This window comes from Trachinotus anak, unplaced genomic scaffold, assembly GCF_046630095.1.
Source record: "Trachinotus anak isolate AG129_WGS33_773 ecotype Australia unplaced genomic scaffold, CSIRO_AGI_Tana_v1 ptg000037l, whole genome shotgun sequence".
In the NCBI taxonomy this organism is placed as follows: Eukaryota; Metazoa; Chordata; class Actinopteri; order Carangiformes; family Carangidae; genus Trachinotus; species Trachinotus anak.
Window position 1 is genome coordinate 5,570 of NW_027273888.1, and position 60,948 is coordinate 66,517.

At 41.7% G+C, this 60,948-nt stretch overlaps 3 protein-coding genes and 1 non-coding gene across 17 annotated transcripts; all 4 read left to right on the top strand.

Moving 5' to 3' along the window:
• The first annotated feature begins 13,100 nt into the window (after window positions 1-13,100).
• Window positions 13,101-43,311, top strand: tpd52l2b (tpd52 like 2b). 13 transcript variants are annotated; one of them, XM_071472285.1, is made up of 12 exons: window positions 13,101-14,013; window positions 14,117-14,271; window positions 14,744-14,839; window positions 18,900-19,057; window positions 20,718-20,866; window positions 24,271-24,330; window positions 29,821-29,868; window positions 34,342-34,443; window positions 37,846-37,872; window positions 38,627-38,671; window positions 39,212-39,260; window positions 40,027-43,311. In XM_071472285.1, exons 4-12 carry the CDS (start codon window positions 18,980-18,982, stop codon window positions 40,111-40,113), a joined length of 645 nt encoding a protein of 214 aa, XP_071328386.1. In that variant the 5' UTR covers window positions 13,101-14,013; window positions 14,117-14,271; window positions 14,744-14,839; window positions 18,900-18,979; the 3' UTR covers window positions 40,114-43,311. The 13 variants fall into 13 exon arrangements, with proteins under 13 accessions (XP_071328386.1, XP_071328378.1, XP_071328379.1 ...); XM_071472277.1 differs by lacking the exons at window positions 13,101-14,013; window positions 14,117-14,271; window positions 14,744-14,839 and adding an exon at window positions 15,161-15,440; XM_071472278.1 differs by lacking the exons at window positions 13,101-14,013; window positions 14,117-14,271; window positions 14,744-14,839 and adding an exon at window positions 15,162-15,440 and having other exon boundaries at window positions 38,630-38,671.
• Window positions 43,312-46,354: 3,043 nt separating this feature from the next.
• Window positions 46,355-52,090, top strand: LOC139614753 (uncharacterized). 2 transcript variants are annotated; one of them, XM_071472301.1, is made up of 3 exons: window positions 46,355-48,459; window positions 48,639-49,982; window positions 50,159-52,090. In XM_071472301.1, exon 3 carries the CDS (start codon window positions 50,729-50,731, stop codon window positions 51,773-51,775), a length of 1,047 nt encoding a protein of 348 aa, XP_071328402.1. In that variant the 5' UTR covers window positions 46,355-48,459; window positions 48,639-49,982; window positions 50,159-50,728; the 3' UTR covers window positions 51,776-52,090. The 2 variants fall into 2 exon arrangements, with proteins under 2 accessions (XP_071328402.1, XP_071328401.1); XM_071472300.1 differs by having other exon boundaries at window positions 46,355-49,982.
• A 1,426-nt stretch (window positions 52,091-53,516) lies between these two features.
• trnas-aga (transfer RNA serine (anticodon AGA)) lies at window positions 53,517-53,601 on the top strand. The gene has a single exon. It is a non-coding gene; the product is annotated as a tRNA-Ser (tRNA).
• A 1,128-nt stretch (window positions 53,602-54,729) lies between these two features.
• On the top strand, window positions 54,730-60,288 carry ppdpfb (pancreatic progenitor cell differentiation and proliferation factor b). The gene is made up of 5 exons (XM_071472292.1): window positions 54,730-54,889; window positions 56,361-56,449; window positions 57,311-57,388; window positions 59,260-59,353; window positions 59,746-60,288. The coding sequence occupies exons 2-5, from the start codon at window positions 56,395-56,397 to the stop codon at window positions 59,858-59,860; spliced, it is 342 nt and encodes a 113-aa protein (XP_071328393.1). The 5' UTR covers window positions 54,730-54,889; window positions 56,361-56,394; the 3' UTR covers window positions 59,861-60,288.
• Window positions 60,289-60,948: the final 660 nt, after the last annotated feature.

Sequence of the window (60,948 nt, forward strand, 5' to 3'; positions counted from 1 at the left end):
ATCCAACCCAAACACATGTGCTTCAGTCGCTCCCCCGCCTCGCTCCTCCCTTCTGGGAGCCAGGTGGGGAGGTTGAGAGACGAGGTCTGAATGCCTAGTCAGGCAAGAGTACAGATTGAAAATGTGGTCACATTTCCCTGCATTCAGGACCCCATTCCTCCACACACCTCACTACACAACAGAAAGACTGCCATCCAGGATCTAACCCTAACCTCAACCATGTGGAAACTATGCCTAAACCTAAACACTCGGAATACACGCCTAACCTCAACCATTCTCAGAAGACTCAAATTATGGACAATACTTACCTGTTATCAAGTGAACTGGACTTGAATTCCTGGCACACGCTTCCGGACGAAACCTAACTCGACCGATTCATCATACACCGACCCTAGATCAACTCCCAAACACTCGATTCATACATCCAACCCAAACACATGTGCTTCAGTCTCTCCCCCTCCTCGCTCCTCCCTTTTGGGGAGCCGGGTTTGGAGGGTGAGAGATGGGGTCTTCCCTAGTCAGGCAGAATGCAGGTTGAAAATGTGGTCGCATTTCCCTGCATTCATGACCTCATTCCTCCACACACGCCACCACACGATTGAAAGACTGCCATCCCAGATCTAACCCTAACCTCAACCATGTGGAAACCATGCCTAAACCCAAAACACTCGGAATACACGCCTAACCTCAACCATTCTCGGGAGACTCAAATTATGGACAACACTCACCTGGTATCAAGTGAACTGGCTTGAATTCCTGGAACACGCTTCCAGACGAAACCTAACTCGACCGATTAATCATACACCGACCCTAGATCAACTCTCAAACACTCAATTCATACATCCAACCCAAACACATGTGCTTCAGTCTCTCCCCCTCCTTGCTCCTCCCTGTTTGGGGGACCAGGTTTGGAGGTTGAGAGATGAGGTCTTGCCTAGTCAGGCAGAATGCGGGTTGAAAATGTGGTCACATTTCCCTGCATTCATGACCTCATTCCTCCACACACGTCACTACACAATTGAAAGACTGCCATCCCAGATCTAACCCTAACCTCAACCATGTGGAAACCATGCCTAAACCTAAACACTCGAAATACACGCCTAACCTCAACCACTCTCAGGAGATGCAAATTATGGACTGGATCTAACCCTAACCTCAACCATGTGGAAACTATGCCTAAACCTAAAACACTCGGAATACACGCCTAACCTCAACCATTCTCAGGAGACTCAAATTAGGGACAATACTTACCTGTTATCAAGTGAACTGGACTTGAATTCCTGGAACACGCTCTCCGGACAAAACCTAACTCAACCGATTCATCATACACCGACCCTAGATCAACTCCCAAACACTCAATTCATACATCCAACCCAAACACATGTGCTTCAGTCTCTCCCCCGCCTCGCTCCTCCCTTCTGGGGGCCAGGTGGGGAGGTTGAGAGACGAGGTCTGAATGCCTAGTCAGGCAAGAATACAGATTGAAAATGTAGTCACATTTCCCTGCATTCAGGACCCCATTCCTCCACACACCTCACTACACAACAGAAAGACTGCCATCCAGGATCTAACCCTAACCTCAACCATGTGGAAACTATGCCTAAACCTAAACACTCGGAATACACGCCTAACCTCAACCATTCTCAGAAGACTCAAATTATGGACAATACTTACCTGTTATCAAGTGAACTGGACTTGAATTCCTGGAACACGCTTCCGGACGAAACCTAACTCGACCGATTCATCATACACCGACCCTAGATCAACTCCCAAACACTCGATTCATACATCCAACCCAAACACATGTGCTTCAGTCTCTCCCCCTCCTCGCTCCTCCCTTTTGGGGAGCCGGGTTTGGAGGGTGAGAGATGAGGTCTTCCCTAGTCAGGCAGAATGCAGGTTGAAAATGTGGTCACATTTCCCTGCATTCAGGACCTCATTCCTCCACACACGTCACTACACAATTGAAAGACTGCCATCCCAGATCTAACCCTAACCTCAACCATGTGGAAACCATGCCTAAACCTAAACACTCGAAATACACGCCTAACCTCAACCACTCTCAGGAGATGCAAATTATGAACTGGATCTAACCCTAACCTCAACCATGGGGAAACTATGCCTAAACATAAAACACTCGGAATACATGCCTAACCTCAACCATTCTCAGGGGACTCAAATTATGGACAATACTTACCTGTTATCAAGTGAACTGGACTTGAATTCCTGGAACACGCTCCCGGACGAAACCTAACTCGACCGATTCATCATACACCGACCCTAGATCAACTCCCAAACACTCATTTCATACATCCAACCCAAACACATGTGCTTCAGTCTCTCCCCCTCCTCGCTCCTCCCTTCTGGGGGCCAGGTGGGGAGGTTGAGAGACGAGGTCTGAATGCCTAGTCAGGCAAGACTACAGATTTAAAATGTAGTCGCATTTCCCTGCATTCAGGACCCCATTCCTCCACACACCTCACTACACAACGGAAAGACTGCCATCCCAGATCTAACCCTAACCTCAACCATGTGGAAATCATTGCTTAACCTAAAACACTTGGAATACACGCCTAACCTCAACCACTCTTGGGAGACTTGAATTATGGACAATACTCACCTGGTATCAAGTGAACTGGACTTGAATTCCTGGAACACGCTTCCGGACGAAACCTAACTCGACCGATTAATCATACACCGACCCTAGATCAACTCCCAAACACTCAATACATACATCCAACCCAAACACATGTGCTTCAGTCTCTCCCCCTCCTCGCTCCTCCCTTTTTGGGGAGCCGGGTTTGGAGGGTGAGAGATGAGGTCTTGCCTAGTCAGGCAGAATGCAGGTTGAAAATGTAGTCACATTTCCCTGCATTCATGACCTCATTCCTCCACACACGTCACTACACAATTGAAAGACTGCCATCCCAGATCTAACCCTAACCTCAACCATGTGGAAACCATGCCTAAACCTAAAATACTGGAAGTACACGCCTAACCTCAACCACTTTCAGGAGATTCAAATTATGGACAATACTTACCTGTTGTCAGGTGAACTGGACTCAAACCCCTGGAACACACTCTACGGATCAAAAGATTACTCAATCAATTCATCACACACCGACCTTAGATCAACTACCTACTGTAGCCAGGATTACTGGCATATAATCATCTGCAAAGTGACAATGGGGATAATCACAGGCTCCACCCCCTACCAATTAGATTTCGATACAGACTGTCCAGGGTTGACGGTCCCCTCTGGAAGCCGACCACACCCGGGACATCCAGATGATTGATTTTTATTCCTTAAAAGGAGTTTAACTCACATAAGCCCCGCCCCCCCAACCAATAAGATCTCAATTTGGGTTCCCCTGGAGAACCATCATCACCCCCCAGAATCCCATTGGACCTTTAAAGGGCCTGCATAGACCAGGTTTTTACAGATATAACACAGATTATCCCCTAACCAATCAGATTTGGACAAGTCATATTAAGTATAACCAGGAGGATCAATCAGACTTAATCCTGTACAGTTTGAAAAAAACCCCCCCCAAAGAAGAAACACAACAAATGGTATTTTATTTCATCAAACAAATCTCAAAAAAAAGCCTCAATATAATTCCCTTTACAGGCTCCGCCTCTAGCCAATCAGAAGGGAATAGAGATCTTTGACTCTCGTGGATGAATGAAATCCAACCAATAAGCTGACCGGGGCGTGGAAACGAAATAATAAACAATTTTTCAATGGCTCCGCCCCCGGCCAATCAGGAGAGGTTGTGGTCCAAACAGACCCACCTCTGACTGATCAAAGACTTGGAGCCTCCCATAAGAGGACCAAACCCAAGTATATGGTTTCTTCACTACAAAAAAATAAAAAAATAAAAAAATATACACATTTCCTTAAACAGCTCCGCCCCCAACCAATCAGAAAGAGGCGGGATCCCATTGGGACCCTCCCTCGTCCAACCAGCCAGAGGCCTGGATTCTCTTTTGAGAATCAGATCCAATCAAGGACCAAGCAGGATTCATGAATTAAATCCAACAGCATATGCTGCTTGATATAGCTGTGTTTCAATGAAGGCATTATATCCCAGGGCCAGTCTCCTCACTCGCGGGACACAGATGAAAATATGAGTTTTTCATGAATTTTATTATCTAAAACTGAATCAAAAACCACATATGACACACCGTTGCGTTCATTGGATCCTCTAGTTTATAAATATCCACTTTGTTTACGACAAATCACATTCCTGGACATCTAAACAACAAAAATATACAAAATACCATGATGCATTGCAAACTGCTTTCTGTAAACAGACCATGATGCATTGCACACTGGTTTTTTGATCACAGAGACTATATTTCTCTATTATTCACTCAATTTTCATCGTACTGCCACAAATAATATATCAAAACGTTCGGTGCATCGCCACCTTCTCCAATATGTAATCCGATTTTGCATCGGACCACACTGGTGAATTTTATTACAGCATAAAGGGACTTTTCACCATTCTGAACCCGCGAGGGACATTTAAAGCGCCCGGTATATAATGTAGGGGCTGGGCCATAGGTTTTTATCTTGAGGACAGACAGTCTACACTTCTGTTTGAGGTAAGACTATGTCAGAATTCTTTCAGAATTCTTTTTAGCAGCATTTCCTGGGGTCGTGCGGTGTATGGGGCACAGGAAATTGCTTTCTTTTTGCCTTTCCTGGGGTCGTGCGGTGTATGGGGCACAGGAAAAGGCCCCTTTTTTTTCAGCATGTCCTGGGGTTGTGCGGTGTATGGAACACAGGACCATGCCTTTTTTTAGACTAAACTTTTTTTTTTTTTTTTTTTTTTTTTTTTTTTTTTTTTTTTTTTTTTTTTTTTTTTTTTTTTTTTTTTTTAAATTAGTTTATCTTAACTTAGGTTAACTTAGCATAGCAGCATTTCCTGGGGCCGTGCGGTGTATGGGGCACAGGAAATTGCTTTCTGGGTGAGCATGGGAGTCTTGGGGGTTCCAAGAGGCCATGTTCCCGTGGCTGGCTTGGTTCCTTCCTGCTCCTGGGGTGACTGGGAAGGCAACGCTCTGACGGGGCTGGTCCTGGTCATTCCCGGGGGGGACTCTCTTTAGTAGAGCCGGTCTTGGATACCTTAGGGGACTTGGGGAGGCAGCGCTATGTCGTGGCTGGCTCTGGGTCCTCTTTAACCCTTGGGTTGACTGGGAAGGCAACGCTCTGACGGGGCTGGTCCTGGTTCTCCCTGTGGGGGGTATTCTTGACTTAGTATGGGGGTCTTGGGGGTTCCAGACAGGCGGCGCCCCGGCGCAGGCTTACACTGGTTCCCTTTCTCCTCGGACGACCGGGGAGGCACCGCTCCGGCGGGGCTGGTGCTGGCCGTCCCTGGGGGGGACACCCGGGTTAGACTTGAATAGCTTAATAGGGTGGCTCCAGCTTACTCCGGGATGAGGAGAGAAGGGCACCTTTTTGCCCCCCTCTTCCTCTAGATCAGGGCTAGCGAGTGTAGAACCACGATACTGGGAAGATCCACAACTCTTCAGCCCTAATTGGCTGGACCAGGGTAACCTTGCGGTGTTAACAAATGGTCCATGCTGGTTAGGGGGTAAGTATGCGGCCCCCCTGGGTTCCGACTCTAGGAACAGCACGCAGGGTGTGGTGGTCTGGAGCGGCAGGACCTTAATCGTGGCTCAGTCTTCTATGAGGGTTAGCCTTGCTCATGCAACAGCACATACTGCACCACACACGTCTAATCTGGCTCCTAAAACTTTGAATTGGACTTTTTCTCTATTCTTACCCCTAAATTTCATCCCCTAGTCCAGTTTAGGTGACTAGGCCGTGGATGCACCGGGACCTAGGCCCTTTCTCTTCCCCATCCCCAATCCTTCATCCCCTAGCCCAGCTTAGGTGGCTAGGCCGTGGATGCACCGGGACCTAGGCTATACATCCCTTAGCCCAGTTTAGGCGGCTAGGCCGTGGATGCACCGGAACCTAGCCTAAATACAAAAACTTAAACCTTAAAACTTAACCTGAATTGAACTTAACAGCTACCTTTAGAACTTACCATTTAATAACAGATAATGAAATATTACTCACCTTAAATGCGTTCACATTAATTTAGTTAAGAGAATAGATAGGAGGCAAGGTAATGCTAAATACTTACCCAAACATTTACTTCAATAAATACAAACCTGTAAACGTGTTACTTACCTCAATAAATACAAACCTGTAAACGTGTTACTTACCTCAATAAATACAAACCTGTAAACGTGTTACTTACCTCAATAAATACAAACCTGTAAACGTGTTACTTACCTCAATAAATACAAACCTGTAAATGTGTTACTTACCCAATAAATACAAAACTTAAACCTTAAAACTTTACCTTAAGTGAACTCAATACTTGCCTGTAGAACTTACCGGTCATAAAGGATTACTTACCTTAAATGCATTCCCATTATTTTAGGTAAGAAAGTAGATAGGAGTTAGATGTTGCTAAATACTTACCCTAATACCTACCTTAAAGAATACAAACCTGTAAACGTGTTATCTACCTTAATAAATACAAAACTTAAACCGCTAAACTTAACCTTAATTGAACTTAATACTTACCGTTAGAACTTACCGTTTAATAACAGATCAGAAAGTATCACTTACCTTAGATATGTTTCCCATTTATTTTAATGCTAAATACTTACCCGAATACTTACCTGTATATAAGCGACGTACCTCAATAAATACAAACCTGTAAACGAGTTACTTACCTCAATATACTCACCTCCGCTTCCGATCCCCAACTCACGCCGTTCTCGACCTAAAACTTGACCAAAGACTTCGTGACGTTCCGCTCCTCAACCGACTTCAAATATGGATGACCCTAATTGGACGAGTGACACACAGCGGGACATGATCAATCCCGTCTGGACCTCCCTCGGGTGAGGGTGTCTGGTGGTAATGGTCGAAACACCCGTAGACCCCGAGGTCCACCACTGATGATGTGTCTCAAATTTAGTCTCTACACCACCTGACTAGGTTTTCAAGGGGCTACTTTAATTGATTGACTCAGAGGACTTCCAGACACCGAACTGACAATTAACTTAACACCATCCCAACCGACACCCAAAACCTAACAGTCAATTTAGAACTCTCCAATCCTAACTTGGTACTTCAATTTAAACCTAAAATACTCCGTTCGGTTCCGCATTGAGGCAACAAATAATCAATTTGACCCAAAGAGTAATGCATAGCGGGAGGAGGTCGTCCGAGTGACATGCGCCGGCCCGTGCCTTACCTTTAGTTCTCTACACCAAACCGTGAGTATCGTTGGATGCCACGGGGGGAACTATCGAGATAGATTATCTAAACCTAACCCTAACCCTAACCCTAACCCTAACCCTAACCCTAACCCTAACCCTAACCCTAACCCTAACCCTAACCCTAACCCTAACCCTAACCCTAACCCTAACCCTAACCCTAACCCTAACCCTAACCCTAACCCTAACCCTAACCCTAACCCTAACCCTAACCCTAACCCTAACCCTAACCCTAACCCTAACCCTAACCCTAACCCTAACCCTAACCCTAACCCTAACCCTAACCCTAACCCTAACCCTAACCCTAAAAAAAAACATTAATGAATCTAAACACAGAGTTTGATTTGAACCAGTCTGAACTGGTTCGAACCGGTCTGAACCGGTTTGAACGGGGTCAAAAAAAACATTAATGAACCTAAACACAGAGTTTGATTTGAACCGGTCTGAACAGGTTTGAACCGGTCTGAACCGGTTTGAACTGGTTTGAATGGGTTCAAAAAAAAACATTAATGAACCTAAACACAGAGTTTGATTTGAAACAATCTGAACTGGTTTGAACCGGTTCGAACCGGTCTGAACCGGTTTGAACCAGTCTCAACTGGTCTGAACAGGTCACAAAATCATTAATGAACTTAAATACAGAGTTTGATTTAAACCAGTCTGAACGGGTCAAAAAAAGCATTAGTGAACCTAAACACAGAATTTGATTTGAACCTATCTGAATGGGTCAAAAAAAGCATTAGTGAACCTAAACACAGAGATTTTTTTGAACCAGTCTGAACCGGTGTGAACCGGTCTGAACCGGTTTGAACGGGGTTAAAAAAAACATTAATGAACCTAAACACAGAGTTTGATTTGAACCAGTTTGAACCGGTCTGAACTGGTTTGAACAGGTCTGAACCGGTCTGAACGGATCAAAAAAAAACATTAATGAACCTAAACACAGAGTTTGATTTGAAACAGTCTGAACTGGTTTGAACCGGTCTGAACCGGTTTGAACCGGTCTGAACTGGTTTGAACCGGTCTGAACTAAATTTACATTATTTAACCAGTAAAACTTTACCAAAATGTAAAGTGCAATCCTACATATGGTAGTCTAAAGTGCACTTAAGTGTAATGGCACTTGGCCTTTCTCAAAGTAAACATCATTTAAACAGTAAAACTTTACCAAAATGCAAAAGTGCATTACTGAGTGCCTCCAACTTACGTGGCTTACATTGACATTAGAAATATAAACAAATCTTCAATTCGACATTCGATCAAAGTTCAACATGAGAATTCTACATGATCATGGAAAATTCTACATGATCATGGAAAAATAAATGTTGCAACGAGGTAGTTGTGCTTTTTTTTTTTTTTTTGGCTCACAGTTCTGGGACAACTTGCGTTTATGGGATGGCTGGTGTGTCTGGGACGGCTGGCGTGTCTGGGGCAATAAGCATCTCTGGAGGATAAGGCATGTCCGGGATGTCTTTGTGGTGCTGCCCCAACTGTGAGGCCCTAGTGAACATCTGATGGTCAGCATGGCCAAGATCAGACATGTAGTCATTGCTAACGGGGGTTGGGGACCGAGACCCGCCTTTCTTCAGGGACTGAGACCCATCTTCCCTCTGGACATCAACTGTGATCCTCCACTTGTTGTAATAATACTAGTGGATAGACAATTTGATTCTCTCAAGTTCCACTTTAATCTTGGATGGAGTGTAAATGTGCACTGCAGGTTCTTTTACAGGGGAGTCGTGGATAGGACTGAAGGACGGAGTGTGAACATGCACATGAAGTTCTTTTGCAGGGGAGTGGTGGACAGGACTGAAGCACAGTTTCTTCCTAGAACGAGACCTTTTCTCCCTCATCACCATGAGCTCCTCTGATGACAGTGAGGAACTGCAGTCAGGCTCGTTGTCGTACACCGGCTCGTCATCTTTCTTGGAGGGTGTGTTGGAGGGGATCTCAAACAACTTGTTCCCAAGTGCCTTTGGAGCCCCTTGCATTTCTTGTTCTCAAGGTGGAGAGCCTTCAAGCAGAGCTGCTGGGTTTCAAAGGCGTCATCCTTCTCAGGTAGAGTGACATAAAACTTTTCTGCTGTGCTCGGGTCATGGCACATGGATCTTGCAACTCTGCATCACTCACTCTCCGTCAGGTGCTTGGCGGCCTGAGAACCAGGTAAAACAAAGAGACAGGACGGGCAAAGTACACAGGAAAAAGTATGCCTTTGTGAATCGATTTGAATTTCAGTGTCAGTTTTGCCTACCTGGGTGGCCATGCTGCTATGGATTGCATTGAAGCTGACCGGGCCCTTCAAGCCGGCGTCTGACCAGGCCAGGTGCAGGAAGTTGATGGGCTTCATGATGGGTACACCAAGGGTAGTGTGGAAACCATTTGTTTTAGGGTTAACCCTAACCCTAACACATGGCAAGAAGCCATTCACGTCTATGGGAGAACATGAATAATTTGATGTTTAGAGCTGATGAGCAATTGTACTCACTAGTATCTGGAAGCGTTTTCCCTCCATCCACCTGTCAGCATTGACCACGTGTTCCCGGAGCATATTGGTAAGGACCACGGACCTGTGCCCACTGATTATACAGAAGTATCCCATCATGTAGCCCATCAGCTTTGCATGCCCGTTTGGCAGCCCATCTGTCTGTGGAAGCACGGCTAAAATTTCTGGAATCCTCCTTTGGCGTAATCAAGAACGCCACCTCTTGGATCGAGTCCAGCTTCTCTTCTGTGGAGATAAGAGAGTAGGTGAAGAGACACAGATGGGTTTAATAATATGTTTTTCTAAAGGTGCAATGGTTCAAGACAGTGTTAAATAAATAAATAAAAATAATTACCCATCTTCTTGCGCCTTGACCCACTGTTGATGGACGATGACCTGGCTGTGGATCTCCGCTTTTAACCTCTTGAGCTCATAGAGCACCCTTCTTATATCTTCTGACTTCAGCTTACTTTGCGTAAGGAAAGAGTGATTGATGTGTTTGTAGAAAAGTCCCACATTAATCACCATTATAGTTGTTGGCATGTAGCCCTTGCCCTTAAGGTAGACTGGATATCCCCACAGCTTGTCCATCCGAACAAGGAATCTCGGGTCCGTCTTTATCGCGCTCTTGGGCAGTCCACCCACCATGTACTGGCAGTACCAGAGGCAATGGCTGGTGCACTGCTGTGTGTTATCGATGTCCTTGTGGCCCGTCCGGGTTCCCAGATGAAAGTGCCAAAAGTCACTGATGACTTTTTTGTACAGCGTTCCAGGCTTCATGGCCTTCCTGACATGCTCACCCGTCTGGACCGACCTCGGGGTTCATTGGAGCTCTTTGAACCTCCTGCCATCAGAGTTGGCCTTCTGGCTTCCCATCAGTGTGCGCTCGAGCATGGCAACCCTGCTGGCCAACTCTCATAACTGTGCCCAGCTGTGCAGCTGGGGCTGCAGTCGGCTCGGCTGGAGAAACTGGCGAATTGAGACATTGAATCCCCCGTCCGGGTTTTCACTGAGGCAAAAGTCTTTGGAGGACACAGCCTGGGCATCCAATGAGGTCGACGTTTCTCTGGGAGAAGTTAGATCAGCCGCTGCGGTGATCGTGCTAATCAAGTGCAAGGTGCAAGTCAGGGCGGCCGCTGCAGGGATCGTGCTAGTTGAGTGCGAGGTGTGGGGAAGCACTGGAGCCACTGAAGGAGAAATGATGGAGGAAGTTCTGGCGGGGCAAAGCCGACAAACAAATGACGTTGATGATGCAAAGGGCTGCCAGGTGATGTCACTCTCGTCCAACGTGAGGTTTGAACAGATGCCTTCGTCTGTGAACGCGCCTTCACTGTATGATTCCTGGGTTTTGTGTGCAGAGTTCGGGCTCATGAGAGGGATGGGAGTTGAGCTTCTCAGGTGGTCTACTTGTACCTTGGGCTGGCACATGTCCAACGGCGCCTCGCCGTCTGTTAGTTGCAGAATAGCAAATTCTTTGGCGATTGCCAAACGTTTGGCCTGGAAGATAAGCTCCTCCCTTTCCTGTTGAAATTAGAGAAACATTTAGTATTGCCGTCAACCAAAAGATTTTGCTTGTCATGCACATTGATTAGCTGGACGCGCTTGCCTCGGTGGATGTGATCAAGTGGGTGTGAAGTAAGTGCTTATCCAGGCAGACAAATCCCTTCTTATCACAGATGCTGCAATCCAACCACAATGGCCACAGTGAGGTTCTCCCTGCTTCTGTGTGCAGGTCACGGTTAGTAAGAGACACTCAGAGCTTCATCTTTATCTTCATCACTGGTAAGTCTACCTACTTATTAGAAGCCATATTACTGTAATTTGATTAGGAATGGGAAAAATGAATTTGAAGTAAAAATGATTCACTATATTTCTATATTGTATTGTGAAGAGCTGCTTAAAATGTCCTTGTCTGTCCTGCAGCGGAAAGACTTTTTGTTTAATACAATTACTATTATGTGTTTTTATAGGAATGCCAGAATCCAACTCAGGCCACAAACATACCTTATGGTCTCCCAGAAACCACCAAGAAAAAGTAAGTCATTGAAGTCATGGGAATGACTACACCCTACACTTACATGAGCTGAAATGCTGATCAAAACAACATTGAACTTGTAAAGTGATGTTCACAAAAAATACAACATTATAAGTGTAAATCAACCTTTGTCAACCTGTAAAATCTGCAGGAGGAATTAAAGTTTCTGCATGTGAAAAATTTGAATGTGTAGAAGAGATTTGTATTTGTTAAAGACTGAATCAAAACTATGAACAAATGATGTCTCTGAGGTAACACAAAAGACACTATGAATGAAAAAGGGCTTTTTTAAAGATCTGTGTACAGACACAGAACAGAAAAGTGTTTGTAAAACTCAGGCGCAAGGTTACCACACTGTGTATGATGCTAAAGTTACAATGAGAATTTTGAATTATTTATTATTAAATAAATAAATAAATATAATTATTTAACACATGAATTTGATTGGACAGTGCAGTCCCAAAGCAGGGTCCAACCAGGGGGCAGGTGGTTCCATTATCTTCATCTCTACTGAAGCTCCTGAAAGGTGTGGTGGATTTTTTTTAGATGGATGATGGCACAGGCTTGAAAATGTACAACTTTCAGGATCTGGGGTGGAGATGAATGTAATGAACCACCTCTCTTCTGATTGGACTTAGACATTGTGACTGGACTAATCAAATTCATGTGTAAAACAGGGTAGAAATTCATACTTGTAACTTCAGCATGATGCACATTGTGGGAACTGATCACTGAGATTTACATGCAGATTTCTGCTCTGTCTGTACACAGATGCTCACAAAAGCACTTTTCTTCTTTGACGGTGTTTGTGTTACCTACTGATATCGTTGTTGATATCTTTGTTCAGATTTTACTCAGTCTTTTTTTTCCCCCTAAATACAAATCTCTTCTGCATAAGCAATTATTTCAGAAATTTGTCATGCAGATTTATTTTACAGGTATTCTATGGTTGGTTTACAACTCCAAACTTTGGAATTATTGAGAAGAGCTGCTTAAAATGTCCTTGTTTGCTTTACAATGGAAAGTCACTTTATTTAATGCAATTACTATTGTGTGTTTTCATAGGAATGCCAGAATCTAAGTCAGGCCAGTTCCACACCTTTCAGCCCCCCACAACCAGCAAGAAATGGTAAGTCATGTGCATGACTCCACTCCATACTTATGTAGGCTCAAATTAGTGTCCAAATGATTTTGAACTTGTAAAGTGATGTTGACAAATAAATCCAGTGTTTGTAGTTGTAAATCAAGATTTGTGAACTTGTAAAATCTGCATGACAAATTCAAGTTTCTGCATGTGAATAAATTGTGTGGAGACTTGTCTATCAAAACTATAAGCAAATAATTAGTGTTGAGGTTAAGCAAAGACACTAAAAGAGAAATGGTTTTGTCAGCATCTGTGTACTGATACAGAGCAAAACACAGTGTGTTTCCCCAAAGTATGTGACACTGAAGTTCAAAGGCTTTTTTGTACTTGTCAGTGTCACACCCTGGGAATGTTACATGCTGAGTTTGACTGTGAACCAGTACACAAACACCCACAAAAGCATTTTTTTTACATTGTCTTTGTTTAAAATTACCACTTATCATTTGTTCAGTTTTGTTTCACATTGTGTCTTTTTTAAGTACAGTGTTTTGGGAAGGGATGAAAGGGCAGCATTGTAAATTGGAGATAGGTGGTGTCTGAGACCTCCTGCCCTGTTGAGGGATGGTTTCTCTACTTTTACATAGATGGCTTCTTTCACTCCTCTTTCAAACCAAAAGCCTGGTCAGATGCGAGCATGAACTGATGAAGCCTCTTGGATGAGAGGTGAAACGTTTTCCTAGACAAATAACCAAGTCCAGTTGCTTTCAATTTAAAATTTCCTTTGACAACGTTCAATATGTAGTTTTTCTATTAATTTGTCACCCATCTAAAGTACATAATGTACAGACATACAGATATGGTGGTAAATGCAGTGGGTGCCTGGGAAACACTTGGAGGATGATAATTATTCAAATACCAGCATGCAGCTGTGTTGTATGACAACAATCTCCAACTGCTGGGTGTTGAAAGGCAGACGGAGATGCACAGCTGATGCAGAAACCATCACTGTTGTGTTTTTATGTGCGTCTACGGCCTCCAAGGAAACCTGCTGGTGGAGAACGTCATTGATGTCTACAAACAGGAAGTCAGCAACACCACTAGGTGAGGAGAGACCACAGGTGACACACAATTTAATTACATATACACAATCAGCTCCTCCATTTATACAAACTACCAGCTGAGTGTTTCTTCCATCTCCCTCCAGCCCCCTCCTGCTCAGCCAACATGCTCAGACCATGAGGGTTAGACGGTGAACATCTACTGTCTCACCTGTCAGGTTCCCACCTGTTCTCTCTGCAACATGTTCGGGGCCCATCAGTCCTGTCAGGTGGCCCCGCAGACATCTACCAGCAGCAGAAGGTGAATGATAACACACTCCACGGTGGTGTGTGTGCGTGTGTGTGTGTGTGTGAAGGAAGAGTTGGTCTGATGGGATCATACCAGTGTTTTTCATGTTCTCTGGCTTTTATACTGTCAGTTATTTCTATATATTTATAAATCAGTCAATCAACAAATCAAACTTTATATCTTTAAAAATAAAATGTTGTCATAATAAAATCAATAAAATAAGACAAACAAAAAATACATGTATAAATTTAAAAAAGGGTCTGTACTGAGGAATGTGCATGTTGTGTATTAATGTTCCTTATACATTATGTGTGTTAATTTTGTGTTTAATATATGCTTGTAAACTGAAAAAAATCAATAAAGAGGTTTAATCATAAAAAAACCCCAAAAAACTAAACAATGGAGATTAAAATGTAAAATAATTCACCTTTAATCAGACTAATTTGAACCTTGAAAGTACTAATTGTTTCCTCGTGTTTGTCAGGATAAGCTAAGCGGAGGAGTCAGCTCTCTAGTGGCGGTCAATGATAAAATCCAGGCTTTGATTGATGAGCTGGAGGAGACCTGCAGAAACATCCAGGTGAGTGGATGTTACCATGGCAACAAGTACAAACAACTTCTCATGAAAGCTCAGTGTCCTTTAGCAACAAATCTTGACTTGATATTACAATTGCAGTGAGTAGAGGGTGGGATCAATGGGATGTGATAAAAAGGCCCATTTGATTTTCTGGTTTGCTGGTTTTTTAAAATTAATTAATTAATTTTTTTTTTTACTGTTTATACTTTATTCGTATGCTGAATGCAGATCTGACTTTGCTCAGTAAAAATATCTTTTTTAAAAAACGTAAATAGTATATTTGGTGCGTTAATCAGGGTTCTGTGAATGATAAAGCAATTCTTCTTCATCGCCATCATTAGGCAGTGTATCACAAAGCCTTTATTTTGAAATTCCTCGCCGGACGTGCCTAGCTGGCTGTTGGGCTGTTCTGGGTTCAGTGTGTCCCTGTCGACGACTTTCTCTGAGTGGGAGCAATCACTTAAACCAGGAAGATTTTTTCACACCGAGTGGAAAGCATACTTTAATAGTTTGCTATTCACATTTTTCACCAGTCGAGTTTAACTTTTTACTGAAAAGGAGTTCCAGCTCTGTCAAATCGACGCCATGGATCCCGCAAGCCAAGGTAACGTTAATTGTTAGCTTAGCGTATAGCTTAGCTTAGTGTTCGAAATACGCAAACTGTTGTGATAAATCAATCTACCACCAAGTAGCCAGCACCTTTATCTCTTTGCTGCTTTGTTTGTGTGGAAGTTTGATATTGTTTAGAAGAAATGATAAGTCATAATAATTGTCCAGTCGTGAGGATCGGACGGGCCCGTTGGTAAATGACAGGGACAGCAGCAGCAAGTGCAGAGGAGAGCAAAGTGAAGATCGTGTTACTAATGTTACCAACTTCCCACCACAGTCTCATTTGACATGACTGGCAGTAATTCTGCTAAGATGTGAACAACATCATCTTTTCTGTCTTACAAAACCCTTCAAGCACAGCGAGCTCATCTCGGTGCTTGTAAACAAGAAGACTAATGTTAGCAAGTGTTAGCAGTTTGTTTTGGTGGCTTTCGAAAGCGCAACTTGTCTGCACCTCGTCTTCTACCTGGACACGTATGTTAGTTCAGGCAATCTTAATCACACTTATCAACTAACAGCAGCCAGGTTTGCTGACCCATTGAGCAGTGATGACAGCCTTGTTGCTAGCACACTAGCTGCTGCTTTATCATTGCCATTCCTGACTGTATCGACTAAGCTTTTCTTCCATCCTCAGATGAGCAGAAAGCTCCGTGTGATAGCGCATATCTAGGTGGTTAAATAGAAACACAATAGAAACAAACACTGATTCTTCTGCTTCATCATCATATAACCCAGCCTGACCTTGTGTAATATTTTTGCCAAATTTATGCAAAATATTGTATAAATCCAATAATGCCACGAAACAGTTCTATTCATTAATCTGCAGCACTGACCACAATTGTCTAATCCAGCCAAACATAAATCCCAACAGTCTGGCAAGATCTCTCCCACCACCGATAGTGAACATCATCATATTGCTCATATCTATGCTGAGCAGAAACCTGAGACACAATATAGAGACAGTTGGATCAACACCTCCTAAAAACATTTAACAAAAACTGAACATTATAACCTTCATGATGATAGGATTTAATGCAGGTCTATTGTATAAGACCACATTAGTTTTAACTAGGTGTTTATTGGCAACTGAGTGTATGTCTCTGGGGCATTATGGCTGCCAATTCCCTTTGGGGATGTCCTAAAGAGACTTCCAGGGCGGTATCCTGTAGTTTGTAATAGTGAGTGGCTATGATAGATATGTCATGTTGTATCAGGCTTCCTGTGCCTCAGAATGAGCGTTTTTAGGAAGTGATTAAGGTTGCCTGCATTTGTCTGTCTTGAAGTATGACAAACTGACATTAAATAGGGCATGTCTGTCTCATTAAATCCTTCTGCTACTACTGTTTAGGGTTAGGGTTAGGCTGAGCCAGGGACTTTTCCTGACTTATCCATTCTCACATGACACCGCTGTCAGTGTTTGTTGAAGGAAAACTTAATCCTAAAAGAATAATATTAACAGGTGTTGGTCATTTTCTGGTTCCACGATATTGTCAGAGTAAATGTCAGGTCTGGTGTGAAATTTTTTTATGGAGCTGTCGTTTTGTTCAGACTTGCAAATGTCATACAAAGACAGAGCTATCATAGAAGAAACATAGAGACTCATTTCTACAAATGCATCTGCATAAAAATAGTCCAGAATGCAATGCAACAGCGGGGGGGTTAAGTGAGGGGTGTGGCCGTTATCACATGCACGCCTCAGTGTTCACAGACTGGTTAGACAGCTAGCTAACAGATCAGATGAAACACCATTTAACCTCTGTGTGCAACTAACTTTTGATCGGGAGCAGCAGAGCCTGGAGTGACTGGGTGTTGTCAGAAGGCATCCTGGGAAGTGTAGGAAATGACTATCTGAAGGAGAAGTGATAACACAAAGTATGACAACCAAACAATATCTGAAATTTAACATCTCAGAAACAAATTTTTTTTTTTTTTTTTGCTGTTATTCCTCTGTCTATTCTGTTATGAGCCCTCTTGTCTTATTTTAACTTCACTGCTGTTATTTTCTGTGGGCTGGTCTGAATCACTCTTGACTGAATCAATATACCCTGAGGGTGGAGCCGTCATATCTCCTGCCAGCTTGTATACGGATGTTATTGCTGAGACTCAGACAAACAATGTCCCTATCTGCAGATAATGATAGTCTTGGTCTTTCGCAGCACTTAGTATGTGTTTCTCCTACTGTTGTCTGTTGTGTGATTTGTAGTGAGTTGTGTAGATGTGGATACTGCACAATCAGGGAGTTAATGGAGAACTTAGTGTTGCATTTAAATTGTCTTTCATGCTTAATAAAAAGAAGATTTCAGTATAAAATGTTTATAAGCAATGTGGGGAATGAGTTAAACTTTCATATAGATTTGCCCACTTAAATACTGTTTGATTGTTGGACTACAACAGCACAAAGTCTAATTTCAGCCAGTGTTTCAGGCAGTGGCTCTTTTCTTTCCCTTATTGTGTCCTGTTGTCCTCCATGCCAGCTCTGTCTGTGCCAAGCTCCTGTAGCTGCCAAACTTAAGCTGGTGTCCTCAGGTGAACGATGCAAGATGTGCTCATTGTCAGAAGTCGTCACAGTGGCAGGTTTCAGTCTTTAAACTGGCGTTTTTGTGCTGTCAGATATCTCTGGATTAATGGAAGTTTACATAGATTGGATCTAAATGTGCTTTTGTTCTCAATTTTCTTAAATAGTTTCCTCTTTGTTTGTCTGGTCTAGTTAAAGCTGGTGCTCCTGTGTTAAGAAAGTGACAGCAGTAATTGCTCTTGGACAGAGGATCCAGTGACGAAGAAACAGCCCAAAATATGGCTTCAAATCACAAAGATGGATGATGACAGTGCTAGCAGGAATGCCATGTATATGACACACTATAATAACATTAGCACCACACAGGCCGGTGTAGCAGATTTTTACTTGTCTAACTTTGTCTAAGAAAACCTAAATGAAAACAGTGGTTTAACAGTACACACCTGAGTCACAGTGCATTTTTAAACTCTGTTACTACAGAGTAGGGTTAGGGTTAAAAATAAACCAGTTGCATTGATGCTGAAAACCTGTGTAGGCCTACTTTCTTCCAGACAGAAAATTTATCAGGAATCAATCAAGAATCAGACCGATAAACAGAATCAATAATTGCTTCGGAATCAATAAAACCTTATCATCCCTAGACCTTAAGCTACTCTCCCAGGGTGCAGTTCAACCCTTGGCTCTGCTAATTGTCTCTTTCTCTTCCTGTCAGATAGCTCCTGCTGGCAACACTAGCCTCTTCCTGGCCACATTTTCTATGTGTCACTGAAATAGATACTGAGAGGGATCGTCTGATAAACCACTCCTGGCTTTTAACATTTCAACTGGTTTAAGTGTGTGTGTGTGTTTGCCCTTGTGCTGCCTCTCTCCCATTAACGTCTCATATTCTTCACCTTACTCTCTGCTTTTTGTCGCCCTGCCTCTTCGTCATCCTCCCAGATATCAACCTGAACTCTCCTAACAAGGGCCTCAGTGTGGATCATTCAGACAGCCTGGCTGATGTGCCGGTGGAGGGAGCGATGGGGAACTCGGCCAACCCTCTTCCGCTTGGCCTGACGGAGGAAGAGGCCGAGGAGCTCCGCACTGAGCTCACCAAGGTAAGGCCCAGGTGTTTCCAAATCACCAGGTGTCTACATGTAACCATAGGACAGGGGTGTGAAACTCAAATACACAGTGGGCCAAAATTTAAAACTTGGACAAAGTCGCGGGCCAACATTGATATTTATTGAAAAAATCTTCCTCCAGATATAACAATGAACCTTTTCATATGGACCCAAACAAGTTTTGCTTGAACATTGAATATGAAACAAGCAAAGCTTAATACTATACAATATATAACTTAATATTGCACACATGCAAAACTGAATTTCAAATTAAAAAAACACATCAATGGCATTCATTTCTTAAATAAAATTTAAATAAAAATCGTATGCCTCTTTGTTTATTTGCAGCTTTCTGATTTAGATTTCAACAGTAACCTTTTTCCACAGGCTAATAATAAATTTAAAAATAAAATAACAACAATAAATCAATGAACTAATAATAATGTTACTCCTATTTTCTGCCTTTTTTTTTCTTCCCATTTTTGGGAGGGGTAGCACGGTGCCAGTAGTAAGCATGAGGCGTTTATGGGTGTTGTCCTGATTGACGCGCCAAACCCCAGCAGAGCATTCTGAGATTTGTAGTTATCGTGTCGTACTGCACTCTGCTCGCAAGGCGTTTGCCCCAGAGCATGGCAGTAGTATTAGCGATACATATGCTGTATAATACCGGCGGGCCAGCTCTAGTAGTCATTTGGTATTGTCTCGCGGGCCAAATATAATTACACTGCGGGCCAAATTTGGCCCGCGGGCCAGAGTTTGACACCTATGCCATAGGACATAAAAGTCACATGTGTTTTGTGTCCTCAGTGGGATCAGAGCTTCCTTACACTTTATTACTGACATTTTGAGCCAACACAGGTTTTCTCAGGTCTGTGGAAGACTGTGTTTGGTTGAATAAAAGCTTACAGGAGCAACCTGACTTACAAGAGACTTAATTATTTATTTTATATTATTTATAAAGTGCTGAGATGTTAATATATGTCTATACTTGATTCCTTTCCTCATTTTTAACCATAATCCTTGCCTTTATTTCATGTTTCCCTGATACATTTTCTCCTATTGTATCATTATGAAAAACTAATATGTATGATTGCTGGATAGACTAAAGCCCCCCTGGTCAAAAGTATTTCAGTCAAAATGTGCTTTGCAAATAAGTTTGACATCAATTAACTCTTCAGCTTCATTATGTCACATTTTAACATTTTATTGACTATGTACAATAGGCCCTCGTCTCCACAGACATTCAGACTTGTCATAATCACATCTGTAATTAATAACAGCAATGGCTGCATTGCATTGGTTTAATTGTAAATGCACATGTTGGTTGAGGTTTCTTGGCCTGTCTTTGCTGAGCAACACTTGTGTGCAAGGAGAGCCAGGCATCCTGACAACATGAGATCATCACAGAGGTGGGAAAACAAAATGAACTTCTTTAGCAGTGGGAGTGAAGACATTTTCAAACATGACTCAGAGCAGAGAGGATGATTTGAATTTGATCCTGCAGTGGATGATAGCAAATATCTATGCTTTTCTTAGTAGAATGTAAATATCCTTCCCCTTCTAGGAATCTAGAAAAGAGACGAGCTGAAAATTGACAGAGCATCAGGAGCGAAGAGGAAACTCCAGACTGAACTCTGTCTCTGTTGTGTTTCAGGTGGACGAGGAGATCAACACTCTGCGTCAGGTTTTATCAGCCAAAGAGAGACACGCCGCAGAGCTGAAGAGGAAACTTGGGCTCAGCCCGCTCAACGAACTCAGGCAGAACCTGACCAAGAGCTGGCAAGATGTACAGACCTCCAACGCGTATGTATCAGTCAGACTCTTCAGATATTATGTTGGTCTTAGAGAGATGCTTGATTTTCCTTGTCAAGTCCTTCAGTGGTCTAAAAAGTATTCAATACCAATTTATGTTAAATCAAGGTTTGTTACGTAAAGCTGCTGTTGTAACCAGTAAGATTTGAGCACTTTGCCATTCTGACCAAGATGAAATTATTATTTTGTTTGCATTTGACATCTGCAGCTCTCAGAGTCTCAGTGATTGTTTAGACTAAAAACAGCAGTGCCCTGGAAAAACATGAGGCATGGTGAGAGTCTGGGCCTGTTGCTTCAAGTACCAGTGAGACAGTGAGATGCTTTCTAGGAAGTCCCGTTCCAGATAATAGATTCATGAGAACGAAGACTTGCCAAAACATTGCATTGTGGTTCATAATATTATGAAAAAGGATTATCAATGTGACAGTTATTTACCCCTTTGTTTCAGGAAAGTAAAGAGTAGAATTACATTTACTTTACAAAGTAATAGCAGAATGTTCCCTTGCAAATATTAGTGACTGCACAGGCTGTTGTTGCTGGACGATTTAGGATTGGTTGAACTCTTCGTCATTTTGCCGGAGCCCCCTGTGGCCTCACTCAAACAAATGAGGAGGCTGTGCTTTTTGATCTGACTCAAAACCTTGTCAGAGGTTTAGTTGTTCAATGCTAAAAATGTATTGTTGTTTTATCTTGGTCAAAATGATGGTGCTCTACTTTTACTGCAATACAGCAGTAAGCAATGTACCTGTGAGATGTGGACAGAAAATCTTGGCAAATAAAAAAAATAAAATCTATAGAAAAACCTTTAAAAAGATATGAGTAAGATTTTTACTTTACTTTATCCCGTTTTGGTTTTGGTTTTGGTAAGTAGCTGAGTCAGATCAGACTATTAGAAAGAAAGAAAGAAAGAAAGATAGATAGATAGATAGATAGATAGATAGATAGATAGATAGATGACTTTATTCATCCCCGAAGGGAAATTAGGTTGTTACAGCAGTCCGGTGTATTAGAATACAAAAATAGAATTGAATAGAATACTGAGGTAAGACAGAATAGAAATAAAAATACAGAATGGCAAGATATAAATACCATAAATGATAATATACTATGAATATGCATATGTAAATAGAAAGTGCAAAAAGAAGGATACAAATATTGTATGAATATGATATATAATATCAATACGCTTAGCATTTGGTGTGGAGTGTTGTGATGATTTAGAGTGCAAAGGGTGACAGGTCATCTTGTGTCATCTTGGCTCTGGTAGATGAGTTGTACTGTCTGATTACAGTAGTTAGGAACAATTTCCTGTATTGTTCCTTAGAGCAGCGGGGTTGGATGAGTCTGTTGCTGAAACTGCTCTTCAGCTTGTCCAGTGCTTTGTGGAGGGGTGAGAGGGATTGTCCATGATTGCCAGCAGTTTTGCCAGCATCCTTTCCTCCACCACCTCCTCCAGGGTGACAAGTTTAGAGCCAACAACAGACTCTGCCTTTTTGATGAGTTTGTTCAGTCTGTTGGTGTCCTTTGCCTTGATGCCCGCACCCCAGGACACCGCAGCAAAGAAGTTGGTGCTCGCCACAACTGACTGATAGAACATCTGCAGCATCTTGTTGCAGACATGAAAAGACCTGAGCCTCCTCAAGAAGTAAAGCCGGCTCTGACCCTTCTTGTAGATGGCCTCTGTATTGGTGGACCAGTCCAGTTTATTGTCCAGTGTTACACCCAGGTACTTGTATGAGGCCACTAAATCCACATCCGTCCCACTGATGCAGACAGGAGAGGGCAGGGGCTTGTTCCTCCTGAAGTCCACCAGAAATGACAACCTTTTAAAATACATCACAGAAAGTACCAGTTTTTACCCCTGATGACTTCACAGTACAGTGAGGTGACTCTTGAATCAGCACTCCCTGCTGTCACTCTCTGATAGTAACAGTTATCAGAAAGAGCCAAAGTGACTCATATTGTGCTGATGCATCCAGGCTTCACAAGACTTCAGGTTACTTTCTGCAGAGCTTCGCTTACACAGGATGATGTCACACCTATTGAACAGATAAAACGGAGGCAGCAGTGAAGGTGCTGTGTCATCAGACTGTTAATCCAGCTCGTCACAAATATTAAACTGCAGTTTTTCGTTCTCATGGGAACGTCTTCTTCAAACACAGCAGCTGCTCTGTCTATTAAATGTAATGCCTCATCATCATCAGATTTTAACAGGTAATTTAGTCACTAAAATGTTGAGATAAGATTAATTGAGCAGCTGCAGTTAATAACCTCTGCAGGAGGTGCTCACACAGGGAGCGGTGGTTTGAAGAATCTTAATGAGCACACACAAACTTCTTGGTAAAATCATACAATTGAAAATCAGGAAAAGATCATTTCTGATGATGGATTTACTTAACTCCGTCCACAGGGATCAATAAAGTTCATCTTAACCCTACGTAATCTATCTGGACAATTATCAGTTGCCTTATTTAGGAAACAAGTACGTAATTCAGCATGTTTTATATTTCATTTGATGGTTTTATATGAGAGTTTTATAGTCTTTATTAGCACGTCATTAAATATAATGTCTGACTTCATTAGTTTGTCAGATTCAACAGGTTCGTCTGACACTTGAATAATGTTGGTTCTGGAATACAGGACATGACCAGACTTCTTAGACTCATTACAGATGAGGAGCATTTTAAACTGTCCACTATAGTGTATGTACATCAACCACACTGTGATAAAACAGACTGGATCTGGAGAGAATTCAAAATAAGGTGAAACTATTGTGCTGTGTAAAGATAACACTTTAATATTCTAGTCACTAACATCTCTGTGTATACACCAAAAAACGGTCGTGCATTTGTAAATTTTGTGCTTTAGAGTCTTTTTTTGCTGAAGGACACAAGCATTTTTCCAGCAAGTTAGACAAACAAAGGAGAGAATTTTAATGCTTGAATAATGTCAGATCGGATCTGAGATTGCTCCATTTACAGCAACAGTGAGCCATCCTCGATGAACCGTCCTTAAAGGTCAAGCACTGAATTTGCAGTTTTTGCACATTGTGATTGAAGCACAACTTCATTTGTACCAATCTTCACAGTGAATAAGTTGCCAATTCTTCACACACAGGCTGAAAACAACCAGATTTTTCTCCCAGTGTTACTTTGATGAATGTGAACATGAATCCCTGATGGCCTGCAATTCAACCATCACCAATGAGAGAGAGAAAGGAAAAAAAATTCCAATGACAAACAGATAATATTTACATTACTCAGACCACATTCGTAATATAATTCAAGATAACCACCCACTGGGATTTTCTAACCCTAGCTTCCTCTCTGAGCCAGCCCTGCTTTGACTCCTTGTTGAACCTCTGCAGCATAACACCTTCATGTCTCTGTTTCTAGCTATGTGAGAACCACTGAGAAACTGGGCAAGTGGAATGAGAGAGTTACCAGTTCGGATCTGTGAGTCAGTCCACGCACTGTTTGCTGCTTGCTCACTGGTGATGTCTGGGCTTCTGTACTGTTTGCTCTCTCACGCTCTGACTTTTACTCACTCTCAATCCCTCTCTGTTCTCACCTGCTAACCATATTTGAGAACACTTAACATTTCAACAGCTGGTGTCTAACTTTGTGTTTGGTCGGAGGACATTTATCTGTAGTCTTTTTATTCTTTTTTTTGCTCATGTTGAATGAGATGCTGTAAAGACAGAAGTTTAGATAAGTGTGCATTAATCTGCTGAACTTAGGGTTAGGGTTAGGTGAATTCTTCACAATGCAGGACTTAAGGAGTGAGACCAAAATCAGCTCAATTTAGCAGTATTTATCACAGTTGATGGATTTGCTTGTTTGTCAGAAAGTGTGCTTGAACCTGTTCCAGAGCTTTTCTGATCTGAGGAACCTACTTTGACTGAGACTGGATCAGGACTCCAGTTGCATAATATGGCTTGACTTGTAGCACTGACGTGGGATTTGGTGTGTGTCTCACTATTAACCGCTGCTGCCTGAGTTACATAACTGACTCACCTGGATCTGTGTTTGTCCACTGTGGCCTGTGACTCACCTTTGAGTGTTTGATAAGCAGTTGTTTTCGAGGTGGTAGATGGCACAGATCATTTGGAGACGTGGCAGGATTTCTTTAATGTAGATCAGAAGTAGACCCACAGGGCTCAGAAGATACCTGTCACCTGTCTTTGCTGCTATTATTTACATCACATCATTCTGTTTAGTTATATTTCTCTCATTTGTTAATTTTCTCCTTAGTTTTGTGTCTCTCCCTCCATCCTATCAGTCATCCATCTGTTCTCCACTTCTTCTCATAGACGTCAGGTGTCTTCTCTTCCTCCTTCCTCTCTACTTCCTCTTCACATCATCATTCTTTCATATTTTTAGCTTTTTCACATGCTTTTATTACCAGTGGCTTGGACTGAAAATTGACACTGTTGTCTGATTTTTGTATTTGACAAATGGACTTTCGTGTAAGAGAAAGGCGTAAAATTGAAAGTTAAGGCTTTATTGTATTGTAATCAGGCCACTTGATGGTTACTTAGCTTGTGTAACACTGTTTTATCAGGGCAGCAAGAAATACAGTTTATTCTGCTGTGTTTGTTTACTTAGATGGCACAAATTGACCATTTAAATGTTGAAAATGTGGCTCCATTAAGCCACACACTGGTAATGTTTGTCCATTATGTAATGAACTCAGCCTGAGGGGTGATCAGTTGGCACACAGTGAAAAAACACAAATACTGTAATGACATAATAACCAGCTGATGCCAGATTCTGACCAGTGCAGGAGGCAGTGACTTGCACCCGTTAGTAATTAATCATGTTCACAGGCTGATTGTGAGACAGTGGACACCTGGGCACAAACAGGTAAAAAAAACAAAAACGCCTGCCTTGTGTTTTCTGTGTTTTCAGTGACATTTTGCAGGTTAACCATAACTCTGAAGTGCAGATGTTGAAAACTGAAACAGATCCACTCTGATACTATTCTTTATAAATATTTTACTGAATACTTTGAGGCACTATAGGAATTATTATAGACGTGGGGTGCAGGTTATATTTTCTTTATATTTACTTGTATCAAGCAATTTTACACAGGCTTACTCAAGCTCAGGTTTTTTATGTGTAAAATGTTAAAATATAGGCTTATAAAATAAATTTCAATGTGTGGGCAAAGGAACAGGAGCCAAAACATGAGATCTGGAGATCCCTAGTTTTAGTCTTTTCAGAGAAGAGTTATCATAAAAATCACATCTGAGTGTCTGGCTATGGGGCACGTGCTCAGTCAGTAATCCATCCATGTCCATTTTAATGAGCGAACACAGCCGACCCACAGGTTTGGTAGGTTTCTTTTATATGAAATGAGATGAAAGTTAAAACTCCAAGTGAACGAAACAAATTAGCTTCATAACCCGACTGGCATTAACAGGACCAGCACGTGTTTCTGATCTTGTAGTAAACTGGTCTGAGGCAGAGATTTTAAGGTGTTTTTTGAGCAGCTGAGAGAATCCAGAGGAAACTCTGTAGTTGGCATGAAAAACATTAAATCAGTGAGTTTCCACCAGGCTGCTGCTCTGAGGTCTGAGGCTGATGGAATTTTCCATGTGGCTGCTTCTGAAATGAACTGGATTGGCAAGCTCCCTCAGATAGTTAGCCTAGCCTGACAGGGTGACGACTTTTACCCACACTAACACACATCTTCACAAACAGCAGCAGGTGCACTGGTTTGTAGCATTTGTTCTACTTTCGCACACAGAATTAGACACATGCTCACACATCTCACAGTATCAGTCCTGGTTTCAACTATCATGTTCACCCACACAGACAGAATAATCATGTTACACACATCTGCCAGGAAACAGGCACATAGAAGCAAGCACATTGTTTTTGGTTTAGGCATACGCACGCACGTGCTGCCATGCACAGTACAGGAAAGTGTGTTTGTGTGTGCACCCTGGTCGTGCCTGCCGACCAGACGGGCGGCTCAGACTTGCTGCTGCAGGAACAAGTGGAAGGAGAGGAAAGGAATGTGACAGAGATGGAGGAAGAGGAAGAGAAAGAGACTGTGTTTTGCTTAGTCACATGACACGTGGTGTTCAGAGAGAGAGAGAGAAAGAGTGGGCAAACTGAACTGAACTGCACAAAGAAATAAATGGGTTATGAATTATGAATACATTGGAGGCACAAAGAGTGGGTTGCCATGAAAATTGGAGTGGGATGAGAGTCAGTCAGCTGTTTAACTCAATTTTTGGTTCAGTTGAGTGTGGTTTATTAGCACGACAGTCAATCCCACTATTGTCCCTGTATCCATATGTGTATTTCACCCAGCAGTATAGTTTCCTCGGTCAACGTTCAGACTACTACGTTTTCGTTTTATAGTGTGGATGTAGCCTCAGTCTGTGCCATGGTTTGTGCAGCGTTTTCTGGATGAGCTTCTCCGTTTCAAAATCATTGAAAGAGGTGGAGGCAAAGAAATGCTCCAACATACAAACTTCTAAATGTAAAGGAAACAGAAACCCTGTTTCTATTTGGATGATTGTGTTTCCTGCTGTGAGACGAATACAACAGTGAAGTGCTGTACGGACAGACGGTGTACTGTGACTGAGCTGGTGTGTATGCAGTCACTGGGTTGTACAGTAAGCAGCATTGTGCTGATGTAAGTCAGGATATAGAGACTGGTCTTGTCTGGAGCAGAGCCGTCTACAATGAGAGCCATCTCCTGTGTCTTTAACGTGGAAAACTGATGTAATGGTGCTGGACCTGGGTCCTGCTCTCTGCGAGGTCATCTCTTACTCTATTATTGGACAACTTAAATGCTAGGCAGTAATTGGTGTGTGAAATTTTTGCACTGATGCATTTTAAGTGTCTGTAGGTGGCCGTTTTTTTTTGTTTTTTTTTTTAAACCCTTTTTTCTCATTATTTCCAAACAAACTTGTTGCTGCTGATGATGTGAAACCCTGCCCCTACCATGTACATTAACTTATAATGGACAAATCTAGAAGAATAATGATGTTGGTGTGAGCTGTAGTTGACTCAGAGGTCAGAGTTCACCTTTGACCTGAGAGTCTGAGTGGTCATGTATGTCACATTACTGTTTATCCAGCAAATGCATTGACTCATTATATAATCAAGCATTCCTGGGTTTTCAGTTTCTACACATTTTCCAGCTGAAGAATAAATGTGTCAGTGTTCTTTCCTGGATAATAATAGGGACAGTGTTTCTATATTATCTTTAAACAATAATCTACTAATCAGTCCACTTGGCGATAAAACCAATATATCTGTAATTGGATAATATTGGTAAATGTGCCTTTTTACATGACCTGAGCTGATTTGTTAGGGTTTGTTAGGGACCAAGGCCTCCGCCACATGAATGTGAAGTTAGTTCTCCTGTCATTCTTGCGTTGGCAGCTTTCTTATCTGCTCTGCCATTGTTTTACTGAGCAGTCAGCACAAACACACTTCCTCTCTTTTTCCAGATCCTGTGCAGGCAGGAGTGTTTGTGTGTGTTGTGTAGAAAGTGTGTGTGTGTGTTGTTTAATCCTGCTTTGTTGCTAATCATGAAAATGCTGTGCTGTCTGGTGTTTGATCTATTAACCTGGCGTTTGAGAGTTAGTATGGGACTGTTTTCCACACTAAAGCGTCAACCTTCAGCTTTTCCACTAACAATGCGCTGCCGTGTCCCTTTGCCCTCACAGCTTCCTGAAGAGCTGAGCTGGACTGATCCAGTTCACTTAGCTGAACACTGGTGGTATTTTGACAGGAGAACCTGCAGGGAAATCGATGCCTGTTATCAGCAAATGATGGTGTTTGCTTAAGAGATGAAGTTTTTATTTTCTAAATGAGAGAAGTTAGTCAGAAAAAATAACTCTATTATTTAACATTTTGCTTTTTCTAAAAAAAAAAAAAAAAAAAAAACCTTGGTACCATTGTTATCTTCATAATATATCTATTATAAAGGGTGATTCAGACGTAGTAATAGGTAACATCTCCTTCAGTACAGAGCATTCTCTCCATTAGCACCATTATATGTAACTAGACAGGGTTCAGTCCCATCAGTTTGATGGGGGGAATGTAAAGTCCGGTGCTGGAAATGCATCTTAGATTTGATAATGATTTAGTGAATTCAAAATAATGAGTATCTCCTCTTATTAGACAGATCCAGTAGTTCAGGTCCGGACAGCAGAAGCTGCACTGAGCCAAAGCAAAATAGTTCAAAGACACTGACGCTGATTTTACTTGAATTCATTGTATAGTGCCGTTCACACTATGATCAATAACTATAATGACGAGTGTAACTATAAGAATGTGAGCATGCACACTGATGAACAATAACACTGCACACTCCAGCTGAACACACAACACTCACCACTGATGTTTAGGGTGAATCCATCTTGTTAGCAACTTTATACTGTTTTATCAAACACGGGTATGTTTATTTTTAACCTTAATGGCGACTCTCTCCAATATCATCGGCCATGTTGAACATGTCGTATTGACCCGTCGGCCAGCTCTGGGTGATCGGCTGAATTCATGTGAATCCTGCAGTGTTACGTGTCGGTGTTGATGCGTAGCCCAACAGGCTTCACTAGTAACCTCTTTAGCTTGGCTCGTAACAATCGCTTCGCCATGAACATTCGGAAACGTTCACTCTATTGGTTGCAGTGGAGAAAGCACATGTTGCTATGGTTATGTTTTGTCACGAACATGAAGGAACATAGTGAAATTTCTCAGCGTTTCCTGTCCTATGATTTTATTGTGTGATCGTGTTGTGCTCTGTTGTTAACACTGCAACCTTCAGTTTAAATGTTTAAAGTCTTTTAAATCCAACAGCACGTCAGAGTCAGCGTAGCGGTCGGAAATGAATTGTGCCTCTACTGAACTCTACTGTACTGTGTTGTTAGTGTGTGTCTCTTCCCCTGTGTCATTATCCTGCTGTTGTGTCTTCAGATATCTGTCTGCCTCAGCCACTTTGGATGACATTACCCACTCTGAAGCGTGAGTTGACCCCTTTCTCTTTTGTGTTCTTGTTTTGTTTTTGTAGATGAGCTAAGGTTTCTTTCAGTTTGGTTTTCACTTTGGGGACATTTTATCACTGTTCATGCTTTTTCATCTGTTCTTCTCCAGCTTCTGTGATATGAGTGTGTTGCAGTAGATTTTTATCTTTTTTAATTGTGTTAGTGGCTGAATTCAGGAAAGATTTTCTACTTCATGTTTGAAAAAACATTAGAGGACAAGTTCACTTAATTTTATGGTTTTTAAGAGAAGAAAGGAAGTTTAGCTTTAGTTATTTTCATGGATAAAGGTAAAAAAAGAATCTGAATAAGTCTAATTTGGGCTGTACAAAATTATAACCAACATTTGTAATTATTTTCTGACATTTTGTCGATAAACGGATTAACCAGAAACAAAAGGACGTGTTGGTTGCAGCTGCTCTAGATTACGAGTTTACAACTATTTAAAATCAAATTGAACAGAAGCAGATTAATAAAAAGCAGCAAGGTGAGTAGTGAAACAAGATTGAAATTTCACTCTGTGATAGTTAAAGATTTTCCAATGAAATGTATTTATACAGGACACAATCACATATTTGTCTGCTGTGTCAACATCAGAGACACTCTGGTTTCTCTTATAGTCCTCATATATAATATTTGTTAATTGCAATGACGAGGCCGACAACTTGTTTAAAAACTCAGCAGCTGACAGGAGAAATGACCTAATTTGTCTGTTTGATTTGGCCCTACAAGGAAATACTGTAGTCATCAGGGCTGAAGTAGTAATTACCATGATCTTTTCCTTTTTTGAAGAAGGTATGAATCTGGACAAACTTGTTTCTCATCAAGCTCTTAGGGTTTTTATGTTTTGGGTCAAAGGTGAACTCTCTAAAGCATGTCATTGTCCTGCTATTACAGGAGCAAGGCTACATTTTTGTGGGGTAGAGTAGAGTTTCTAGTGATGAAACATAAATAAATGATAAATTTAAAAAAAAAGATTAAATGTTATATGAGAAAAATGATTTTAAAAGAAAGTGGTTGGGATCTACAGTCGGAGTCCTTGAGGTGTTGAATGAGCATTTTTGAGCAAAATTATAAAATCCATGAACAACATTAAGTGCTTCGTGCAGGAGGTCGTCCATGTTGATGGACTCAGTCGTGTGTGTTGATACTCGGCCACACCAGCTCATCCTCTGTGAACCATCTGCTGCTGAGACTCTGTGTGTGTTTGAGTGGCCCAGCTCATCGTGATGTCGGCTTTTACCCAAGATGTGTGTATCTGTATGTTGTGTGTGCGTACAAGCAGCCAGTGTGGATGTGTTTATTTCTGCTTGTCGGTTCCTTTTGGCAGTCTGGATGTATTTGTGTGGCTGTCGATGTGCTTTTTTTTTCATTGTGTCTGTTTTTGTGCACATATTAGCAGGTGTAGTGTGACCACACCTGTTGACCTTGTTAATCCTGGTCGCTCTGTTGAATCCGTGTTTACTCCAACTTCACAGCCACATCCACTGTCTGTGCATTAAGTAGAGGCAGTTAGCCTAGCTTACCATAACGACTAAGAACTTTGACTCTGACACATGTAAATAAATCTAATGATTGCTTAAGGTCAGTTGTAGTCACCACACCTTGACTAAACATTATTGCAGCAAGGTGGCAGCTTCAACCACTGCAGATTAGTGTTAAGTTGTTTTTCAGTGTGAGTTGCAAAAAACCAGAACCTGCCTAGAAGCAGCTTCAGGCCTCAGACTCTGTGTAGTGGTATGAAGTATTTGGGAGCACTGCCTGAAATCAGACATGTGCATGTCAGACAAGAGTAAACAGGAGCTTTGGCAGACTGCAGACAACAGGAATGTCCTAAAACCAAAGAGGGCCCAGGGCAATGCAATACCACTCGTACACTGAATTTCAGATTGAATGAAAACGAACAGACACACATTAAACTTATTTCCTGCCTCATATCATGACCCAAGGAAAGTCTGCTTCAGGTGAAAATCTTCAAAAATGCTCAGACAAACAGATTTTGTTTTAGAAGATGCCTTTTTTGTTTTTTGATGCCTGTCTGGTTTTGAAGAAGTTTTCCTTATCTATATCTGAGGCTCTACACACCAGCCTGCTTTAGTAAAACCTTCAGCTTTATCTGCTGAGTTTGATTGTGGTAGCAATATGAAAAAACTATGTCATTATTTAAGGAAACTTGTTCTGGGACATTTTTTTTTTACCTTTGCTTCGTTCAGCTTCAGCAGAAGACGACTGATATGGTCTGAAAGATTCTTTTGAAGTACGGGACCTCAGTTAGGCTTGATAAAGGCGTCAGTATGCCTCGAGTAACCTCCCACCACTGGTTTGACTCTCTTTCACTCGGGTCTGACACCATAACTGTCTTCAGAGAGACTGTATGAAAATGTGCTCTATTATCCTTGAACATTAATTCCATCTCACCCCCCTCTCATAGCCTTTGACTGTGTATATTCAGATCAGCTAAAAAACTCTTTTACCTTAAGAGACGTTTGGTCGGCAGGTCATTCGAGCAGACCCACGCTTTTTAGTTTTACAACCTAAATGAGGAAAAAAGTGTCAGTGAGTGATGATCAGATCATTCAAAAGCTCCAGACCTTCACTTCACATCAACATCAGGGCTTCTGCATCTCACAGTTTCTGTAACTTTCCCAAAAACCATCAATCCAACAAGCGTACGATTGACCGGGTGTGTAGGGGTGAGGACATAGGCAGGATTTGAGCTTTTCTTCCAAGCTCTCAGGGATTCCGACTGAAAACAGTCCTGTGTTAAAGCAGAACAGGGGTCTGTGCTGATTTCCACGTGTTGTTGAAGGTACAATGATATGATCCAGGGAGTCCAGTTTTAGAAATGGATTAATGTGTTTAAAGGCTTTTCAGACACCAAAACACTGCACAGTGTAATAATTAGAATAGAAATAATCAGAGACAGGATTTTACAACTCTAGAAAGTCATCACTGCCTTAATTATTTTATCTTTTGTTGAGATGATCATGAGATACACAGAAATATTAATCCACCTGGTGCCCTGTGCACTTGCAGGTACTTGATTAACTAAAGCCACACCTTGCTGGATTATGTCACATTGCAGCAGAAGATGAGACTGATTCAGTTTATTTTCAGGAGTCCACTGCACTGACACCCTCACAGAGCTGACGGACCAACTCCATTCAGATGAATGAGAAAGCTGCAATGTTCTTTTTTAATGCAGGGCCACTGTCAGTCTGAACGTGGCCTTATTCAGGCTTTGCAACAACTGCGGTCACTTCACTTGTTTGAGGAGTGACTGACTGAGAGTGTGTCACTATCTGTGTCTTGATAGCTGTGTTTTCATCCAGCTATAGGTTCTGGCCATTTGCTATAAACTTGGCCCTTTAAACATGTGCAGACAACATGTCATAGAACCCACGTCATTACACTGTAGTCTTTACCCAGGGTCTGTTTACTTTCCAACAGTTCTACCTGCCTCTCCATCTTCTTCTGCAGTCGTGTTTCTGTCAGTGGGTACTGAGAAGTGACAGTCAAGAGGAGGATTAAGAAAAAGAGTTTTAATAGATAATTTGATTGTTTAACAGAGAAAATACTCAATAGTTGAATCAAAGATGTTGTTGATGTTGTGATAGTTGACACCCTAAAAGAAGGGGGTAGCAGCTTGTGTGTGTGTGTGTGTGTGTGTGTGAGTGAGAGAGAGATCTGGCCATCATGCCCTCTCTTCCATCGCACTGACACAAACAGCAGACACTAACATCCCAGAGCCTCGGCTGCAGCGGGACATGCTGAATCATATCTTTCATTAACACTGACGGGTGTTTCTGTGCTTCTGAACTGTTTCAGAATAAAAGTGCTGAAATGAACTCATTGTTAGATGATGAGAGACGTGAATCTTTTTCTGTTTGATTTGTAAACGGATGTAAGCTGTCAGATGGATGGAGGACCTCACACAGATGGTGGTGCAGTTAAAAACAGAGCAGGGGAGCAGGAGGCTGGAGTTTTCAGGGACATCAACCTTTTACCAGTTTGTGGCTGTGGGCTGAATTTCTGATGTCTGACTGTACCTCTGTGTGAACACTAACCTTCAGGGTGAATAACTTAAATCACTGTTAGCTTTTGTCTTTGTGTTTGCTGTGGTCAAATGGTTTGGTCTAATTTAGTCCTCTGTCTCCTCTTTGCTCTCCTGTCTCTCCCCCTCCCATCCATCCGTTTTGTTTCTTTCTGTTCGTTGTCTGTCGTCTTTTCTTTCAACTGTCCATCCTCCTCCCTTCCCCTCCTGTCCTGTCCTTTTTATTTCCTTTCCCTCTTTTTTCCGCTGTCCCACATCTTCTTTTCATTCCACTCCAACCATCTGTCCTCCCCCTCTTCTTTTCTCCATTGTTCTCTCTTCTCCATTATCCTGCTCCCACCTTTCTTGCCTCTCTCTCTGCATTCATCCCTCCCTCCCTCTCTTTCTCTCTCCTCGCTGCAGATACAAGAAGACTCAGGAGACTCTTTCCCAGGCGGGACAGAAAACCAGTGCAGCTCTCACCACAGTGGGCTCTGTCATCAGCAAGAGACTGGGCGACATGAGGTACGACGCAGCGGAGCCAAAATGGCCGACACATTCTGGCCAGACCACAGGAATAAATGAGCAGAGTGGCCAGTGTTAAAACAGAATGATCCCAGTCTGGGATATCCACTAATCCCATGAAGGTGTTTACATCACGTCCTCCTTTCAGAAACCTGGATAAACCCAGTTTTGCTAGTTGGATTGTTCCAGTGTTTCCCATACATAGACCATTCTGTGGAGCACCGCCACAGAATGGAGACCAACCGCCACAGAATGATTCTGTTTTTTTTTGTTTGTTTTTTTTCAGTAGTTGTTCTTTTCCCTCTCGTCGATGCTCTCAACGTAATATCATTCCATTCATTCATCTCCGCATAGCGCTCTTTCTCAGACACACACGGACACACACAGACACAGGCATACGCACACACACACAGACAAGCGCGCATATGCCAGCGGTGCGCGGGAAAATCAACCAGCGGATCACTGGTGCGTGCACACACACTCGTCTGATTGGCACACTCCTCCTCTGCACGCACCAATCACAGGAAAACCCGCCGCAGACTCATCTGTGAATTGCGAGCGGGATTTCTCAGCGATGAATAGGGTAAGCACATAGAAATTTAATATTCCTTAGTATATCTTTTAAAGTAATGGACATTGGAGTGTTATATTAATAATAAGTTATATTTCATTTTATCTCCAGATAAAAACAGATCTCAGCGACAGGCTTCAAGGGGAACACCTGGCAGCCTGCTTAAGACTTTCCATGAATGGGCCCAAACCCAAGGAGGTCCCTTATGAGAGAGCACTTGAGTTTTTTTTCAGGAAGCCAAGAAAAATTAGGTGTTCTGATAGGGCATGCAAGCTTTGCACCAAATATATAGTATAAGAACATGAAAAGAATCTGAATCAGGCTTTGTACCTTAGGTAGTTTCTTTATTTTATTTGTGTTAATATTTTATTGTTACATTATTTTATTTTACCCAAAAAGTTAGAACAGGTTATTGGTTGAGGTATGTCTTAAGTTAATTATTTGAAATAAAAACCTCCAGCTGAAGTTGTTTTGTGCAAATCATTCCTGTCACAGAATCTAAAGATTGAAACTAGTTGGGGTGAGAAGTGAAACCAGGCAGGGCTCTGGTAAAAATGTTTTTAGTTGTTGTCTCTTAAAGAACTTACTTTTAAAGAAGTAAGATTGAGCTGAATAATTCCAAATGCTGTAGCTTTATAATGGTCTCAGCAGGTGACTCTGAAGAACAATAGATACAGTTTTTTTCATATGGCAGCTTCAGAAAGTGTTGAACGCCGCCCGCTGCATACACTCTGCATACAATGACTGACTCCACCGACTGCCACAACACTGTGACACTCGATTCCCCCAACGGTGTCAGTGGAGCACCACGAATTGCTACCTGGTCTGTGGGAAACACTGTGTTCCTATAAAAACCAAGATCCTGAGATGTAAACACCTGATTATTGATTTGCCCACATCCTCAGAAGCATTCTTAACTGTCAGTCAGACAGTTGCACAACAAACAGGATGATAAATGCTGGAAAAATTATCCACATGCTGACACCTGTAATGCAGGTGAATCTAATTATGATGCTTCTACTGGAAACTGAATAATTACTGCAACACTGTCCACTGCTCATTTTTCCTTGAAGCTGCCTCCTATAACCTCTGTCTTTTAACCTTAACCAGTAAGTAGTTCTGTAGACAAACTGTGGAACTGACTCTAACAGAAAATGTTCATTTATTTACCAGCTTTATAAGCTGAAAGTGCATTTTCCTAACTCATGGAATGATTTCTTCATTTGTCTTCCATCTAGTTTTTCTTTTGTCATTTAACCCAGTTGTGTGAATTTCTCCTACATTTAGTACATTTTGTTTTGGAGTAGTTGAACCACCCCTATGATGTAGACTAGAGGTTTTCACAGGTCCAAAACAGATCCAAGGGAATCTAACCTGAACCAGACGTGTAAGAATTAAATCTCAAAAAAAGAGACCTGATCTGAAATCAGCCCAGAGGATTTAGAAGAAATTTAAATGGTTGATAAGAACAAAACATTTACCCTGCACTTAACACTTCACACCGCAATAGAACAGGACCAAGACAAACTGGATTAGACTGAATTGGACCTGCGAAGACGTTTCATGTTGACTATTTCCTGACCTAAAATCACACTTCATTAGAAGTGTGTTGATGTTGCTTTGAAGAGAACAGAAAAGATAAAGCACGGTAACCAAACTCGGTCCAGTTTCCGATTGTCATTCTGAAATATTTGAACTGACAAAGCAGCGGTTCATGAAGTGTGGTTGTGGGTTAAGAGGAAACATTTACTGTAGATTTAGACTCAGTGAAGATGCTTTAACCACCAACTCCTTCACATCAAACTCCTCATCTCTGATGACGCCTTGTTGACTTGCACAACTATCTGTAATGATGTTAATGTTTCCATTTATCCACCCACACTGATATTTGCTCTGTGTGTGTGTGTGTGTGTGAGTGTGTGAGAGAGAGAGAGAGAGAGGAAGAGATACTTAGCTGTCTGAGTGTGTTGTTCACTGGCTTCTCATATATCGCACTAAAATTGGATTTCAGCAGTTTGGACCTGGTTTCCCTGCATGTTGCATGTTTTCCTTTGTTTTCTCTGTAGCTGCAAGAATCCTCCTCTGACATGATTTGACTTCTTGTTCCTTGTGTCCATATTTTGCTCCTCAGTAGCATTTTAGTGCAGGTTGTGATGCTGAAATCTGTGTAATTTATCAGAAGAAAAGCATTAAGTGCACCCACAGTTTTTGTGGAGGTGGGAGGGAACTGCACATGTACTGCCTGTGAGCGATTGGCTTGAATTATCACAGTAATCAGACAAAATTTAGATCAAATGTGGAAGTTAATGTTTTAAATGAAGCTGCATAAACCTGGGATGAGTTGATCTGTCAAACCCTCCCAAAATATTCAGGATAAGAGGTTTGTACTTGAGAAAATTAGTTTTCCCAAATGGCCTCTGTTTACATCTGGCAGAGATGCTTTTTATTAGAGAGAGGCTTTTATTCAAATTCCCTAGTTCATGAAATCTCCATGTTTACCTGTTGTAAATTCAGTATCATGGCCATTCCCACATCAGTACAACAGACAGTATCAGTCCTGCAGGTAAACTTTTAACGTGAAAAAACATAATTTGTTTCATGTAATTGTGAAACGACGACTCACTGTTATGAACAGTGTAACTGAACTTCTCATCACTTGTGCTGGTGTCTGTAGTTGTAGAGCTCTGTTCCCTCTCTGCTGCTGCATGTCACCTGTTTGTCGTCCTCGTCGACTCCTCTAGTTGGATTTTTTTTGTATCCTAATGCTGCTGCTCGTGGCTCACGCTCTCTCTCCTCTTTGTTTTTAATTGCTGCCTCGGTTGTACCTGCAGAGCTCTACCTTTCTCTAATTCCTTTAGGTAAGACTCACATGTCCTGTGTTTGATCACACAGTCACATGACCTGGAATTCGTTTAACAGACAGATAAACAGTTGTGACTCATCTTGGAGGTTAAGCGCTGCCATTTTTGCTATTGATAGTTTAACCTCTGCTTTTTCCAAACTGCTGGTTAGTTTTTGGCATTTTTGTACTGAAAACCTCACATCTGTTATTTTTTAATTTACTCCTTTAGATTTTGTCTTAATGTATTTTCCCAGCACATAGATGTGCAGCATGTTATTCTGTTGTCCTTCTTTTAAAGAAAGTGCTTATTTCCTGTTCCTGTCGTGCTAGTATTTAAAATAATTATGTTATTATTGAATATTATTACAAAAATGTTAAGTTTGTTTTGACTGAAATTCTTAAAGGAGAAGGCAACACTTTATCTTCCTATGTAAGAACTATGTCATCTGGTAGAAACAAATTGTGTGACAGTTTCTTGATTATAGTCAGTTGTGTTGAGTTAATAAGTAGTTGTTGTTTTCTTTAACAGACTTCTCCATTTAAACCTGTGAAAATATTCATTCACTAGTTATTTAATTGTTTATTATTAGAAGCTAAAATTTAGTTTCAAGTTAAATTGAAGAGAGAAATGAACCAATGTGTTAATAACTAATAACCATCAGGAGCACTTTAACTGTATGACCTGCAGCATATGGTGTGTGTCTGTGTGTTTGCCACTGCTTGCTTTATAACACTTGCACTTCTCTGTCTCCTCTTTAACGCTTACAAAGTAGCAACTATTCCATTCGCCACTCGATAAGTATGCCGGCCATGAGGTAAAGTAACACACTGATCTGCTCACTGTACTCTGTCACCGCTGTTTCAGTTTAACCATCAGTGTAACACACATGTAATTTTACTTTGAAGAGCTGTGCTGCTGCTGTTTCTCTGTGTGTTAATCTGTTGATGTCTGTGCTTGTTTTGATGCTTCTGTCTTCACCATGAGATCTTTTCTTTTATGTTGAGTGAAGGTTTAATAAAAAACTGAGTGGACAGAATATTTGGTAACTTCCTCACACTGTGAGGGAATAAGAAGCTTCTATATTTTTATCTTTTTCTAGACAAAATCTATTTCATTGCCGAAGCAGATTTGTAAAATTAGAGCTTTAGTTAGCGGGAAGTGAATTTGGCCAACGTCTAACTGATAAGGTTACAACGTCCTTATTCATATGCAGCTATTTCAGGAGCCTGTTAAATACTCACCAGCCTGTGACAGCGTGAAAATTAATTTCTGTTTAATGATTATTTTGTTCGCAATTACATGTAAAGTTTACTTTTTTTTTCTGTGAATGTAACTTTGTGTCTCTGTTGTGCAGGAACTCTGCGACCTTCAAGTCATTTGAGGATAAAATGGGGAACCTGAAGGTGAGCAGACACAGTGAGATGCACTGATCAGCCATGATGTGACTGTACAGACACACAGACCAACAGTCCAAACTGTTACAGAAATTATTTTCAGTTTACTATCAAACAAAGCAAAAGAAAGACATTTTTAAAAAGACATTTGAGGAAATATTTGGAATTTTTCTCAAAAAAACAAAAGAGAACGATGAAACGGTTCATCATTTATCGAATTAGTTGTTGATTATTGTTCTGTTGATCGACCAGTTTATCAATTCAGCTCTAGTTCATCTTTCTGAGCTTCATCATGACTTCTCGTCATGTAGACTTAAAAGTGGATTCTGTAAATCTGCAAAGTCCAAATGCAGCCGTTTACCTTTAGATTTATACATTTACTGGGAAATGCAGTGAGTTTTGCAGATCCTACTTTTGTTTGTATGTAAACATGAAATGATTTATAACTGGCAACAAAATGTAAACATCTGTTGACATTTCGGCTTTGAAGCAACTTTACATCATACTTCACTCTCGGGATCAGTCTTCTTACTTTTGTTTGATGACTGTATTTTTCCTTGTTTCCTTCTGAGTGTAGACAAAAGCTCAAATAATGGACACGAGGATTTAAAGTGTCGTCCAAGTGGTGTTTTCGCTCGACTGTAAACAGGAAACAAAGTGTGATGACAATCAATAACACTCTGGTCTGTTTCCTCTCTCCCATCATCCTCCTCCCTCCCTCCCTCTCTCTCTCTCTCCCTCTCTCTCCCTCTCTCTCTCTCTCCCTCCTCTGAAGTATAAGGTTGTCGGCCCCAAAGGGAACGGGGATGTCGTCAGCTCTCCCACTGACACCACTCCCACTCAGGAGAACCCGCCTTTCTGAATGCACACCTCCTCCTCCTCTTCCTGCCACCTTCCTCACGACCTGAGACTGTACTGTTATCACCTCACATCGCAGAGTCAGCCCTGACCTTTGACCCTCCACCTCACCGACTCACCACTGCTCACTTGCCCCAAGTTCTGTAATCGCTGACGGGCGGAGGTGAAGGACTCGTGGGTTTGTGGTGGGGCAAGCTCCCATCTCTGGTGGTCCTGCGGCCTCCATTCCTCTGCCTCGCTGTCAAAGAAAACGTTTTGTTGATGTCTAAATCTGAATTATTTACATTACGTTGCCACTGCCGCCTCCACTTCCTCCCTGGTTAGGTCCTCACCCCTGTGTCAGTCCAAATAAGTCGACACTCAAAGCTCCTCATCAGACGCCTTTTTTAAACAGCTTGTTACAGCGAATCACCTGGTTTGAGAAAAGGCTGTAGAGGCATTGTAAGATGTCAGGTTCTTAAACTCCTTAAGGCCCCAGAAGCACCAGGTTCACTTTTGGTTTGGGTTAATTTTACAACGTGTAAATTGAAATTAAATGTGCATCACATTGTGAGTCAGTGGGAGCCCCCAGCTCATTTTTACCCCTAGTGGGTGAATCAGGCCACGACGATACATCAGCTGTATTTTTTTTGCTCCCAACTCAAGTTTAAGAACCAGAGCATCTGCAGACGGCGGTGGGAGGAGGATTTTATGGGCATAAGCAAGATACTTTATATTCTACTCAAACCTACTCTTTGTGTCTGCTTTGTTTCTAACTACTATCATGTGCTTAAATCTTGCATTTCACACTGTGAGCACCTGCTAGTGTCCCCACAGTGCCCCCACCTGTCTGTCCAACCTGTACCCAGTTTGCGTCACAGCTCTGCGGTTACTAGCGGTGTGAATGCTGGCTTTAAAGGTTAGTTTGGGGGGTGGGCGGATTAAGATTCAGCAACCCTCTTAGGGTTAGACCTACTACTGCTACATGCATGTGCATATCTCATCTCAGTTGTACCATACCAACCATGCAAAGACGACTGAGGTCTCGTGTAACACCCTATAAACACCCCAGGATGTAAAAACAGAAAAAAAAAAAACTTAAACCATTTTGTATTATAAATATTTTACACTGCTTTGCATAATGTTTTTACATAACTTTTATCAATATGTATAAATATATATGAATAAATATATTCAGCAATGCTGCCGAATGGTAGTAATCAAGTTGGGAGGTTAGAAAAAAGCAGGGAGAGGCAAAACAAACTTGTGGAAAACAAAGAAACACTATGGGTCAGTTTCACAGACAGGAGCTACTGTCTGTCGGGAGTTTTTTCATGTGTGGTCTAAAAACACGTTTCCATGTTTGTAAAACTGACTCATTACTGAGCTGCAGTCGTTTTGTACCCGTCTGGGCACAGGACTCATCAGACCAGGGCGAGAAGGAACAGAATTTAACACAGACAAACTGGAGGTGCGTTTGATCTCAGATGCAGCATGTTAACGTCAGCATTTGCAAGTCAAACTCAAACCAAGCGCTTCTCAAGGGTTGGACATGTTTTTCTCTTTTTTTTTTACCCTGGTTAGACTGCGGCTCCCTTCCTTCTGTTCACACACAGAACTTAATGTGAGACGATGCTTTGCTGTGTACTACCTGGTGAATGTCAGTGCTTCTCTATCAGCCTTACTCACTTTAAATGGTTCACCTGTTATGATTTAGCTGGTAGAAATTAGTTGTTGTTTTTTTTGTTATGTTCCTGTTTTTTTGTTTTTTTTTTAAGTTGTACAGACTGGTTTGATTGAAGGAAGGGGAGTTAGCATTAAGACGTGTAGAGTATGACGGGCCACAAAATATCCTCCTTTGCCAACAACCCCTTAATGCACACATGAACACACTAAATGCTACTAAACCCCCTGATTGCACAGACGCACATACACTGCATGAGGCCAAACTAACACAAAATCATTGTTGCTCTTGTTGTTGTTCACCTGCACCACCTTAACACAAACACACAGTGATACGACAGCAGCTCTTACAGACTTCATGATGAACCTTAGAGCAGAGTTGTGCGGCACCGTCACTTTTCTCTTGATTGTGCAAAAAGAAGGAAGCTGTGTTATAGCTTTTTTGTTTTTCTGCTCTCTGGCAACTAAGTTTGCTGATACAAGGGCAACAAAGTACAACCACAAACTGTTGCCCTGCACCACGGCTGTAGGGTTTATGATACATGTGATTACAACATGTTCTGTCTAATCATGGTTGGTTTTTTGAGGCAGTGGAATTGTCTCAGCATTGCCTCTTGTGTTGCCACAATTCAGTCATGTGTGGGCAGGTGTTTTATTGAGGCTGCAGAAATTGGGGTAATTGAATGATTTAAGCCAAAACTTCCCAGGAAGGGTTAAACTTGCTTGTCGACCAGCCAAAAAGATGAGACTCTGACCAGGTGAAACAGAAATGGCTCTAGGTGACAGAGTTGGGCTACAATTAACAAACATGAAACTACACAAAAAAAAAAACAAACAAAAAAAAACTATCCATCAAACTGCTTCAAACTGTTGCCAGTGTATCATAACTGAAGTGTATTTTCTTGTTTTGTACGTGTTTGTGTTGATCATTTTGGTAGTTAATATATTCCTGTTAGGTGAATTATGTTTTCTTTTGGCTTTCTTTCTATTGGGAGAGGTGGACTAAAAGAGAAGACTTATTATTTGTACAATTAATTTGCCATCAGTTAAAAGCAAGTTGCCAATATTGAAATACCTGTTACAAAGTCTCTCTCTCTCTGCCTCTAAATCTCATGTGTCTCTGACTTTCTGCTTTGCCAAGATGCACACAACAGAACTCGCTAATCTCCAGTCATTTATTTTAGCATTCACTCCTAAAATGCCAAATTAAACTTTTTAGATGTAAGATTAGGATTTTTTTTTTTTTTTTTTGCAGTGTAGCTGTCGCCTGTGAAAAGCTGCAGTCAGTTTTGGGACACTGATGGATAGAAAAGGATGATTTTATTTTGGGTGCCAATGGGAAGTGCAGCACATGACGAGCCTGCTCAGAGCCAGCTGCTGCAGAGGCTGGAGGACAGTAGAGTACTTATAGCTTTATTTAGGTCCAGGGCCTAGCTGATGTAGATTATTAAAAGGGATCAGATTTGGAAGATCATGGTGAAGTTTTTGGTTTTTGTTGTATATGTTTGGATATCAATAAAGCATTCCTTTAAATGACAAAGTGGTTTGTGGTCAATGTTGAAATGTGTCAAAGGTAATTCGGAATTTACAGAATACATTGATTTGAGTCATTTATCATTTGAGTCATTTATTAAACACAACTCTACCGCAAAGTAAACTCATAACTTTGTTGTTGTGAAAAACAAACAAATAATAGATCTTCAAAGGTGTTGCAATGCATATTTATAGTACATTATATTTACTTACATATGTCAACGCATAAGGTGGCTATAAAATACAAGACATTAATGATTGATATAAGACTTAACAAGGTCAGGTGTCACATTGCTTTGAGTGAGCTGTCATGAAATCGTTGTGGTAAAATAAACACTGTGGTAATCCACTGTCTTCTAGTAACAATTCATTTCCCTATTAAGCATAAACAAAACACCAGGTCCCAGCGTCAGTTTGTGGACAACAGAGGGCGTGTCCACCGGGATGACGTGGCCTGTCCTTCCCCAGACTATCAAACACTTCTTAAATAACGTTGAACGCTTGTGGCGACTTTATAGCCTTACTAAAACAGTCTTATACTTAACTCGGTCAAAATAGAAACAGTTGCTATGAACTTTAGCGTCTCACTAGCAGGTGCCATCCACGGAGGGAAGTTGCCGATGCATCTCAGCTGCAGCGATGGTAGCGGCCGTGGCTTCCGGTTGCCGCCGGAAGTTCCACAACTAGCTAGCTAGCGCTGCTACTGTTTGAGTCAGTGCGGTTTTTATTTCACCTGTGTGGCTTTTATTGATAGACATGGCCGTTGTCACAGTCGTTGTTGCGTTTGAACGCTATAAATTATCTATTATCAATCCGTACAGCACATTATCTATCAGTACGGTGAAGCGACCTGTAACTCGTATGGTTGTCGTGGCCGTACCCTTCAGTGATCGGCCAGCTAACTCAAATCCTAACAATTCCTAATAATTGCTAACCTATTCTTAACAAATCCTAACAATGGAACGCAAATCCTAACAAGTCCTAACAATTCCTAACAATTCCTAACAAGTCCTAACAGAAAGGGGCGTTACTGTTGTTGCCGCTGTCGTAGTCACGTGACGTTATGCCCCCTTTAAAAACACAGCACTCCAGTCCAGTTGGTGGCAGTACTGTGCCGTAACACTGTTTGTCCGCCACAACATCCGTAGCCCGCCATATAAATCAAGAGGAAAGAGAAGTAGACGACAGCGGAAAAGAGGAGGGTATTCGTGTGACTCTGCGGCTTAAAAACTGAAGAAAATTGGTATGTAGAAGCAAATTATAACATGGGCTTTTATTAATTTTCAAATTATATATATATATATATATATATATATATATATATATATACTTTTTTTTACTATTCGGGCTTGAAAACTCTCGGTTTACGTGTCTCCATAGTCCCGTTGAAGTATTTTAAAACGCGGCATCTTTCCCGCCTCCCCGCTGATATCAGTGTTTACCCGTTGTTAAAAATTCCAACCATCCTACAGTGCAGTTATGCAACACAGCTACACAGAAATACTTTTTAATATATACTATTATAAAGCTAAAATGTGTTTGTTTGATGTTTACCCTGATATTTGTAGAAATGACGAAGACAGGGAGACCTGACGCATACTGGGCAGGTGTCCTGTCCCAGTATGCCCAGGGGAAGTACCGGTTTACCACAGGTAAGAAGCCGGGGACCAGGAAATGGAAGGCTGTCATGCAACGCATTGATGCCTGTCCTTTGACTCCTATATTCAACCAACAAGTCCGTGAATATGACATCTTTGGGAAAAAAATCCCCTGCAAATGTGGATATCATAAGGTAAGTGATGATAATATTTAATTTGAATATTTGTTAAATGGCGTTTGTCATAAACCATTGTGTAATTGCTTTCCAATAGGCAATTTTAGATATTTAAAAAGGAAAATGCATTGTTTATCCAGTTAGATGGGTTTGGATTTTTTCATAGTTGTTAACAATGAAGTGAAAAACTTAATTTCAGATCTAGGGAGAAAGTAAACTGTCTTTTCACAGTCAGCTGAGGAGACAGGGAGTCAGCAAACAGAGGGACAGAGCAGCTCAGGAGCAGGGAGGCAGCAGGCAGGCCCTGCCACACAGAGCAGCTCAAGCGCAGGGGGGCAACAGGCAGGCCCTGCCACACAGAGCAGCTCAGGAGCAGGGAGGCAGCAGGCAGGCCCTGCCACACAGAGCAGCTCAAGCGCAGGGGGGCAACAGGCAGGCCCTGCCACACAGAGCAGCTCAGGAGCAGGGAGGCAGCAGGCAGGCCCTGCCACACAGAGCAGCTCAGGAGCAGGGAGGCAGCAGGCAGGCCCTGCCACACAGAGCAGCTCAAGCGCAGGGGGGCAACAGGCAGGCCCTGCCACACAGAGCAGCTCAAGCGCAGGGGGGCAACAGGCAGGCCCTGCCACACAGAGCAGCTCAAGCGCAGGGGGGCAACAGGCAGGCCCTGCCACACAGAGCAGCTCAAGCGCAGGGGGGCAACAGGCAGGCCCTGCCACACAGAGCAGCTCAGGAGCAGGGAGGCAGCAGGCAGGCCCTGCCACACAGAGCAGCTCAGGAGCAGGGAGGCAGCAGGCAGGCCCTGCCACACAGAGCAGCTCAGGAGCAGGAAGGCAGCGGACAGACCCTTCCCCACAGAGCAGCTCAGGAGCAGGAAGGCAGCGGACAGACCCTTCCCCACAGAGCAGCTCAGGAGCAGGAAGGCAGCGGACAGACCCTCCCACACAGAGCAGCTCAAGCGCAGGGTGGCAGCCAGCTCAGAGTGTGACAAGCAGCCAGACTTCAGTGCAGATAGAGTGCGGTGTTTGTAAGAAGGACGTTAATATCGAACAGTTCTTCGAGCATTTGTCTGACTATCATGCAGAGGAATGTTGTGGGCAGTGTGGAAAAAAGGTCATTGGTGCAATTGGGCTGCTCAATCATATTGAAGAATGCCATCTTTCAGGCACCAGCAGAATCATTGGGGATTCATCACCACCACCACCACCATCATCATCATCATCATCATCACCACCACCACCACCACCACCACCACCACCACAGCAGCCTCCTCCACCACAACCACCTGCACCACCAAGACAACCATCTCCTCCTCCTGCCACATCTCCATATGTTGTCCACCCGAGACTGCCAGAGGTGAATTGGGTGAGTTTCCTCCCAAAACAATTTATGCGCGTCATCAAGGCAGCCGACCGGGAGTGGATTGCCCAGTGTCTTTACGACTCCACAGGACAGTTGAGGCAGCAGTTCTCCCAAAACTGGTTCCATCCACCCAATCCACTCAAGCCAACAACTGCACCACCTGACCCTACGACCTACTTTAGGCAGCGGATGTTTTTGTGGGCACCAATGCGGATGTGGGGTATTTCACTGAAGTGCCAAAAGTGCAACACCAAGATGCACCACTCTGGGATCTACACAAAGGTACGGGAAGTCATTGATGTTGACTCCAGGTACTATTTGGTTGGTGGTGACTACCCTCGGTGTAGTAAGTGCATGATCCCTGTCTGTCCTTGGAGTACTGAGGTTTTGAGTCAGTTAGATCCTGCCCATAGAAACAAATTCCCTGCTGTTCTCACCACACAACTGGCTCTGGACAGGAAGTGTGTGACCATGCTCAAACCACGGACTGCAGGGAACAGCTCCAGTTACCTGCAGCAAGCACTGGAGGAAGTTCACAGTGATGAGTGGGCAAGGCGCACAATTGAATACCTGTCTGACTGTGAGCTTCACAAAAGGAGGAGTGCTTTAATCCAATGTGAGGAAGCAGTCTATCGGCAGCCACCACCCTTTTGCCCCCTACCTCTCGCACAGTGGTTTGAGACAGTCCATGCCAACGAGATCCTGGGTCACCTGGATGAGATGAAGGGTGTCATCACTTCAGCATATGGCAGGATCTTAAAGCTTGACTCGACAAAAAAGGTACAGGCAAATATTTGTAAACCTTTAACAAAGCTTTGTTTCCATTGATGGCATTTGATCATACTTTTATGTTTGTCATGTGGTTATAATGGTTGTTGTATTTTGTGTGTTTTCTCTTTCTCCTCCATAGATCACAAAGAAGCTCGCTGGTGGCATTGCAGACACAGCTACGTGGATGACAAACATCAGTAATGAATATGGCCAAGTACTGAACTGTGTGCTAACTACTGGTGAGGGAGCTGGCTTAGATGACTTGTGCCAAGGCATCGTTAAGCGCTACCAGGATGCCGGGGAGCCAGAGCCAGATGTCATTTATGTTGACCGAGATTGCTGCAGCGAGACAGGTGTGTAGTAATGTATTATTTGTTACAGGCACAAGTGTGAAAACATTTACAAACATTCTTAACTCAGTGAACTTTAATGTATACTAGCAGTTACTGTAGTTTTACTTAATGTTTTCTGTGTGTATGAAATCACTTTTGTAAATTTAATTTGATGCATACACAAAAATGTGCATATCTTGTCTTCGACCCACCAGTTTTATGTCATAACTTTCACATCACACCCTTGAGACTTAGAGGTCCTCCCTGTCATGGTGAAAACTGACTTATAATAATATGCAAACTACATTCCAGGCCTTGTTGTTCATTTGTACAGGTGCACCTCCAGTTCTTGTGCAGTTTCGACCATGGAAGACCAAAGTGAGACTGGATATTTTCCACTTCATGAGGCGATTCACCTCTGGTCTCACGACAGAACACCATCCTCTCTACGGCACTTTCTGCTCAAAGTTGTCTAGTTGTATTTTTGAGTGGGACCAGGAAGACATCTGTCACCTCAAGGAAGCCAAGAGGTCAGAGCTGAAGAGAAAACATGCCGGTCATACTCCTACAGAAGCGCAAATTCTGGCCAACATTAGCTCCAGAGAGTTGGCCAAGCATTGCAGAAGGAGAACTCGTGGGGCTGAGGAAACCCGTAGCCTGATCCAAGGATTGCTGAAGTCCATGTGGGAACTGACGGACACCTCAGGTTTACGCCTGATCAACCCTGAGAGCATGACACATGTGTGGGAGGTGCAACAGAAGCACTTGACATGCATCCAAGATCCACCTGGTGTTGAACTGTACACTAAACTTGGCTCAGGGTCACAAAAGGGCGACAAGGTCCTGGATGTCTTCAGATGTGGCAGAGGGTCATCTTCTGTGGAAAGCTTCCATCGCCACCAGTGCACCTTTATCCCAGGTAAGTGGAAATTATAGATCTTTGACATGATTCATATCCTTTATATCTGCCATTAAATTAAAGTCACAAGAACATAATTTTCTACTGAAGTTTTTGAGAAAAGACTGCATACATAGGGAACTGTGTGCCCTCACTTAATAATGTATGACCTAATATTTCAAATTTGGTTTTTTTTCAAGGATGGAGATGTAATGCTATGCACACTCAGATGTACATGCTTGAGGGTGCATCCAGATGGAACATGAACCGCGCCCTTGAAGCTGTGGATGTGAGTGGTGCATCGCATTGTAAAATCTACAATGTCCGCCTCATGTCCAACTTAAACACTCTCAGCAACAGAGTACTTGGTTGTGTGCTCTTGCCAGAATTCATTCCCCCTGGGAGACCTACTGGTAAGATACTTAAGGACACGCATTCTCCTTGTGGCTACTCCTATAGTGTTTTGTTTGGGTTTTTTTTAACTGATTTTATTTTTTTCATAATTATTTATTGCAGGTGAGCGTATTGCTGTGGAGTATCTGCTGGCTCAGTCTGACAGAGGAGACCTCCTGGGTCCACAACAGCACAGTGAACTTGGCATCATTCTGCCAGACCCGCAGGTTGAAGTTCAGGAGGAGGAGTGTCTTGATGTCACAATAAGTGATGCAGCTGACATCCTCAGAGAGAGCCCACCTGAAGCCCCCCAGTGTGAGGCCGAGTTGTACATTTCACCCCCCCACAGCCCGTTTCTCTGTGCTGATTCACCCAACACATCGCTTCATACATCATCTCAGGTAATCTGACCATTGCATGATCATCTATCACTGAAATTCTATAGGACCAATGAATTTTACAGTACAGTATAGTAGCAATTCTATAATACAGGGAATTTTTCTTTCTCATAACTGTTTCTCACTAATTCCCAGGAAGCCAGTGTTGATGCAGCGAGTGTCTCTCACAGTCCGGTTAGTACGGCAAGAAATGTACTTACTGAGGACAGTTCCTCCAGTGGACCCAGCACATCAGCTCAGGTAATGTAACTAATGACTCATCATTCTGTGATGCTGCTCCACTTGTGACCCAGGCTTATGTGCTGCTTTTTACTACAAACATATGACTACTAGTCGGTGGTTGACTGTGTCACATGTCTGTGTACTCTCTATATAAAATGTTGAATGATATTTGTTAAATGCAGTGGCACTGGGCCCAAGAAAAAAATCTTGTAGGGGACAGTAAAGTATATTGTATCATATTTGTCAGTGGTTGTTCTTCATTTTTCAGGACAGCAGATATGATTCAAGAGGTTTTCCTGGGTGGGAGGCGGTTGATAACTTGGCGGAGTACCTTGTCAACCTCAACCGCACCATAACTGCATTGTCAGCCACAGAGGCGGGTGAGATTGTGCGGCTGTATTCCAGTCTGCATACTATGGACAAGTCTCCCTGCAAATATACCCTGAAATCTAAAAAGAGGACCTTGTCAGGGCCGTGGAGAGCGTCCCGGAAACGTAGTGGCTCCGCACCTGGTCAACAAGCAGCTGAAAGGTGAGCTGACCTATAGTGGATGCTTGCATTACATGATTGACATGCATCATAATCATTGTTTAATTATTCTTCTGTAATAGATTCTGACAAATGCCTCTCCAATCAAATTAGCATACCAGTACTGTCCGTTCTGTAAGTTGTATAATGTTGATTACTTTCTTTTTTTTTTTCTTCAGACTATTCATGACCCATGGCCAGGCTGCCCAGAGACCTGATACCAACAGAGTTTCAGAATGTGTTTGCCTCAGGCTTTTGAAGGAGTATCAGCAGGCAAGAAACAGGCCCAAAGACTGCAAGGGTAAAACCTTGCCCATTCCGCAGTCCATTGTCCATACATACCGCCACATTAAGCAACTCCTTGAAGACAGCCGGACAATACAGGACCTCACCAACTTGGTTCTAGTCACTGTCAACAACACCACAGTTTCTTCTTGGTGAGCTACATCTTTGGCTTCCCTCATTCACTTGAGCAGCTACACTTGAGAAATATAAATATATTTAATTATTTTAACATGCTTACATTTAACCAGGAAGGGTTTGATTGAGCTACAACCTTTGCGGTTGTACTTGAACTAGTAAATATTTTGTATTGTATTTTTTCCAGGTTGTATGAAAGACAAAAAAGAACAGACCGTGACTCATTGCTGCAAGGAGTACAACTACCCCAGAGTGTGTCTACAGTAAAGGATTCCCTTCCAAAAGCAAGGGAGCGTGCTTCTGCACCTGTGGAACATGGACACGTAGTCATGGAGTTTCAGGAGCCAGAAAACCGGGAGGGCGAGGCAGTGATACGCCCACGCCACAGAGTTAGAACTGGCTCAGCACAGCACTGTCCTCCTGGGTCGTATGCACGGCATTCTTCTGCCTCATCCTCATACCAGCAGGGTCATCTGCCACCAGCTCCATCACCTGCCTGGTCCGTGGATGAGCAGAGGTACCCTCCACCACCAGCCCCATCTCCTGCCTGGTCCGTGGATGAGCAGAGGTACCCTCCACCACCAGCCCCATCTCCTGCCTGGTCCGTGGATGAGCAGAGGTACCCTCCACCACCAGCCCCATCTCCTGCCTGGTCCGTGGATGAGCAGAGGTACCCTCCACCACCAGCCCCATCTCCTGCCTGGTCCGTGGATGAGCAGAGGTACCCTCCACCACCAGCCCCATCTCCTGCCTGGTCCGTGGATGAGCAGAGGTACCCTCCACCACCAGCCCCATCTCCTGCCTGGTCCTCTCATGAGCAGAGGTACCCTCCACCACCAGCCCCATCTCCTGCCTGGTCCTCTCATGAGCAGAGGTACCCTCCACCACCAGCCCCATCTCCTGCCTGGTCCTCTCATGAGCAGAGGTACCCTGCACCACCAGCCCCATCACCTGCCTGGTCCTTTCATGAGCAGAGTTGCCCTCCACCACCAGCCCCATTTCCTGCCTGTTCCTCACAGCTGCCACCACCTCCCTCTCAGCAGTACTACCCTTCAGCCTCGTATAATCAATACATTATACCACCATCTCCAGCATCAACACCACCAACAACGTCATCATCAGGTCAGTCACCGGTTCACTTGAATCGTTTCCGAAAATGGAGACTGCAAAAGGCAGCACTGGAAGACCAGGAGCGTGTGGCAAGAGGGGAGCCACCAAAAAAGCGACACTGCAAAGACACCTACCATTACCTGTGTAGAACCTGTGGTCAGTCAAAAAGTAAAAGCACTGGCCATACCCAGATGAAAGGAAAGTGGTACTGTCCAGCATCTGGACAGACCATCACAGAATGGAAGGAGACTCTTGAGAAGCAGTGAAGTTTTTTTTGTTTGTTTGTTTTGTTGTGGTGTTGTTTTTTTGTTTATTTGGTTATTTATTTACAGTATTTTTTATTTATTTACAGGAGTTATTTATTTTATTTAGTGTTTGGTTATTTATTTACAGTATTTTATTTACAGGAGTTATTTCTTTTATTTAGTTTTTGTTTGGTTATTTACAGTATTTATTTACAGGAGTTATTTATTTTATTTTTTAGTTTATTTGGCTATTTATTTACAGTATTTTATTTACAGGAGTTATTTATTTAAATTTTCTTTGGTTATTTACAGTATTTTATTTATTTACAGGAGTTATTTATTTTATTTAGTTTTTGTTTGGTTATTTACAGGAGTTATTTATTTTATTTATTTATTTTTTAGTTTATTTGGCTATTTACAGTATTTTTATTTATTTACAAGAGTTATTTATTTTATTTAGTTTTTGTTTGGTTATTTACAGGAGTTATTTATTTTATTTATTTATTTTTTAGTTTATTTGGCTGTTTACAGTATTTTATTTATTTACAAGAGTTATTTATTTTGTTTGGTTTTTTTTTTTTTTTAGTTTATTTGGCTATTTACAGTATTTTATTTACAGGAGTTATATTATTTCTTTACAGAATTTATTTAGTTTGTTTGGTTATTATCAGATTCAGTTTCAGGAGAGAATGTGGAGTGTGCTGATTTTAAAATTGTTTGTATTAAAGTTGATAATATAATTGTTAGTAATATATTTGTTGTTCATATAAACAATAACAACCTGGGAAGTGTTAGTTTACCTGCCATTTTTGTTATTTCTATGAAAACAAGTTAACAACATAAATAAGTGAAGGTATTTAGCTAGTTTATTTTTTATTTATTTTTTTTAAGTTTATTTGGTTATTTATTTACAGTAGTTTATTTTATTTCGTTTTTTCTAGTTTATTTGGATACTTATTTACAGTAGTTTAGTTATTGATTTACAGAATTTATTTAGTTTATTAGGTTATTATCAGATTCAGTTTGAAGTGAGAATGTGGAGCTTGCTTATTTTAAAATTGTTTGTATTATAGTTGATAATATTGTTAGTAATAAAATTGTTGTTCATATAAACAATAACAACCTGAGAAGCGTTAGTTTACCTGCCATTTTTGTTATATCTATGAAAACAAGTTAACTACATAAACAAGTGAAGGTATTTAGCTAGTTTATTTATTTCATTTAGTTTTTAAGTTTATTTGGTTATTTACAGTAGTTTATTTTATTTAGTTTTTTTAGTTTATTTGGTTACTTATTTACAGTAGTTTATTTATTTACAGAAGTTATTTATTTCAATTATTTGTTTTTAGTTTATTTGGTTATTTACAGTATTTTATTTATTTACAGAAGTTATTTATTTCATTTAGGTTTTTTTTTTTAGTTTATTTGGCTATTTATTTACAGTAGTTGAGTTATTTCTTTACAGAATTTATTTAGTTCGTTTGGTTATTATCAGATTCAGTTTCAAGAGAGAATGTGGAGTGTGCTGATTTTAAAATTGTTTGTATCATAGTTGAATATGAAAATAATTGTTGATTATATAAACAATAACAACAACCTGAGATGCATTAGTTTACCTGCAATTTTTGGTATTTTTATGAAAACAAGTTAACTAAATAAATAAGTGAAAAGACTGTTGTGTGGATGGCATCCATCTCTTTTTCCTTCCCCTCCTTTTCCCCCTTTTTTCCTTTCCCCCCCCCCCCCCCTAGCAGTCCCTTTTGCCCCATTTTTGGCCGAGTGGTTAAGGCGATGGACTAGAAATCCATTGGGGTCTCCCCGCGCAGGTTCGAATCCTGCCGACAACGTCATCTCTTTTCTCTTGGTTTCAACCATAGACTGTATATAAAAACATTACAAAAACATTTCTCAACAGAGACCGCAACATTATCTCCCTGCACCGTATAGACAACGTGTATGACGGCTAGTCCAAAGCCACGAAGAAATATAGCGACACATGTTCTGGTCTCTCCGAGATGCTGGAGCGACTTTCAGGTCAAGTACCTGTAGAAACAAGTGTAAATAAAAACAATCATGGCATTACTTTTTAAAACATTATCACTTCACTTCTAGTACCTATAACAATCACATAGCACTGCATATCAAAATAAATCCATTCAGACCTGTCAGGCAAATACTTACTGACCACCCTTTGTTTTGTCATGTTTTGTTTTGCACACAGTAAATATACAGGTAACATCCCTCCATCAGACAAACGGTCCTCTGTATGTTGCATTTCCCCGACTAACAACTGCAATTCATAAATCTCACCACAGGAGGGAGCGACAGTACTCGTACGGAGGTTAGTTCTCTCGGTTTGGTCAGCTCCAATAATCTGTCATTTTGCTTCTGGGAAAACGTGTTCTCCTTTGCATCCCTGTAGTAACAATAAATCCAAGAGCTGTCTTTTAAAAAAGATATGACCACACTAACATATGTAATCTCACACTGCAATTATTTTGTGGAAACTTCTATATTTCTAATGATAATTTAACAAAATCAACAGTTTCTTTCAAACGTATTCATACATTTTACCCAGCTAAAATTTGTTCACAAAAAGAAAGACTTTTGCATTTTTTCTGGTTATGTTGTGTTGCTTTGTGGTCAGTTTGCATCTCTTTGTGGTTATTTTGCGCGTGTTTATGGTGATTTTGTGTCTTTTAAATGAGCTCTATGATTTTTTTTAAACAATAAATTTAAGTCACTTCATAAAGAGCTGTGACATTTCACCAACCAACACCACCGTCCAGTGGCTATTCAGCAGTTTCACGTTTTATGGTCAAATATTCGCTAGGTGGCGAACTCGGGTCGTGGAGATCCGGTCCCTCTGAAATGCGGGGGGGGCTGAGTGAGCAGGGAGCAGCAGTTAGCCCCGCCCACGGGTGATTCTACGTCACTACCCTCCCTATAAAAGCACAAGCCGACGGTCGCTTCCAGCAAGAAGCAGCGCTGACATCCTCTCGGACCTTGGAGGGTTACATTCACCCAAAACTTATTTTCAAATGGGCCCCGTCGCCTAGCGTTTACTCCCCCAGCCTCGCCGACTGAGTTGAATTGGGTGCTACTGAACATCAAGCACGTCTGGGTCACTGAAAGGTGAGTTTTTTCCTGTTGTTGCGGACTTATAAAATGGTGGTAACACTGAGGGGGTTTTATGGGTGGTGGGTTCCTGCGGAGGGGGCGAGCTAGCGATGCTAGCTAGCTTGTGATAATGGCAGCTATTGTAGAGCTGTATGGGTGTCTTTGTTTTGGTTAATAGACGGAGATGAATAAACCTCTGTATGGAGCCTTTCCTCGTTGTATTCGTGTTTTCATCAACGGAATAACAATAACAGAATAACAGTGGTGTCGACACTTAAATGGTAACTGACAGTTTTATTATCAACAGATTTTTAGCAATTTTGTTTTTGTCTTTGTTAGAGACAAAATGTCCTCGGTGTAGGAAAAAGACACCAACCTTAATTATTTTTCCTTCACCCCACTTTTATGACACTCTCTATTTACAGTCACCATGTCCTGAAATCACGGTTTTAGTCTCATATTTGTCATGAAACAGAAAACCGTCAAAATGTCGGTTTGGTGCAGTGACAGTTTAATGTAAACAAGACCCCTGCAAACCGTGGGATGATGTCAGTGTGTTGGGGCTGTGGACGTGCTGTGCAACAATCAGCATCTTAAAACCGTAAAAATAAAATGATAATATCTTTATGGTTTTATAAAATGCGCATCCACTATGAGACCTGTCCGGTTTATGTGCATTTAACGTACAATGTATGTTCTTGTTGGAACCCTTTAGTTTGTTTTTATCTGCAGTGCATAACATCTGGAGTTAAGGATGTTCTCAGATTTCAGCCACATTGTAGCTGATTAATTAGTTAGCCCATTGACTATGGTTTACAGACAAAATACTTTTCTGGTGTATTAATTAATTTTATTTGATTGTTATTATTAATTAATTTGCAGATTATTTTCATGGTTACTTGTCCCAAAAAGGTGTCTTTAAATGTTTTGCGTTGTCTGTCTACAATCTTTAAGATATTTAGCGTATGGCGATAATAAAATATTTATATTTGAGAGACTGAAAACAGCATTTTTTTTTTAGAACATTACTCTTAAAAAACTACTTAAATGATAAGTCAGTTATGAAAATAGTTATTATTAGGTAATTTGGAAATAATCATAAGTCACAGCCTCACATATCATCATATTTACTTTCCAGGATCTCCAATGTGAACATTTGCAGGTTTCTGTGATAGTTAACTGAATATCTTTTGTGCTTTGAACTGTTGGATGGACAAAATAAGACATTTAAATAGGTCAACAGACATTTTTCACTTTGCATACCAAACGATTAAAGCCTGATTTCACTAACCGCTTTACTATATGCGGTTAGAAATGCTATCACATGTGACAAAATTGCCCCAGTAATGAAATGATTATAATATCCAGCTTTGACTGATGTATGGATGTTTGTCCGGGAAAGGTATGACTAATAAAATGTCCCTAATGCTTTGGTGAGTGATGCAGCCCAGTCTGGTTTTGCTCACGCAGTTTTGTTTCTCTCCAGGTTTCCATCAAGCACAGCGACCAACAACAGAAGAATGGCAGCTATTCCAGCAGGCGGTTCACTTGTGGCGACCACTGACTACTACCGAAGTGAGTCTCTCTCCTCCTTGTTGTCCCTTATCACAACAGTGCACTAGACCAAACCAACTCCCCCCGCCTGCTGAGTGAATTTCTAGTCCCACTAGATAAAATTTGGGTGTGATGAGTCATAATGTCAGTGTAGTTTTCTTTGGGTTCGTCCAAGTAAAGGGTGGCCAGTATGTGTGGGTTATACTCAGGGTGAGAGAATCAAGGTCTCAGGCTGAGTAATTTGTTTAATACAAATAGTAGCAGTAACCAGCTCACTGTTTGTATGTGTTTAGAAAAATGCACACTGTCAGAAAAGTTAAAGCAGGAGTTCCACTGAATTTCTAAACTGACCAGTCATTTCCTCTGTATGACAAATATTAGATTTAGATTTTTTTTTAAAACCACTAGAATTCACATTAACAACAACTTCGAGTGACTCATTTGCCTTGGAACCAGTGGAATATCCCATCCTGTATCAGTGATGAGTGATGTTATGTTTTGTCAGGGTAGAATCTTCTGTTTACAGCCAAACTATAATCACAAGAGATCACATCTTTGGCTTCGGGAATATAGTAGGTGCCTGTCTCTTAATACATATACTGCATGTAATTGTTCTATTTATGTTCCCCAGAGTGCAGGCTTGTAACCTGTCTCGGTAAATCAAATCAAAACCATGCATTAGTGTTCAGAGTTTCCCCTCAGGCTATGGTTATATAACCAGAGGAAAATGGATTTGAATTTTCTGTGTCCATGTTACCTCCACCCCCTCCCATTTCAAGGGGAATGGTTGGTTATCATGCAAAAACATTAAGTTCTCCCAGTTTGTGTGACTATGACTAAACCAACTACTGCTCGTCATCTGCTTGTTCTTTCTTCCTGCAGGGCGCATCGGCTCTACGTCCAGCAGCAGCTCTTGCGGCAGTTCGGAGTACAGCGGAGAGGTCATTCCTCACCATCCAGGTGTGTGAAAAACAGAAGAATTTTGTGTTTTATCCTAAATTTTGACAGGTTTTATACAAAGTAAAAACCGATATTAACCGTTTCCCTGAAGAATTCTGTTTGTCAGTGTGGAAAAGCCTCTGAATGTGGTTGATTATCAGTTAAACACTAACACTAACACAGATCAGAGAATGATGGCAGTCGACATGCATTAGATTACACATAATGAGTAATAAAAAAGAATGGTTTATGGAAGGAACAGTGTGTTCTGCTTAAGAGAAACAACAGTCCCAGGAGTGTGTCACTGCACCAGATCCAGATGTGTTTGTATGTCAGAGGATCTCGACATGACTGAATGTGTCTTCTCAGCTTGCTCACTTCTTCTTTCCTGTGTTTGGCCAACAATTTCATAAGCTTGTGACACTGGTTAACCCACATCGCAACATTGCTCATAGATCTCATAATTTTGCAGACAGAGCTACACAGTTTCAGTAACCTCAGGATTACTGAGTTTGAGTCAGCTGTTGCCTCAGATCACACACGGTTATGGTGGTTGAGTCATCGTGGAATACACCTACATCGAGTCATTTCTGGTCTTATCTGGCTCTTTCTAATCCAGCAGGAAAGACGTTTTCAGTCACTTCCCTCTCAAGTTGAGGGGATTTCTTCAACCTCATACTCCCATTAAGTTTTCTGGGTTAGGACTCAGATGTCGATATTAATATAAAAAGCACTGCAGCCTTGGCACAAGTGCATTCGGCCCCTGCTACACCAATATGACACTGTGCACCAGGTAAAATCTGCTGATTTCACCAGTAATCCTGGATCAGCGTCTCAGTGAGGCCTTATGTGAAAACCATCTGGGCCAACAGTTGCATGCTGGCTGAGGTTGGTGTCAGCATGCCTGTTTTGAAACCACAGATGGTTTCTGGGTGCTAAAATTGTTATACACACACACACACACAGTTTACACAGCTATACATGAAAATAGGTGAAAGGGGATTAAAATGGGTGTGCACACATACAGTTCAGTGCACATGACTTATATCACTGTTTATCCTGCAGTGGAGTTCAGTTTTGTGGGGCGTAGGCAGTTTTTACAGCCACAAAACAGCTAAAAAAATCATAGAGAAAAGCAAACTTAATTTCTAGTAAAGTATAATATTCAATTGTGGTTCTGGATTAGAAAATTTGCAGCACTTGCTTGGTGTTTTAATCTACTTTTGTCTTCAAATATCTAGTTATAGGCCTGTACCTCATTTGGATCATACAAGAATTATAATTAAAACCTTTTATTCATTGGATAAAATACAGGAGACCAAATCACACATATGACTCCTGACTGGCACCATCCTGACCTAGAAGCTAATTGTGGCACACAGCAGTTGTACTGTACATGTAAATCCAGCCGTTCAGAGACTAAATGAAGTGTCACAGTCAGTTTGACACAGAGCCAAACATGCAGACGAATCCTGAGAGGTGAAGCCTGGGTCATTTCTCCCTCAGACTGTGGCTGATGAAACACACACTCAACTCTTAACACATACACACACTCTTTGGTCTGCTGTTTCACTTCAGTGACTCCCGTTGATAGTACTTTCCTCAGCTTGTAATGAGTAAGTAAGTCGCTTTAATCCTATGAGGAATGTCGAAACCTTCATCCACACTGTCCTAGGCTGTTAACATGTCTAATTAATTCAGAGGCTGACTCCTGTTAATGAAGGTGCATTTGTTACTGTTACTGTCATGGTCATGGTTGGTCTTAACAAAGATAAAGGGTTTGACTAAACAATTCATAATTCCACTCACAGGAATCTAAATGAAATAGACAGTGGTAGCTGTGCTCTCTGTATAAGATGGAAGCCTCATGCCTTCATGCTCTGTCTCCACAGGGCTCCCCAAGCAAGACTCTGGCCATTGGTGGTCCAGTTTCTTCTTTGGGAAGCAGCCAGGGATGACCCCACTGACTGAGGAGGCACAGATGAAGTAAGTATAAGTACACACACACACACACACACATCACTGACTCGTCCCCTTACAGTTCCACCATACCTTAGTTCTTCTGTTCCCTTTAGTCTTTAGTTTCATAGTGAAACAATGCCTTTGTTGGAGTATCCACTCTTCAGTTTGGAGCTGCATTTAAAAAAATTTTTTTTTTTTTTTTACTTTGCCTTTAATCTGCAGACAAGTCCCAGTCCCAGTGTTACATTATATAAAGCTGAGTCATTGTACCTGTCTTCCACTAAAACCTCTTGACAGGTTGTCGACAATAAAATCTGTCTTGGTCTGTCTGTTTGCTTAGCTGTGCATGAAATCAATCCATAAGGTATCATCATGAATAGCTTTTCTCAGTCTCTGTCTTTCTTTGTCTCTCTCAGGGCGGGGGTCCCTGGTGCGGTGACGAATGGTCAGATCACCTGCGTTGCCAGGGAGATGGTTATGCAACGCCAGGTGAGTGAGAGCAGCGATGCAGGAAGCCCCACCTCCTCCTGATCCTGCAGTCTCATTCCGATGATCCACACCACACCTCGGGGGGGAATCGAACCAACGACCAACGCTAGGTGACGGGAGGATGTCCCGTTTACAACCTTTAGGTTTTTTTTTTTATTTAATTTTTTTTAATATTATTCATTGTAGTATAGGCTGCCTTACTTATTTTTGTTTTGGTAACCTTGTGTTTTTTTATTGACAACCAAAAAAAAAGAACTGAAAATTAAAAAAGAAAAAAAAAAAACAAGAATACGATGATGCAACTGATAAGCTTTTTTTTTTTTTTTTTTACATTTGTACTGTTCTGTGTTTGTAATACTGTGGTGCAGAAACTCACTGTGGTGCATATGCATCCACATGCCTTTGTTAAACATTTTTCACCTCGTCACCCTGTGATTGCAAATGCAATAAAGTAGACTCTTGCAGCCAAATGTTCTGTGTCTGGTTCACTTTTTGTTCTTCTCATACTCTACATGAAAAGCAAAACAGTGTATAGATTGGTACAGTCACCAATCCAAAAAAATACACACAATTAAAGTTTGTTTAAAAATCACTATGGAACTTTAATTTGAATTCTGTATTTGTCCCGGCACACACACAGCTTTCTCTGCGGCTTTCAGGACACACTTTATAATTTGTCAAGTCGTGTCCACAGCAGTTGGGTGAAATAGCCCTACAAGGACCTGGAGATAACAGTGTCTGTGTTTGCCAGGGAGTGGTTCACTGGTTTTGAACAGGGCTATTCCAGGAACAAAGTAAACACCAAAAGAGCAGCACTTTGTGTCCTCTAACTGCTGTTGCTGGTGAATGCAGAGTCTGGAGTTGTGTAACTCTTGGCTAAGTGTCTGAACACCCACCACATCTGGAAACTGAGTTCAGCTGTCGCCATGGATTTAAAAAAAAAAAAAAAAAACATTCCTGCAAACAAACTGCGCTCAACTGGCCCCATCCACAAAGTTTCAGCTTCTGTTTTTTTTGGTTTTGAATTTAAATGTTTAAATGTGAAAGGACTAGATTTTAGATGTCTTTTGCTTCCAAAATTTTTACATTTGTTTCCCATGAATAAATGATTTAATATATACCTTTAATGA

Coding starts and splice junctions, on each gene's coding strand:
- tpd52l2b (XM_071472277.1), top strand. Junction 34,444..37,845: donor AAGAGACTGGGCGACATGAG/GTACGACGCAGC, acceptor TTGTACCTGCAG/AGCTCTACCTTTCTCTAATT. Junction 39,261..40,026: donor ATAAAATGGGGAACCTGAAG/GTGAGCAGACAC, acceptor CCTCCTCTGAAG/TATAAGGTTGTCGGCCCCAA.
- LOC139614753 (XM_071472300.1), top strand. CDS start 50,729: ATGGAGTTTCAGGAGCCAGAAAACCGGGAGGGCGAGGCAGTGATACGC.
- ppdpfb (XM_071472292.1), top strand. CDS start 56,395: ATGGCAGCTATTCCAGCAGGCGGTTCACTTGTGGCGACCACTGACTAC. Junction 56,450..57,310: donor GACCACTGACTACTACCGAA/GTGAGTCTCTCT, acceptor TTCTTCCTGCAG/GGCGCATCGGCTCTACGTCC. Junction 59,354..59,745: donor ACTGAGGAGGCACAGATGAA/GTAAGTATAAGT, acceptor TGTCTCTCTCAG/GGCGGGGGTCCCTGGTGCGG.